General features: G+C 41.7%; 2 long non-coding RNA genes across 2 annotated transcripts; both read left to right on the top strand.

The window, feature by feature from the left end:
• The first annotated feature begins 8,920 nt into the window (after positions 1-8,920).
• LOC140695099 (uncharacterized) lies at positions 8,921-9,930 on the top strand. Its single transcript, XR_012070788.1, has 3 exons — positions 8,921-9,026; positions 9,447-9,619; positions 9,782-9,930. It is a non-coding gene; the product is annotated as an uncharacterized lncRNA (long non-coding RNA).
• A 28,185-nt stretch (positions 9,931-38,115) lies between these two features.
• LOC140695096 (uncharacterized) lies at positions 38,116-67,009 on the top strand. The gene is made up of 6 exons (XR_012070784.1): positions 38,116-38,377; positions 38,655-38,879; positions 44,925-45,124; positions 45,428-45,554; positions 57,578-57,704; positions 66,855-67,009. It is a non-coding gene; the product is annotated as an uncharacterized lncRNA (long non-coding RNA).
• Positions 67,010-67,488: the final 479 nt, after the last annotated feature.

Here is a 67,488-nt window from a genome sequence, read left to right as displayed (position 1 = left end):
ACCCTCCCCCCTCTGGTAACCACAGTTTGTTTTCTGTGACTCTGTGTCTGTTTCTGTTCTGTAGATAAGTTTATTTTTTTGTTTCTTTCTTTTTTTTTTTTTAGATTCCACATGTGAGCAATCTCATATGGTATTTTCCTTTCTCTTTCTGGCTTACTTCACTTAGAATGACATTCTCCATGTCCATTGATGTTGCTGCAAATGGCATTATTTTATTATTATTTTATGGCTGAATAGTAGTCTATTGGACAAATATGCTACAACCTCTTTATCCAGCCATCTGTCAGTGGACATTTCGGTTGTTTCCATGTCTTGCTATTGTAAATAGTGCTGCTGTGAACATTGGGGTGTAGGTGTCTTTTTGAATTAGGGTTCCTTCTGGATATATGCCCAGGAGTGGGATTGCTGGGTCATCTGGGAGGTCAAGGTTTTGTCTTTTGATGAACCTCTATACATTTTTCCACAATGGCTCCACCAAACTGCATTCCCACCACAGTGTAGGAGGGTTCCCAATTCTCCGCAGCCTCTCCAGTATTTATTGTCTGTGAACTTCTGAATGATGGCTATTCTGACTGGTGAGAGGTGATATTTGATTGCAGTTTTGATTTGCATTTCTCTGAGAATGATATTGAACATTTTTTCATGTGCCTACTGGCCATTTGTGCATCTTCTTTGGAGAAATGTTTCTTTAGGACTTCTGCCATTTTTTGAATTGAATTGTTTGTTTTTCTTTCTTATTAAGTGTAAAAGCTGTTTACATATTCTGGGATTTAAGCCCCTAGCAGTTTCATTTATTGCAAATATTTTCTCCCATTCCATAGGTTGGTTGTCTTTTTGTTTTGCTTACTGTTTCCTTAGCTGTGCAAAAGTTTGTAAGTTTAATTAGATCCCTCTTGTATATTTTTGGTTGTTTTTCTATTGCTTGAGTAGACTGCTCTAGGAAAACTTTGCTGAGATGTATGTCACATGTTTTGCCTATGGTTGCTTCTAAGAGGTTTATAGTGTCTTGTCTATATGTTTAATTCTTTAACACATTTTGTATTCATTTTTGTGTATGCTGTGAGGGAGTAGTCTAACTTCATTGATTTACATGCAGCTGTGCAGTTTTCCCTGCACCATTTGCTGAAGAGGCTGTCTTTACTCCATTGTATGTTCTCACCTCCTTTGTCAAAGTTTCAATGACCAAAAGTTTGTGGGCCTATTCTTGGTAAATGTGTTTATCCGTTCATTGATGGATGGATATTGTTAGTAACTTTTGGCTACTCTGAATGATACTGCTATGAATATTGATGTGAAATTTTTATGAGAATATGTTTTCATTCTGTTGGCTGTACAGTTGGCCCTCCATATCTGTAGTTTCCACTACATGGATCCAGATGGCTGATTGTAAAGGGACTCGAACATCCTTGGATTATGGTATCCAGGGTGTGGGGTTCCTGAAACCAACCCCCCAAGGGTATTGAGGGATGACTCTACATATAGGAGTAGAATTGCTGAGCCATATAACTCTAAGCTTTTGAGGAAATACCAGGCTTCTCCAAAGAAGTTGCACAATTGTCCCTTTCCCCTGGCCGCATATGAGGTTTCTCTGCCTCCTGAACGACATTTGTTATTGTCCGTGATTTGGTAATAACCATCCTAGTGGGTGTAAAATGAGATCTCATTTTGATTTTGATTTGTCTAGTGATGTTGAGCATCTTTTCATATGCTTATTGGCCATTTGTATATGTATCTAAATTCGTGGTAAATTTAAAAATTGGGTCTGTTTTATTGTATTGTTCAGTTGTAAGAATTCGTTATATATCCTGGATGCTACTCTCTTATTAGATACATGTTTTGCAAAATTGTTCTTCTATTCTGCACATTGTCTTTCACTATATTTTTTTAAACATTAAAACAATTTCTTTACAGGGGAGGTAGTTAGATGTAATGATTTATTTTATTTTTCTTGCTAAGCAAGCACTCTCTGACTTGAGATACCCATTTCCCCTGTCATTTCACTTTCTTGATGATGTCCTTTGTAAGAAAAGGGTTTTAATTTTGATGAAGTCCAGTTTATCTGCTTTTTTCTTCTATCACTTGTGCTCTTGGTATTGTATCCAGGAAACCAAAGCCTATCCTAGGACCACAAAGATTTATACTGTGTCTTCTTTTAGAAAGTTTATAGGTTTAATTTTTACATTTCTGTCTGTGATCTACTTTGTTTTAATTTTTATTTGTTATATAAAATATGGGTGTTCAGATTCCAGATTGATTCTTTTGCCTGCAGACACCCAGCTGTCCCTGCACAATTTGTTGAATAGACTATTCTTTCAATGGGGTGTTTTTGGCCCCGTAGTGGAAAACTGTCTGTAAATGTAAGTTTTTCCCCGTGGGTTTTTATTGTGTCTCATAGATTTATTTATCCAAACTTATGCCAGCAACATACTGACTTATTACTATAGCATTTTAGTACCTTTTAAAGTGAGTCCTCCAACTTTACTCTTCTTTTGCAAGGTTGTTTTGGCTATCCTGGGCCCCTTGCACGTCCATATTAATTTTGGGATCAGTTTTTCAATTTTTGCAAAGAAGTCAGCTGGAATTTTGATAGGGATTCCACTGTATATGTAGATCATTTTGAGGAGTCTTAATATTTTTAATAATACTGTCTATCATTCCATGGAAATGGGATGTCTTCCATATATGTAGATCTTTTAAAATTTATTTTGGTGATACTTCAAAAAGTTCAATGTACAAATCTTGTAAATTTTTGTTAAATGTATCTCTCATTTTATTTTTAATGCTGCTGTAATTGGAAATGCTGGGTTTCTTATGGGTGGGACTATATATCAATCTTCTTATTTCTAGAATTCCTTAACAGCAATTACCCTAGTTATATATTTGCTACTTAACTCTATCCACAACAATTCCCCACCCCGTGTTATAAGAAACCAAGACCCAAGTTAAGCTACCTGAACACCTATGTGGAAATATGAAATGAGACACTTGGGTGGGGCTTTGTGCAGATGATACTGGAGCTTATTCAGGATGGCTTCATCGTAATTTCTTTTAAACAACCCTTTCGGTGTATTTAGTCAGATACATTAAGAACATGCCCTTTTGATGTGCGGAGTAGCTAAGACTATGATTTTCAAATAATTTCTATTGAGAGTGTTGTTCTTGAAACCTAATTTGCATCAATCTTTGAAGATTTATGTTTCAGGGGCTTTGACTAAAGAACACCTGTCTTTAATCAATAACGACAACTAAATGCTCAAGCAACATGTAAGAGCTTGAGCAAACTGCCCCTACCCCATAGTGCTGGGTGGCTGCAGCTGCAACTGGAGTCAGCGCTTACCTATCCCAGTACGCTTGTGCTGATCTGCTCAAAGTGGTTCGTCCAACAGTTTGTCAGTAGTCTGTTGGACAAAGTCATTAAAAATTGATTGAAGGTTGCTGGAATGCAATATAATCTTATTAATATTAATTAAGCACATATTGAGTGCTTATTGTATGATGGAATTGTCCCTCAGCCTCACATGAATATTATTTCTCATAAAACCTCACATATTTCCTTGTTAATCTCACTTTACAGATAAGGAGACAGACAATTAGGTCTTCTCTCTTTCGGGGGAGCTCATTATCAATGATGGGAAGTTATAAGGGAAAAGATATTGATTCATCATGAGAAAACATTTTTCTGAGGGTCAGCAAAGAAGAAGATGAACACTGAAGAAGGTGATCATTGTTCAAGTGAGACAAGCCCTGGGTTGTGCGGAGTCAGCATCCCTGTCCTAGAGAAGGCACGTGTAGAGGTGCGTACTGGGTGAGGCGGCGCGGCCGCGCAGGGAACGCGGATGCTGGGCCGTTGGGCTGTGCTCAGGCCCGGTGGGGCTTTCTCCTAAGGGCAGTGGACCATCATTGACAGATTTTATGTTGGAGAGTGGGGTGCTCTCGTAGTTCACTTTTGTCTTGTAGAATGCTTGGAAACATTTAGAAGGCTTGGCAGGAGGTGATGTGATGAGTCAGAGTAGGGTGGCTGCGAGGTGTAGCAGTGTTCAATTTTCAAGTGGTTTTCAGGCCCAGGCTTGTGGCTCAGTAGCCGTGTCAGTTTGAATGACGCACTCAAGGAAGTGAAACAATTTATCTAATCAATTGAAGCAGTGATGTACCCAATTCCCAGGACTGTTTTGGAGATCCAGTGAGATAACGTTTGCAGTGTGCAGCATGGTCCCAGCACAGAGTCAGTGCTGAGTGAGTGACAGTGAGTATCTGGTAGGTCAGGTGTGGGTGGTGGGACTCGGTGTCTGAGGATATCTGGGCCCTGAAGGAGGGGTCCATTCACATCTGTGAGTGATGGGTCTGAGTTGGGAGAGGCACGGAGAACTTAGCCCCGGACCAGAGGCCCTGGGCAGGACGGCTATTGGAGGAGCACCGTGAAGTCAGCTCTTTGCAGGTGGAGTTGGAGGTGCCCTTGTGACATCTAAGTGCAGTGTCACGAGCTGAAAGAGGAGGTCTGGGCCCAGGCTGTGCATTTTCGAATAATGTCAACCCCTGAGGACACCGAAGTATTGATCACTGAACGGAAGTCATACTTTACAGGACAAATGAATAGTAGTATCACCTCTGTCATCAAAGCTCACGTCTATTTATTCATCACTCAGTTTGCTAATTGGGTACTTACAGAGCTCACTTCACCGTCCTCCCGTGGGCTCAGGCTCCACAGAAAAGAGCTGGTGTGTCTTCCTCTTTTCCAGAAGAAGACACATTTAGCTTGTAGCCTTCTGTACCTCGCCAGACTTAGGATATTAGTTTGTTGGTTTAATTGTATTTTCTGTTGGCCATGTCCTGACAGGAGAGAAATTTTACCTCATGGTCATGTTTCAATTAGCTGTTACTGAGAATTGCTGATCTGATACATAGTGTATGTATTATATTAACTTTGTAGAGTAGTTATCATTTTTCTGTCTTTGCCCTTTAATTTTGATTGCCCCTTCAGTGTTCTATCCTTTTTGGGGCCTTATTTTTTTTTAATTAAAAAATGTCTGTTAACAGTTAAGAAAACAAAAACAAAGAATAAATGCACATGGGAGCTAAATTTAGAAAATGTCTAGTGTGTTTTCTATCTCGGCAATGGAGGGTTCTAGAAACTCGTGAAAACTTTCATTACACAAGTTCCTTAAAATGCTGATTAAGAAATAAAACCTTCCTTCCTCATCTTTCAAGCTGCACAACTCATTGTCAAGAAAGTGAGGGGAAATTCTCAGAAGCCAAGACAAATGAGAAAGCAGGGTTTCTGGGAGATATGCGAGCCTTAGAATCCCTGGGGTGCTGGTTCGATCCTGAACTGATTTTCAGTTGCCTTGACAGGAGGGCAGGATGTGAGCCCCAGGCCTCTGACACTAGGAGTTGGATGGGGGATCATATTATGGGCCAAGCCCATCCTGAGGATCTTGGTTTACTAAAGGGTGAAATAGGAAAAAAAAAAATTCCTCAAGGCAAGAAATTAAGGAAAGTCAATTTTGTTGGAAGAGGGGAAAAATAACAAATCCAAAGTAAGGATATAGTTTAAAGTTGTTCTGGCATTAGAGTGACCACAAACACCTGGCAGAAAGCACAGCTACTCCTTGATTGATAAGTTGTGTTTTGAATGAATCAGTGAACAGCCATTCTGAAAAAGGCCTCCAGAGTCTTGTGGATCAAGATACTGGACAGCAAACACCTCCCTTCCAAGGTCTCATTCAAATAACCAGAAAGGTTTTAAAGGAAAGAAGCCATGATCATAGTTCTATTTATTAACATTTCTATATGCTACGAATTCAGAGGTGACTATGTAGTTGTCTCCTCTATTATGGACCTTACTTTCTCTTTGGGGAGACAAAATGACATAGTTGGTAATCTTGGTGGAGGGAGGTGTTAGTCTGTTGCACTTAGCCAGGAGAGGAGATTAAGAAAACAGTGAAGGGTGGGTGAAATTTTTAGCTGAGGACAGTCTTGTTCACTTGGCTTTTAATTGCAGGCTCAATGAGCTGTCACTGGAGGGAATAGATCTTACAGAGGATGGACTTAGCTCAGGCCTCATTGGAATGGACAAATGAACCTGGAGAAAGACAGTCAAACCTGTGCAGACATTAAAGTTCACTTGAACGTGCTGCATCCCTGAGCCAAAGATAGGACAAATATGCAGCAATTCTTGAGGACAGAAGAGTGGTTTTTAAGGTTCTCCAAGAATGAATCCCATGGAACCGAGATGGCCAGTTGTCAAACTGAGACTTTGTTCTTTGGACGGTGTACCCAGCAAGGGTATTGGCCTTTTATATGTTTCCATTTGTCTTTAATACATGTCTGTTGATGAGGACATGGGCACAAATGGTTGACACCTTGTCGAGGCGATTTTGGATACCTGCCTAGAAGCACGGGCACAGTTGCGGGTGCTTCATACATCTTGCAGCCCGTCCCTTTCCCCGGCTCCGTGATCACGGCAGAGTGGTTCCTTGTTGACCTGTCCGTTTCCTCTGTGACATCATAACCAATGAAAAGACCGGAGCATATTAACTTGGCTTTATTAAAGTCAAAGAAACAGATCAAATATGGAGTCAGATTTGTTCTTTCCTATTTCAGTAGTACCATGGAGATGGCAGTTTGGGCAGCTTTTTGTAGTGTCCTGGAGGCTTTCTCTCTCAGCTTCTGGGCGCCTCTATTGAAAACCCTTCATTGCTGTCTGGCCTGCTGGTAATGCACACTGCCTGTTTTGCCCTGAAGATGTGTTCTGTTTATAAACTCATCTCTACTCCTTGGAAAACAACTCAAGAAAAACTCAGTTGGTTTTCCACCAGCCATGGGCAGGGGTGAGGTATACCATGTTATTATTTCATAAAATAATAGTAATAATAGTAATAGTAATAGTACTAGAAATAATAATAGTATTATAATAATAATAATAATATAAAAGAAGTCTTAAAACAGGACTGAGCACATTGGAGAGAGTCAATAAATGCTTTCTGGCTTAAATCAAAAGTGATGACTTAGTGATTCCATGGCTGCTGTATTTGCTAAGCTAGTTACTCCTTTGCTCCATTACACATTATTTTAACTGAAAAAGAAATGCAAGCAAATGGTTAAAAAAAAACTCAAACAGAGCACAAAAATACACAAGTGAAAGAAGTTTTCCCTCATCCTCTGTTCTTTCAGCCCTGTCTGGAGATGCCACTGTTTACTATCTTTTGGGTGCTTTTCCAGATATGCTTTGCACATTCCCACCTATGTATGTAAATTCCTTTAAAATTTTAGTTATTTTTAACTTAAAGAGATTTAATTCCTCAAGTGGCTTCTGCCCGGGTAATAGAACAGAACAAATCTGACTCCATATTAGATCTGTTCCTTTGAATTTAACCCTATGTTCTGTCTCCTAGGCTTCATCTTGCTTATAAAAAATTGTTGCCTAGAGCCTGAAATACACAGGAGAGCTTATTCTGAAGCTCTGACCTTTAAGGATATTTAACACTTTTTCATTCATTAAAAGATAGCAAATTGCAGAATAGAAAATAACGTTTGTTTTGTTGGAGATTTACAGGGATCTGACCCACGCAGATAGCTGTAAGAACAAAGGATTCTAACAAGAAGGAATTCCTACACTAAGAAGTTTGCAACAACCAAGCGCGTAGGAAAGGAGCCTGAATTGTGACTTGGGGAGATGGTTTTCCAGAACATTAGTTTGCCAACTAGGTCTACAGAAACTTGCTATTCCAAGCCCCAACATCTGGTTTCCAAACTTATTGGCCTGTCCTGCACTGAGGAGAATGAATTTGGACTTGGTAACACTCCTATCTACCTAGAAAGCTGGGTACTGGAGCTGAGTGTTATGGAAACAGGCCAGCCAAGAAACAAGCACCAATCGGAGTGCTGGAGTACTCAGAATTATTATGCCGGCGGGCTCAGAGGGGCTTCTGCTCCGAAGTTCTGAGCACCTCCAAGACGTGCACATGAGGTTTTAAATACTTCAATACAAGTAAGGGGATATTAGCCAATAAGACTTAAAGAACAAAAAGCAAGGAATCAGTACACTGGAGCTTATCAATTTGTAATAGATCACGTTACTGACACTTGTTGAGCTTGGAATTACGAGTTAGGTTGTTAGGCCAATAAACTGACACTAAACTTCAGATTTACGAGATAGCCCAGCAGAACTTAGATCAGTAAACCGACACTTATCACACTTAGATTTGTGACTTAGCTTGTTAGCCCAGCTGGACGTTTCCTTCACATGAGGACAGCTCTCCCACACCCAGGGAACTACTGTGAGCCCTTGATGTTTCCACTAGGGTGGGTATGGTTTACCCAGGAGGGATGGGGACTATGCACCAACACTCAGGCAGTCTGCTCTGTCTGGGGCTCTGTTCTTGTACCACACCACTCCCCCCAGCCCAACACCTGGGACAGTGGAGCTAAGGCAGTGATCCTTCCTGCCTGTTTCCCAGCGTGTAAAAGGGGAATATGTGCTCTTCCCAAGGAAGTTCTGAGCGACAACACCTGCGGGTGCTTGGTTCTCAGAGCAACAGAAAACCCAGCTCCGCATGGGGGCAACGGGTGTGATCCCCGTAGTGTTTCTGCAGATGCATCTGATGGAGGGCTGGATCAGGGAGGTAAAACATGAGCTGCGGGACTTGAACGGTTACAGAAGGGTACAGAGGTAGGTCTGCCATCTCAGGGTGCCCTAGAGGTAAAGCTTTTTCTCTCCAACTCCGCTACGACACTCCCCTATCCAGACCCATCCCTTCTCTGCTCTTCCTGTCCATCTGTATCCCTCCACTTTTCCCCTCTTCTCCACCCGCTCCCATCTTCTCCCTCCCTCGCTGTCCCACCTTCTCTCGCAGAATCCAGAGAGGATCCATGTCCCTCCTGCGCATGCGCTGTCGGTGCCTGGTGGTCTGCTGGTTCGAAGCTCCATGTCCGAGCCGGGGATTGGCCCCAAATGCTTCTCAACTCTGTCGCCCGTTAGGCCTTTGGTTCCTGCCTGGGGCCGGGGCTTCTGGCTGTGGAAGTGCAAGGTGGGGGGCTCCCGGGAAAGGGTTCAGGCGGCTTCGGGAGGGTGATCCGCCTTTCACAGCCCCCAAGGGCGCCAGTCAGCCCGTGTTCAGCTGAATTTCTCTGGCCAGACCCTTCTGACAGCACCACCTGCCCCGGCGCCTCGGCCACAGCTGTCCAGGTCCAGGTGTGTGCCTGCCACCTCTCACGCAGCCGGGATCCCCTCAGTCCACGGCTGGCGTCCCCTTCCCCTCTCCCGCCCGCGAGTCCTCTCCTCCCGGGCTTCCTCTCCTCGGCCGCCTGCCCGTCCCCACCAATGGGCGGGCTGTTTCCCGGGCGGGCGTGGTCTGCGGACCTGGACTGGAGCGGGCGGCTTATGCTGGTGCTGGGGCTGGCCTCCGAGCGGGGCTGCAGCCCGCACCCCCCCTTTCCCTCCCCCCTAGGGCTGCCCTCCTTTCCCTTTCACCCTCCCTCAGGACCAGCTCAGTGGCGTGTGTGCTGCTCCCCGGGCTGAGAGCCTCTGGCTGTAGCGCCCAGCTTCACCTGGTGGAGTCGGGAAAAGGGAGCATCAGTGCTGAGCAAGCTTCTGTCTCCTCCCTCAGTGTTTCTGCCGCAGGTAAGTACCTTGAACACTTTCAGGTGTTATGATGGCGGTGCTTGTTGATGTCACGTGTTTTTATAGTGAGAGGGATTAACAGTGGTGAAAGCAGGGCTTGGTTCTGTTAAAAATGAGCTGAAGGCATGAAGCTGTGATATCCTCCTTCCTTCCCTCTCCAAGGGTGAAACGTGTGACCGTCGATTTTAAAAAGACAGTTACAGTCCCTAACTAGCCCAGCCCAGCTAGTGTGTGTTAACAGGAACAGCATCACCAGAGGCCTTGGAGACCCAGGGATATTGCAGTCCTAAAGAACTCCTGGCACAGTTTGGTTTGTATTGGTTTTTTGTTTTTCTTAAATTGTGGGACAGACTAGGGGTATAAAAAGAAAAATATTTGTCAAGAAATATTTTTTCATATAACAGCGTTATTGTGATATAGTTCACACACCATGAATTCCATCCATTTAAATGGTAAAATTCAGCAGCTTTTAGCATATTCACAGTTGTGCAACCATTATTATTCCAGAACGTTTTTATCACTTCAGAAAGAGCAGTGGAAATTAATGACCTATCCACCCCTCCCCAGTGGTGGTTCTAAAGAAATTTCTTGGCTAATCTTGACCATAAATTCACTTATTACATTCCAAGAAAAATCTGGTAGGAATTCTAATCAGAATTGCAATGAATCTGTCTATCAAAACAGGAAGAATTAACGTCTTTATGGCACAAACTTCTTCTAACCATGAATATATTTCGGACCCTATATTTTCCTCTGTCCAGAGCCTGGCCCATGGGAAGTCCTCACTACTTGTTGGGCTTGTGAATGATGAGATTCTATACATCGTTAGTTGCAGCTGTAGCCTTTCACAGAAGAGAAAAGAAACCTCAGTGAAGCAAGTGACTCTCTGATGGTCAGAAAGAGTGACAGCCATTGCTGGAGGGATCCAGTGGACTTGGTGTTTGCAACCAGAATTCTCCACCACCTACAGCTAAGGGGATTAGAGTGTTCTTTTATTTTTTCTTAATGGCGTTGCTTTTATTTTTACTTATTTTTTAAATTATTTTTTATTTAAGTGTAGTCAATTTACAATGTTAGTTTCAGGTGTACAGCAGAGATTCAGTTATAAACATATGCATATGTATATACATATGTTTTAGATTGTTTTTAGTATAACTCATTACAAGAAATTGAATATAGTTCCCTGTGTTATATAGCAGGTCCTTGTCATTTATTTTATATTTACTAATTTGTATCTGTTAATCCCTCCTTTCCTGCCTGCTAAATACAGTTTGCTTTCTATGTCCATGAGTCCATTTATAGGAGCACCATTTTTCCTAGTAATATATGCTCTTTGGCTGCTTTCAGTTTCAGTAATTCCATCTTATCTGTGGGCGCTTTTCTTCTGGTGGCCTTTATGTGGTTTGCACACGTGGTAATAGAGATCTTTATTTGGGAGAACTCCAGGTCTCGTGTAGTCCCTGGTACAGAATGCCCACTGAATTGATGATTGAACTGGGAAAAAAGCACAGTAAATGCTGGAATTTCCACTATGGTTGAGAATTCCAGGTTTCAATAACCTGTTTAGACAACCTTAATATTGGCTGCACACATACTGGGTAATTTGGTGGAAATTCATGGTATGGTGGTGTAGAGACGGGGCCTTATATTCTTCTTCTCTTTCTATTTTCTAACACTCATTCTCCTGGGCCTTCCAGATCCTCCCCCAGAAGTGCCCAGGGCTGGCTTGGTGCTGCACTGAGGCAATATTTGTTAATAACGCCCTTTCCTCTTCTCCTCTGAGCCTCCGTTTCTTTCTGTGCACAATGAGCGCTTAGACTAGATAAATACTTTTCAGTTTCTTTTAAAGCCATGTTTCCTTTGAGAAACAGAAAATGCAAATATCTCCTCTCAACCCAACCCTTTAGATTTTGGTATGTCCTCCAAGGAGTGACATAGCTCTTTGTGAAAAATTGATGTGATTTTGATTGCAGGTGACACAGAAAAGACTCTTCAGAGATTTATTGCAGGGAGAGGGCAGGAAAGAGGCAGTATGTGACACTTTCTAGTGTGAGCAACGGAGCAGGGACTTGGATTTAAATACGGTGTCTGACGTGGCCTCTCTCTAATCTTGTAGAATGTGATAAACTTCTCTACCTCAGTTTCTTGATGTGTCAAGTTGGGGAGATAATATTTTAAGGCTTCTGTGAAACATTATACAAATAAGACATTTGTGTCTCGGTAGAAACAAGATCTGCTAGGGATTCAGGGATTTGTTTAAAAAAAATTCTTGTCCATAGCACTCTGTCTGTGTGTATTTAGACGTTCCTGGAGGGTGAGGGTGAGTCTAAAGTCCATTGTGGGACAGGTGGCCCATATTTCTCCGTGTCCCAGTTTACCCCCTACTCCCCAGTCCTCTTCCTCAGTCCAGGATGAAGTTCCCTAGTAGATTTACACAGAGGTCTTGTGGAAATGGCTTTTCATTTTATTGTTTCACCAAGAAGGGCTGCCATCATGATCTCTGTGGTCAGGTTTTGAAGGGCTGCCATCATGATATCTGGTAAGAATTCTATGCAATTTGGAGTTCCAATTTAATGAAAAGAAAAAAATTACAAATAGAAAATTAGAACAAGGGTGGTGACAGGGGCTCTTTTAAGTGGACACCATTAGCTTTGTTAGCTTCAGGTGCTGTGGCCTGTTGCCACGAGGACCCATCCTCTTGCTCTGAAGTTGGAGGGACTAGTGGGCTCAGTGGGAATGTTAACTGAGTGTATCTCATGGGCTGGGCATTGTCCTATTTGTACTGTGTGTTCCTTATTTGAGACAGTGAGCTCACCTAACCTCGATAACCTCTTTAAAATATTAGACTTTTAATTTTGAGATGTAATGTAGATTCCCATGTGGTAGTAAGAGATTATATGGAGAGGGCCTATGGGCCCTTTGCCCAGTTTTCTTAATGGTTCCATCTTGCAGTGTTGGGGTACAATTCATTACTGACTCACTAACAATTTGAGGTTTGTGTTATTGCCCTTATTTCTATTCACGATTAAACTGGGGCTTCGAGAAGCACACAGGCCTACCCAGGTCACCCACATTGTTAATGCAGAGTCGGGTGAACGTGGGCTTGGGATTTCCAGGCAGTACCATTATGATGGTTTGTGGCAGGGAGCAGCATTCACTTTGCTTGTTTATTCATTCATTCAACAAACATTTATTGAGTAAACTCTGTGGGTCAGATGCTTTCATAGAGTTATCTGATTCTTCAGCAGTACTGAGAATCAGGTAATGTTTATATTTTTTAATCTGAGAAAATTAGCTCTGAGAGGTTATAACCCCCCCAAAGGAAGTATAACTCATAAAGGAGGGATAGAACATGTGTACAGTCACCTCCTTTTATGCAGGTGGTACCCTATGCATTTTACATTTTTAAACATCCGTAATCCAGATATATTCTTGTAAGGCAAGGCTTTTTTTTTTAATTGAAGTATAGTCAAGTTTACAATGTTGTGTCAATTGCAAGGTGTTTTTTGACTTTTGAATTAAAAAATACTTTTTCAGCTGGGTAATTAGGTGTATTTACTTATTTCATTTTTAAAATGAGGTACTGGGGTTTGAACCCAGGACCTCGTACATGCTAAGCATATGCTCTACCAATGAACAGTACCCTCTACCCCAAGGCAAGTTTTCTTATCCATTATTATGAAGCTTAGGAGTTCAAATAAATTGAATAGGAATCCAGATCTTTTGATCCTACTGTGGTCCTTTTCTTTATATTCTGCTGAAGGGGGTTGGGGAACCATTTCCTTTGTTCATTTCTTTATTCAGCATTTTTGAGCAGTGACTTTGCATCAGGGCCTTGCTAGGTGCTTGGAAATAGAAAATAAGAAATGACCTTTCTCTGCAGAGGCAGGAAGCCTAGACCAAAAGCTGGGTAATGTGATCGAGCTACAGTAGCCATATGCAGACTCTGAGTACAAACTGTACCCTTGGATTTGCTTTGGCTTCCCTTGTCTTCTGGCTGGTACACACCAGGTCACCGCAACCCAGATGGGCCCGTAGCACACAGCAGAGAATGTACCTCGATCTCCTCTCCCCTCTCGGCAGGGCCTGCAACATGAGCATCCCTGACTACGTGCAGTGTGCTGAGGACCATCAGACTCGTCCCGTTGTGGTCCAATCCATAGAGATCATCTCAGAGGAGAATTTCTTTTGCATCTATCAGCTACTCACCTCGGTTAGCCATATCAGCCCTTGTGGCTCCCAGTGGACACTCTGTATCCACTACAGGCACCGCTATGTGCCCGAGAATCGGTGGAGCGTCTTCCAGAAACACCCCAAGGTCGTGGGCCTTGTCACCATTACCGAATGTCTCTCTGCCAAGGCCTTCGAGAAGCTCCACATGCAGAGGAGCTGTATGGCACATCGCTTAATGACTCTCAGCTTTTTGTCTTTGTGCAGCATGCGGAGGTAGCCGAGCAGACGCGCACCGACGTTGCCTTCAATCTAAGAGTACTGCAGGGTGGTGGAGAAGAGGATCGAGGACTTCACTGAGTCACTCTTCATCTTGCTCAAGTCCAAGTGGCTGGATGGTGGCCCCAAGAATTCTGGGGACAAGATCCCCCTCCCCTGCATCCCGTTTGAGAAGGAGGACTTCATGGGGCTGGACACAGACAGCAGGTAAGTTTACCTGGAAGCCAGTCCACCTTGGCTGTGTGCTGGATTGCTTCCCTACATCCAGAAAGGGATCAGCAAGGAAGAAGTCAATCTTGTAGCCAAGGGGGGAGGGAGGTGCAGCCCGCCGGTTTCCAGACATTTCAAAGTGAATCCGCCTTTATTTCAGAGAGATCCTTTTAGGGTTAGTGTGGACACTTACTCCCGCTTTACAGCCAGGAACATGGTGGGACCCCTGGAGTTGCTGTCCAATAAAGTAGCCAAAGCCACTGATGCTAGGAGCACTGGGGAGGAGGCTGGACTCAGCTGAGATGTGCTGTAGGTCAAATGCACATCAGACGCTGAGGCTTGTCTACTAAAAGTACATAAACTATCTCTTTACTTCCTATATTGATTACATGTCAAAATAATAGTATTTTACATACAGTAGATTAAGTAAGATCTGTTCTTAAAATCACATTCTAGTATTTGTTTTTTGTTTGTTGGTTTGTTTCTTTGTTTCAAATTTTAAACGTGGCAACTGGGAAACTTTCTTTACATGGCTCTCATTTCATTTCTGTTGGGCAGCCTGTCCTGGGACAGTCTCATCCCTTTGCTTATAGATGAGATGCTGAGCCCCGAGAGGCAGAACGAGGCGCTGGTTGAGCTGCGGCTGGAGCCGCTGTCACCTGCCTCCCAGGCCCAGCACCTTTTCAGCTCAGGCCGTCTCTTCCTGCCCGACAGCCACCATGCCAAGTTAGGACATCAGAAACACCGCCAGGGACTTCCTAATGAACTCCTTATGCAGGGAAAGGCGTATCACGGTGTATGGGACAGAGCAGGGAAATGTTCATTCCCACTTTGTCCCTGTGATTAAGTCAATGGCCCCACTTTGCCTCGGAAGTACAGATGAGCTCTTCTGGGCTGCCTACCCCCCACCTTCTGCTCTGTTTCCCCATATATCTATCGTGTTGTCCCTCGGGCTGAAGAGGGTGAGATGCCTTTACCGAGACGTGGTCCCCCTTTGCTGGGGTGAGTGAGGGAAGCTGTGTCCCCCCGGCCTACGGCCTCGGTCCTTGAGTCTGGAGAGGGCTCATGGTGGTCCCACAGGTGGCGGTCAGAAGACCTGGCATGTGCTACTGGGCCCGCTTTGGAGGTGGTGCTCTGTGACTCTTGAACTTACCTAAGATCAGATCCTACTTTCTGGTTGTTGGTAAGTTGGAGGAGAAGATGCTAGAGAATTAATAAAAAGAATGTCTAGACCAGCCCTGTGAGTGAGAAACACAGGGGACACTAGTCCCACCTGTGAGAGCCCACCTAGCAGGCTCTGGATGAATTTTCTGTTCCTCCCCGGAAATAGCTCTATGGCTTAAGGAAGAGGAGAGGCATGTCGTGGCCATGATCTGTACTTGTCCTCACAGGGCCCTGTGATCTACATGCCCGCACTCCCCATCTGCTTCTTGGAGATGAGTTGACATGTTTAGGAGCCTGGGCACTGCTGAGGGCATAGCTCCCAGCACCGTGCTACACAGAGTCTGGCTCTGTTCACCTCACCTGTCAACTCCTGCTGAGGCCCCAGACATTAGTCAAGGTAGGTGCATCAGCGAAACCTAAGCAGGGACCACCTTCTCCCCCTGGACAGAGTGGTGAGTGAGCAGTGGAAGCCTGGAGCCCTGCCCCAGCCCCCACGCCGGTGCCACTTCTTTTGTCATAGGAGGCACTGGTGACATTTTTGCTCAACATATGCTTGTCTCTGAGTCTGCAGCCCCACCAGAGAATGCCAGCTTGTTTTTGCCTTTAGAAGTCTGCCCTTGGGACTTGGCGGAGTAGCCGGATGTGTACTTAGCCCACAGTGGTTCAGCGCATTAAACCTGCCTCCTTGTGGGTCTGTCTATTGTGGTACCATAAGGGCTCAGCCAGCATCTGAACGTCATTGAGATAACGCGGCCAGTGAGCTAGGGTCAAGCACATTCTCCTCCAGTCACTTTTACTCCATTGTTTCTTTTACTATTCCACAGTCATTAATTTTTTAAACAATGCTTTGGTGCAGGAGCAGAGCCACATTCTCTCCTGCTACTCTTGGTGGAAGTGAGTAAAACGGTCCAGACTGAAATGCGACAACAATTTGTAGCTCAACAGCTGCCTAGACGCTTGTAGGTGGAATTTGGGTTAGGGGAGCTGAACACGTTGTGGTCCCCCGGCAGCGCCGCTCCCCTCAGGCCCCTGCTTTCCCTTGAGCAGGAGGTGAGGTTGGGCCTCACCATCCCCGTGTCCCTGGCCTCACACACTCACATAAATTCTTGTACATGCAGTCAAAATCATTTTTGTTCTTGTGTGATTCTAATTTTCTCTTGTTCCTCTTTTCCTTTTTCTTTACTCCTTTTTCACTTGTACTGCCCAGTGAGCATGTTGTTGCTTCTGAAAATGTGGGCTGTGCACACCCTGCATTGGAAATAGCCAGATTGCCCTCCGTACAGTCTCCATCACTTTAAAAAGCAACAACTTAACAGCTGTTTTGATCCATCTATTATCTTAGTCATTTTTTATTTTCTAATTTCTTGGAATATTCGCTTTGTTAGCTCATCACCCACTGGTGTTTGATACCTGTTGAAATCCTTGCTTTTGAGGAACATGATTTGTCCTCCTTTTATTTGGTGACAAATGCGCCCTTATTAAATTTGTTTGATTGTTTTGAAGAAGTAAGATGCGAATTGATTTTGTCGGGTGCTCAGGGATTCTTTTCATGGAGTATTTAAACTTGTAAGGTCAAACTCTGCAGCATTTTGCTCGATTCCTGCTTTTACACAAACGTGCTCGGCACGCGGTTCCTGGCTGTCGCTGTGTGACGTGCATGACGGCGCTTCCTGGCCGGCGGTCACTGGTGAGGAAGTGGCCGCCACGGAGGTGACAGCTGCAGGGGACGCTGTTGGAGGAAGCGGTCACCGTTTGGTTCTTTAATTTTTTTTTCTTTTTGCATTCAACTTCCCCGTGCCATTTACTTTACTTTGCCTTCATAAAGGGGCAGAATTGGGTCTAAAATCCATGACACTATTTGTTCCCTTTACGAGGCTGGCTTTTCTGGGTATCAGGACAACATGACCTTCTCCTAAGTAGCTGGCTCACCTGGATCTGTTGGACACAGGGACAGCTAAAAGGGCCATAGCTTCCTCTCTGCTTCAGCCAGTGGGCATTCAGAGCTGGGTCTGTGGTTTGCCTCAGCAGCCGTGCAGACCTCCCTGCCCCGGCCTTTACTTTTAACCCATGTTGGCAGTAAATAGCTGAATCCGTTTCTGTTGCAGCTGACATCCACCACTGACAGCCGTGTCGTTAGTTTGTGGTAGTCAGTCTCCAACACCCCAGACAACCGTGAAGGAAGATGATTTGGCCGACGTAGGACCCTGGATTCTCACCCTCACCATGGTTCATCTCACCCGGTGGAAGGGTTTGGCCACCACCATCATGCTGTCCATGAGGCCTTGTTTCTCCTTTCATGCTCTGGTCCAAATGTGGACACTTCATTTTTCACTGAATTTGTCTCGCTTGAGACAGGCCAGAATATCTGAATGAGTCCATCACATTCTGGGTGGGGAACAGAACAGAAGTAAGTGTCGCAAGTAGATGGAGTCTAGGCTGTCCGGGTTGGCAAATGCAGGCTGGGATCTGTGATGGCTGGGCTGTACACTGGACACAGGCCTTTCCCGTGGCTCCTGAGAGCCCATGAGTTGAAGTGATAACAGCCTTGCGTGGGTTCCCCCATCCTCATCTGCTCATTGGCAAGTGTGTCTGCTAATTAGGAGCTCCCCCAGACCTCGGGCCCTTCAAAGCTCAGACCATGGGAGAACCTTGAGTCCCTTCTCCTGGACATCCTGTGTGAGAATCCACTGCCTTCTGAGGTGAACAGCAGCTGGTGATGCCTCCCCCTCCAGGGAGCACCCTACGGAGGACTGTTAGTGCACCATGCTGTGAGCTTGTGTGTTTCCGGCCATGGTCCCTACAGAACTACAGTTGAGATGGGCTTATTGATGGAAATAACAGGACTGATTCCAGGGCAGGGCCTGGGGGAGGGAACAGTGGAAATTGAATGTGACCTCAGACACCTCGGTGGGTGCTGGGGCTGTTACTAAAATGGGGAGTCTGGGAGATACCTGCCAGGAATGGAATTCTAGAGTAAATGGTGGACATGAGGCATTTTTAAGATGCCATTTGTCATCCAAATTAGGACTTCAAAGAGGCACTCGGGTCGATGAGCCTGGGGCTCAGGTGAAGGAGCCGGACTAGAGATACACGTTGGGAGTCGTCATTCTTAGCTGGTGTTCACAGCCTTGCATGTGAATTAGATCATCTCGAGAGCTGCAGACTGAGGCTGAGGGGGGGCAGGGCTGTGTCTTGGTTGGAGGAAAGCCCAGACCATACAGCTTTGGTGTGTCAGTCAGTGGCGTTTGCCATTTTCAAAGCAATGCCAGTTATCCTTAAGGGGCCAGGGGCTGGGCAGGGCCAGCCAGGAAGAAATCTGAAGGGAGGGTCGTGGCCACGTGTGCGTCTTGGGAAGGTGCAGAGTCTGCAGGGTACGGGAGGGTAGACTCCTCAGATGCTAGAGTTGCAGTGAGGAATGGGGAGAAGTTAGTCACAATCACCTGTGAGGGAGGGAGGGAGGTCTAGGGAGCCCCACCTTACCGGACTTGCTTTCCCATGAACAGAAGGCAGTCAGACAAAGAATCTGAGGTGAGAAGGGATGGGCACTGGGAGGGGAGCCAACCTGGAGAATGGTGCTTGCAAAATTCTGGAATAGTCTCCCTGAAAAATAGAGTTAAAAATACCCAGACTCTTAAGAACATTGTTAGTGACTTGGGAGGAGGCAGTTGTTTTTCTGGCCTCCTAAGGGTAAGGCATGTATCCAGGGATACACAGAAGATACGGGCAGTCTGTTCCGGGGACTTGATCGTTACCGGGGGAACAGTGCAAGTTTAAAGGGGGAAAAGGGCAGCGGAGGGAAACTAGCCAGGCCCCGTGTCAGGTACCAGTCGGCCGCCCTACTTGCGTGTTGCATTCACATCCATGCCTCCCAGGTGGGCGCTGACAGCCCCCTTTTGGGGATTGGGGGAGCCTTCTCAGAGGGGTTAAAGAATTGGTCCATTTAGTGACTAGTAAATGCTGTAGCAGGATTCAAGCAGGGCCTTGTCAGAATTCAAGGGCATGTTCTCTCTACTGTTTCCAGTACTTCCCTGTTATACCTGGAATGGTGAAGTGGGTCAGTTTTGGAGCCTTTCAGAAAAAGTATGATTTAAGCGCCTCTGGACTGTTTCACAAAGCTCAGCATTCTTTGATGGTTCTGAAGCACGCAGTGATTTTCGCCCCAGAGAGGTAACGTCTAACTCCTTTGATGATGACGTGGTTGCAAATGGTGTACAGGTGCAAAACCAGACTTTGCAGCTTCTGAAGGGAAACTCTCCAGTTCTCCCTTGGTCGGCTTTCTTCCTCGGGATGTATCTGTGCTGCAGCATAGGCCTGAGCTTTCCATATGGAGTGAGAGTTTAATATCCGATGTTAGCATAAAACGGTCAGATGAAGAAAATCGACGTTGACAATTTATTTTTGGGTTTCATTAGTCAAAATATACTATCAGTTAATGGCCCATATAGCAAATGAAATTGAGTACAGGACATTGCATTTCTTACTTTCTATTTAGAGTTCTCTTACAGAATAATGTTGCCTGCTTTGGAACATCAGCTCCACCACTCACGGCACCTATCAGTGTGTTGGTGTGATTGCATTTACAGAGTGAATGTAATCTGGGCTTCTTCAGCCCCAAACACTTCAGTGCAGAATCACGGGCTGTAGCCGTCTGTTAGTCACGCAAATACTTCTAAAATTATATGATTCCAGAAAAGAAAGAAGAGAGAGAGAGAGATTGCCTTTATCAAATTTCCTTTCAGTTCTAACTGAAAACTGTGGTTGAGCAGCTCTGGTTTCCTTTGGATAAGAATATATACATTTCTTTGCATGTAACCTGGGTTTTGGGCTAGAACACCAAGTTCTTGCTGTCCACAAGCCACAAAAATAGTAGCCAAATTGCACACGTGTGAAATAGTTTATACTTTTTTCTGAGAAAGTATCCTTGAATTTGGGACTTGGGCTGTGATTTCTGCTTTTTGCTTCCCCCACCTGTCTTGTAATCTCTCACTCCTTCCCACGTGGTTCCCAAGTGTTCGTGGTCTCAAAGGAGCGGGCAAACACCCAGTTGGTCACCATGTACTGCTGCTATAGATAGAGCCCAGACAAGACCTAAAGGACATTATCAGAGAGGACTTCCTGGAAGAAATGGGCTGTACATTCAGTTGTGAGGACAGAGTAAGAGTCAGCCAAGAGAAGGAGTCAAGAATGTGGCTCAGGTCGCAGGTGCAGCCCGGGCAGAGGCCTGGAGGCTTTTGGCGTGGGGACCCAGGGAGAGTGCCCTGTGCGGTCCAGGGTGGAGGGAGCCCCTGCTGGGGAGGACACTGGAGAGAGTCCGGGGTGTAGGGCTTTGGAAGAAGTTGAGTTTTACTAGAACTGACACAGTAGGCAGTGAAGGGTGTCAACAGAAGTGACCCTCAGGAAAGGTACTTCTGGTTTTGCTTCTGATATACTACAGACAAAAGGGTCGGGACGGGCGAGAGCAGGTATGTCTGTCCCTTTGAGATCCAACCCGTCATTCATTTATTCATAACACGTGCACTTCAGTGAGTCTAGGGGAGAGAGAGTGCAGCCACATAAATAAGCAAAATGTATTTGCTTCTTGAGAGCTTAGCATTGTCAGAAGTTGACTTAGCCTAGAATGTTCTAGGAAGAGAGGAACAAATTGTGGAGGTTGGAGGGAGGGAAGGCTTCCTTGGGAAACAGTCAAAATGAACCTGGAGGCAAGTGGGAAGTAGGAGCAGGTCAGGGGGCTCCTGAGGTCACTGGGGACCTATGTACTGAGATGAGGCTGGGCGAGCAGGGTCTGGGGTGGGGCTAGAACTCTACCAGGGAGCCTCTGAACTGTTTGAAGTGGGGTTGATGTAATCAAATTTGTGCTTTGGGAAGGCTGTCGTGGCTTTGTGTGTGTGTGTAGCGGGAAAGAGGTGGAGGGTGCCACCAACTTGGGGATCATTTGAAGACCATTCACAGGCTGGGATATGGGCTTCGGGGCTACTTGGGGACGGCAGGGGCAGTGTGGATGCCGGCTTTCCTTATGGGGGACTTGTTAGCGGGGCTGCCCTAGAGGCACCTTGTTGCTGGAAGAAACCTGATGGAGGCTGCCAGGTGGACATTCCTCTTCTCTCCTTCCCTGCCTAGTGTGATGATCTTAGCTCAGCCAACATTTGGAACAAAAGAGCTAATCTCCAGGGTTGCCCAGGCCTTTGTAGAGCTCCTTCGAGTGAGATCTGATAGAATTTAGGTTTGTGTTCAGATCTGGATGTTCACTTAGTTAGAAACGTCCTGTCATTTCGATTTCCATAGGGGTTTTTATTCCTGATAAAGATTGCTTTCTTGGTGAGAGGAAAATTATTACAGCTGTTGTCTTTTTCAAAAAAAATCATATGTTTTAAGAGCTTTAATATTCAAAAGAATAGGAATATATAAAATATTTAAGGAAGTCTTTGGTGTAGTTTCTTTGCTTTCTGAGCTAATGTGGAGTTAGAGCCTTTGCATTACTTAATAGCACATCCTTGTCAGTATTTAAAGAGCTGTTAGTGAGCACCCCAGGCCCCACCTCTCAAAGAATCGTTAAAGTTTGCTCTGAAATAGTGAGGTCATAAACGTCTTGTTTTCAGAAATCAAAAGGTTTTAAATACGCACCATAGCTCCATTTATAAAATAATAATAAGTTCAAAATTAAGAAAATGGAGGATAATTGATTTTTTTAAAAGTCTAAACATAAAGTTTCTTGTGCTAATGTTGCAACTGGAAATTTTGAAAAGAAAAATCCTACTGCAATATCATCTACGTGGTATATATATATAAGTTTCACGTTTGAAAAGTAACTGCGCAGTGGTTTTCAAAGTCAGGAGCATTCCAGCTCAGATACTGGCAGTGATGGTTGCTGGTTTTCAATGGAAGAGCCTAAATTTGCCTTCTTAGCTTTTTTTTTTTTTGTACTGAGAAGGTTGAGTAGTGCTTTGCCAGGATGATTTTCGGGCAATTTGAGGGCAGATGTCGTGTTCCAGCAGTGAGATATTTCCATGCATTTTATTTTCTGGACATCACCAGGGCACATGTGGGGTTTGTGCCTGCAGGCTGGAATGCTGCAGGACTCCCTAATCCATCACCATTATGTCCTGGTGCTGCTCCGGTCAGTGAATGATTTTCTGTGACTTGGAGGTAATGTGGTCTGATGGTGATGATCAGACGTGCAGTTAAATGCTATTAATTGAAATAAGAGGAACCTAGAAACATTGCTCTAACAATACAGGATGAGGGAGGAGGATTGGCTGAGCTGCTTGCAGTGGGGTGTCTTCTCAGGTGACTCCCTCACCGTGATTCCTGCCAATATCCGCCCCAGCCCTGCACGGTAGTCCTGCCGAAGCAAGCAAGCACTTTGCTCAGAAACGCACTGAATTTCCTTGTGCCTCTGTTTGTTGGCTTTTTTTTGAAAGTACATTTTGCCCTTTGCTTAAATGCCATCCATGCTAGTCATCCCTTACACTCATTCTTCTGGACCTCGTCCATACATAGCTGCTGAATGGATGAACAGAATGTAGTATCTCCATATAGTGGAACATTATTCACACGTAAGAGTGAATAAAAAAGAAAAAAAAAAGAGGAAAATGAAAAATGCCACCTGTTTTGGGAAGTCCACCCTGACTGTTCAACCCACACTTTTCCCTTTGAAACCCAATCACTTATGCTCCATTCTACTCTTTTTGATAGTACTTACCACCTTCTAATAATCTTTAAAGTTTCCAAAAAAAAAAATAAATAAAGAGATGCTGATGCCACTTCAAAATATACAAGCCTTGCTAACAGCATGTTAATTGAAAGGAAGCAGACACAAACGGCCACATATTGTTGATTTCAGTGATCTGAAAAGCCCAGAAAAGGCACATGCAGAGGCAGAGAGCAGGTGATGGTTGGAAAGGGCTGGGTGGAGGGGGATTACGGGTTGAATGCTAGTGATAGGGGGATTATTTTGGGCTGATGAAGTGTTCTGGAAATAGAAGGTGTTGAGGGCTGCACAACCGTGATTGTGCAGAAGACTGCTGAGCGCTGTGTCTGGGAGTGCCTGTTGTTGGGGCATCTTTATTTTGTTCACATCCTGCAATGTGAAGGGCCATCTTCTGCTGTGGTCATTCTACTCCTGTGAGTGGTGAGGGTCAGAGACTTTGTAGAGTCCTGTTTCTTTTCTCTCTCTGGCTGAGTGTAGGCAAAAAAATTTAAGCCTGAGAAAGTGCTCCATCTACAGAAATGTCTTTCAGTTTTGCCTGGTGTAAAAATCTTGAGAGCTTTTAACCGTTGAGGCTAGTCTGTGGGGGTAAATAGCCTATGAAGCCTGGGTGAGCCCGGGAAGAGCCGCGCTTCCCTCCCAGACACGGGTGGGGATTTCACCCCCTTTCAGGCAGTGAAGGGCCCAGACCCGTGGGCAGATTTGACAATCGTGAATATTTACGTGTATCGGCTGCTTCATCTTGGATATTAATTTCAAGCTGAGTCAGTTTGTGGCGGCAGCCTCATCCTACAGCAGGAATTTATAGTATCTGCTCTTTGAGGTGAAGACCTGACAGACTTGATTATTTAACAGTCTGCTTTGAATTGATATCTCAGATTCCTTTGTCAAAAGCAAAACAGCAGAAATACAGACGTCCTTTAATTCCAATGTGGCCTGGAACGGGTTTAGTGTCTGTGCCTCAGTGGCCTTATCTGCGGGTGGGGAAGATGATAACAGTGCTTCCCTCAGAGGAGCTGGTGAGGGGAGTGTGAGAAGCACAAATGGAGGACTTACACGAGATGCTCATAAATGACCGAATTTAGTGCTCTCCGCCTGGTGAGGCCTTAGGGGCAGAGATGTCAGAACAGAGCAGTCCTAGCCGGAGCTCGATACGTGATGGTAGCTGTTATGATCAGTATCACCACTGTGGGTTATCAGGTAGTTTTAAGACTTGGTAATATGATTTCATGAATAATGTTAAAAGACTAGACATCTCAGATCCAGTTTACATAGTCCTCAAGATTTCTTCTGAGAATTGGATGGTTTCTTCCCCATCTTAAATCTGAGATGAGTCTCTAAAAATTTCCGTATTCCTCCATCCTTTTGCTTTAATTCTCTATTTCTTAAAAAACAAAGTTTTTAGATGGAGTTACTGGGGACTGAACTGAGGGCCTCATGCATGCTAAGTACATACTCTCCCAAATGAGGTATAATCTCTTCCCTGATTTTTTTTAAAATTTACATCTTAATTTTCAGAGGTTAGGGGCCTCTAATTATTTTTCTGGAGACTTGTCCATGAACCTGTAAATCTACAATTAATGGACAAAATTTGGTTTATTAAAAAAAATCTATAGAATATTCTGCAGTCCATCCAAAAGGAAATGCCCATGGACTTAGAATGTTTCTCCTTTAAGGTGATTTCTCCTGTTTGGTCGAGCTTAATTTGTTAACAGCCATCCTCATCATCATAATGACCAAACTCGCTGTGAGTGGACGCCTAACTGAGGCTAAAATGCTTTGCTCATGTTTTACTTCATAGCAAGTGTTTGATTGTAGGTATCAGTGTCTCCTTTTTTGTAGCTGAGGGATTGAGAGATGGGTCAGCTTGCCCCAAATCACACGCAGCTGGCGGTGGCTAGCTCGATGCTGGAATCCAGGCTGCACAGGATGAATTCTCAATTGCTCCTCTAATCAGCTTCCCGTTGAGTGTTTTCCCGAACTCCTGTGAGCCCATAAATGACCGATTTTAGCTATCTCAGCCTGATGAGGTCTTCAAAGGAGAGACACCAGTGAGAATGAGAGGCAGAGTGGCATAAATTAAAATTGTACATTTTCACAAATGTTTTATTCTCAGGTAATGACTGTAAAGGAAATAGTTTTTTAATTTAGTGCTTTGTGAGAACTAAAAACAAAACATTTAAAATAACTATTGTGCAAGAGAGAAGTGGTCTTTGAAAGTCCAACTGTTGCTAATGATGTTACTTGTTTTTTCTAGTGGTGCTTATTTACTGAAAAATTTCCAAACACTGAATTTGTTTTATGTAGTCTTAGTATGAAAGAAAACTTTGTCAGTGAGTATTGTAAGTAAAATCCTTACTCTTTTCTTTCCTGATGATGAATATCTTAGTTGTTTACATGGCTTAAGTATATTTCGTCATTTGTGAAATTTGAGTAATATGGTTTACCTTGTCTGACTGTGAGAGCTGGACGCCTTGTATACAAAGCACCGTAGAGGTGCTTAATAAAAATGTGCTTTCACAGTGACTGATAGTTTAGAAGTATCAACTCTGAATACTAAAAAGGGTAGCTTATTTCTGATGCATATTCAATATGTGTATATATGATATACATTTATATGGCTTAAAGTAACTAGGATTGTTTTTTTTAAGTGCAGTATGAAGCTTTAATGAAATCTGTGTCATTCTAGTGAGACAGGGACTACTTAAATTGCCTTAAGCAGACGACCTTGAAGATTATTTACACAGAATGTAAGCTCAGAATTCATGTTGCCGTGTAACCGTCCATCAGACATTTAATTTCTCGGGATTCTGACCAGAACCATTAAGTTTAGAAAAATCCACATTGATTATTATCAGGGAATAAGCTCCTCTCTTTTGTGACTAAAGAAAATTTTGATTTTTTTCTGCACTCTTTTCAGGTTTTAAAATTTCAAAATTTTGATTTGACATGTCACTTTTTTAATAGAGAGAATAAAGCTCATGCTGTTTTAATATGTAAATAAATGTTTTTGTATTTCAATACCCTTCTATGATTTCCTGGCTCTTTGAGAAGTATTTTGCAAGATTCTTAGATTACCTACTGTTGGAAAAATACAGACGTGACTTTTATGAATATAGGCGTAGTACAGTTCTGTTGGTTTTTACTACAGTGCAAGACATGAGACCTAGGAGAGCTTTGCTGCTGATTGCCAGGAGGACAGATCTCAGGTCTCAGTCTCCCCTGGTGTAAAATGAAGTGGCTGGACTGGATTCTTTCCTCTTCTAAGATGAGCTTCCATGAGCCTATGTCTTTTGTTTATATTTAGGAGTATTAGCAATATCAGATTAAATACTGAATACCCCTCCATCCCCCCGAAGCAAAGTGCAGTATATGCTACATAAGCTTCTAGTTATCTGATTCTCGTTTCTCATCTTACAGTCAATTTTTGTGTTGCATGTTTCCCGGCAACCTGGAAGATCTTTTTAGCCATAGGTGGCGCTGTTGCAACTTTTTACAGTCTTAATTTTTCTGTTTGTAAAATAAGGCTTAAACAATGTGATTTTATTTTGATTCCTTTGCTTAATGCTTCAGAATAGCACAACGTCCATTATGTCTTTCTACCTGGAAAATTTTTTCTGCTTATATCATAGTTTTATTCTTTTATCTCGCTGTGAACATTTCAGACTTGCTGTGCAAACAATGGCAAAATCGGGCTTTTCTTCTAGTGTTAGAAACCAGTGAGCCGGGATATTTTAAAACAGCTAGAAGCTGCCTCTGGAGCACCATAAAGCTGAAAAGTGTGTTGAGTTCCCTGAGTATTGACCCCGCCGCTGTGTGTTAATTGGTGGGAGTTGATTTGGTACATATATGATGGGGTGTAGTTTCTTGACTTGGGTTTGCCTGCACGTGCTGACACTGAACCACGTGATCCTGAGTCAGCTCGTTCTGAGTTTTCCCCTCGTCTGTGAGAAGGGGACACTCATATCTGCTTTGTAGAATTGTGAGAATTAGTAATTATGTAACATGTTTACCACAGTGGGTATGTCAAGAGAGCTCATAAACTTTAGCTGCTGTTTTGTGTGCAGCCATCATTTTATAGTCTTTGGTAATTACAAAGAAACAAGAAAATAAGAAAAGCTGATTTTATGATGAAAGATATTTGAGGAGGTTCCATAATTCCTACACCCATAATTTAGCATCAGCAGAGTCAGAACTGTTACACAGTCGCCCTGGACCAACGTTAAGCCACAGAAATTTTTGTTACTTCATATATGTTGGGGCCTAAGGGGAACCAATACTTATACACATGTTGTCTCCAGCAGCCAACTGAGAGATGACACAAGAGTAGGCAGGTGATAAATGTCTTCTTTGTTACTGATGAAGCCACGTTCTCCATGAACTTCAGGGCTGTGGATAAATGAGTGTCATGATACTGTGTCCCAGAAGTAGAGACTCACCCTGTCCCAGGTATCTCTGGGCCACAGCAAGCCTTCCCTTGAGAGAATGTGCCCCATCATGCACAGGGCTGTTCTGCAATGCAGCTGAGCATCCAGGGTGCTTCCCTAGGGTAGTCAACACTGGAGGGAAAGGAAGGGTTTCACATGCCCTGCTTGTCTCCCTGGAATCACAACTCAATCTGTTAATGTGAGGAGGGCTAGCTGTGGGCCAGGCGTCAGGGCTGTGAAGGGAGTAGCACTCTGCATGGCCCAGAGGAGTGGGGAGGAGGTATCCCTTCCATCAGTTTAAACAGGTGGTGGGATGGAACAGAAGGGTTCATCCCATGAGTTTATAAAAGGAGAAATAAGAATTTCCTTTGGGTATTAGTCTAGCCAGGAAACACAGAAGATGATTAGGAAGGAGACTTGTAAACCACTGTAATATTAATTTGACATTTGTTGAGCACCCAAAATGTGCTACATTCTTTTCTGAGCGTTTTACAGAAATGAATCCTTCAATCTTCTCAACAAGCGAGTAAGGAAGGTTTGATTGTTATCCCAGTTTCACAGTGTGGAAATTGAGGCACACAGAGGGTAAGTTGACCAAGGTCACAGAACTAGTAAGTGGCAGAGCAAGTATTTTAACCCTGGCTGTATGGTATTGTGGCTCCCAGAATGGGCTTTGGGTGTTTAGATGTATCTGCATCCCTCGATTTCTGTACGTCTGTGCATCAATTAGCCCAGAAAGGACAGGGAAAGGAGAGTTACACAGGTGCTCACAGTCGTGTCTCGGCAACTGTCCACGAAGAGTGCACCGTGATTAGAATTAATTGTTTTCCAGGCAGCAGATCTGTTGGTATAACAGAAATTTAGTCCATTGAATTCATCTAGAAATCCTTCCTGCTCTGCTTCTGTCCACACTTGCCATGTGACTGCCTGCCCGTGTTTGGGCCGTGGAGGAGAACATATACTCATGGTTGAACTCTGATATTGCAGTCTGGTTCATAGTTTCACATCTTCTGTTACATTAATAAGTTAAATTTCTGGTTTTCTTGCATCAGTGTCTCATGAGTTTGGTTAATGTGAAACCAGTCCATGGGAGCCCAGGGGTTATGATGGTATAAATTTTTAGCACGTTGTGGCACTTCTAGCCATGCAGACATGACTGGGGGATGTACGCCTTTCTCACTGATTTCTCCCAACAGCAGGGTCCTCTCACGGATGTGAGGCTGGGAGCTCTCTGAGTAGCTCAGTCAGAGGCCAAGTCCACCAATCCAAAAATGATGAAGTACCTGGAAGTGGGTTTAATAAAAGTAAAGGGCTTCCAGGTAGTCCGATGGGCTGTTCAAGAAATTTGGTGAAAAGCTGTCCACTGTCTGTGGTTTAGCTGCTTCTTTGCTGTTGAAAAGTCTGGAGTAGATGAAGGGATTTTAAAAAGCAGAAAGGAGTGATTTCAGGTGGTACGTCCACACCGGTGAGAAGTGATGGATGACCGCCTGTGTGAGGCACAGACAGAGTCTTACAAACTTCATAAACCAGCTTCAAATGCTCTGCCATCTGAGTGCGCTTCATATGGGGTCCAGTTCATCACTGGTCATGCTGTGAGGGCAAGTAACTGACGATGGCAGAAAGGACACGGAGGCATCAAAAAGGTCTCACTCATATTCCCTGTTTAAAGAATGTGGCACAGTGTATTATATTTGAGCTGGTTTTTCACTGAACAGTTTTTAGTGTTTTCTGGGACTCCCCAGTGCCCCAAGGTTCCATGCAGCTGGGTGTCCCCTCATTGCAGCTCCGTCAGCGCTTGCCCTGGGCTTATGTGGTGTCACGGGAAGCAGGACGGTCAGCGTCCCTGGTTCCTCTGAGCTCCGTCTCCTCATCTGCAGAGCCTGGTTTCTCATCCGTGTCTACTTAGTAGGGTTGCTGAGAATCACACGTGATGGTTATCAGGTGTGATTTCTGGTTGTCTCTGCGATTGGCAAATAGCCAATAATTGACAGAAACTCTTGTTTTTTTTTATTGTAATTGTGTCTCCTAGATTGCAGTGGTTTTTAGTCTGCATTTTCTTATAACTTTACTCATTTTTAAATATGCCCTTATTTTATTTATTTTTTTTTTGAGGTACTGGGGACTGAAGCCAGGACATTGTGCATGCTATGCAGGTGCTCTACAACTGAGTAATACCCACCCTCCTTTTCTGCACTTAAAAATAAATATTGCAATACACAAAATAGCTCTTAAACTCCATCATGGGACCTGGTCTCTGTATAGGCAAATGAACACGTATACTATTTCAATAAGAATAAATGCTGTTGAGACATACGTTTCTGAATCTGTTAATGTGCTTAAAAACGATCATAGCTAGTGATAAACACGAGACTTAGATCCAGGACTTTTTAGGGTATGTTTTGCCATCATGGGAAATTACATTCTACCGAGAAGGCTAATTGGGTCTCTTTGATATTTGGATGGTTTAGCAGGTGATCAAGGCTTTCCAAAGCTGACAGTTTTGTATTTTAAACTAACTACAAAGTTATCTTCTAGAAGATGGAAATCCTAAGTTTGTGAATTTCCCAGTAATCCAGGGGGTATGTGTCTGTGTCTGTGTCTGTGTGAACGTTTGTGTGTGTGATTTCAGGAATGTAGAAATAAGTTCCATATAGACTTCTGATATCTTTCTCTTCCAGTTCAAGGTTTAAGCATATACTTACACAAATAAATTGATTTTCTTTTGTCATCTGGCATATTGGCGGGAATAAGAGGTTCTCATACTTGTTTCAGAAGGGTTGGGAAGCATGAGCTTAGAAAACGGGAGGAGAAAGAGGCAGGGAGACACTTCACACTTTGTGCAGTAGATGAGAAACGGTAGCTTTTCTTTTCTCTTTTCTTCTAAAGCAAACTGGCTCTGAATTGTAACACACTATTACTCAGAATTGCTTTTCTAATCAGATACAAGTGCCTCAGATTTTTCAAGGCAACATGAATGATGCAATGTGTTTTAGCATTTATCTTTAAAAGTAGTTTTATTTCTCAAGTAAAAGACTATAGCCTGTTTCTTCCAGCGCCTCAAGAAATTCTCATTGATCGATGTACATGTTCTATGTGCTTATTTTCTTTTCTTTTTTAAGTGCTTGTTTCATTGTGGTGTGAATGAATGTTTAAAATTTCTGGATTTTGATCTTTAGAAAATGCTGATTTATCATAACTGTTAAAAACCTGATTGTTCTTTGGTCCTTGTTTGGTGGGGCACCCTATTGATTACTCTTGTCTGTTAAAGAGAGAAATTCTTCCTCTAGCCTGCAGATCATTAAGTGTATGGTTTGCAGTATGCCTTTAAATTTCATTGAATGCATTGAACATGATTGTCCAGTGAATTTTGAGTTGACTCATAGTAATGACTTTGCTTTGATTCTGTGGCTTTTGCTCCTCTCCACAAGAGCTTGAATTCTCTGTTGCATTTTGTATACGTGTTCTTCACAGTGGAAGAAATTTTGCATTTTTTACAGAGGTGGTTTTTCCTAACACCTCTGAATGCCTTCTGTAATTGATACAACAAAAATCTGTTATTTCAATGCTTAATTATTTCATACACTAGTTTTTGGCTTAATCAGAAACAATGACAGAGTGATAATAAAAAATAGGAAAACTTTCCTTCCTTTGAAGAATAGAAATCAGGTGGTCAGGCTCACCCATGCTTTGGGCCTGACACACTTAATCTCATGTCATTGTGTATCATGATTCGGAGATGGAGTTGCTTCAGGTTTATTGATTTTTGTTTTAACATTTGTGTTGAATTCTTTCTCCAGGCTTATGTATCCTGTTGGGTTTGTTGAAACTGTAGAAGGGAAACAAAAGCTTTTTTTGGTTTCCGGAGTCCTGAGTTGCTGATGATAAAGAGTTGAGGTTGGGCTGAGGAACAGAGTGACACTCCCTCTGCTCCCAGCTGAAATTGATGAACAATGAGATCAATTAAGTGTATCGGTATTTGACCAATAGAAGTTAGCGAGCCCAAACTGGCTAGTTATGCCCAAAGAAAGTACTGAATTCACCTGCAGAATTAGGTGCTTTACCAAGAAGAAGCAGCTTAGAGCAATCAGAAAAATCAGTCCTATGATGAGATATAAAGTAAATATAATATCTTTTATTTCTGAAACTTTTCTACGTTAAGTTGTGTAGAGCTAAAATTAAGTTTCAAGCACCAGGAGTTAACAGTGTGGGTGGTTCTGTATGATCATTATTCAGGAATGTGCCTAGACTCTGCTAGAGTGGCTAAAGCTGGCAGGAAAAGACCTAGAGCCAGGATTTGTCACCTTAGGGTGTCCTCCATAATGGTTCCATGTGGGAGCCCATGATTGGGTTAACAAATTGTAACAGACCCCAGCCGCCTGTCAAATTTAAGAAGAAAACGTATGCTTAGTAACTGCTTTGCAAGCAAGTGCCTGTGCATCCTCACTCTTGTCTCCTTGCCTTAAAAAGCAGAGATAATGCTTTGCTTGCGTAGATGATGTTTTAGATAGCACTCTGCTCATCGCAAAGCAATGACCCAGGCTCACAGCTATAAAGGCTGGGCTTGTGTGCAGTTAGATACTGTATTATCCCCCAAGCAAGGACCTAGCTGGTCTGGTGGTCTGCTTTGTAATTCACATGTCTAAAGAATGTATCTTATTCCCCTCACCCCATGACTTACCTAAAGATACACTAAGCCTTTGTACTCATGGTGGATTCTACAATCTCTGTCTCATCCTTCTTTCCCCAAGTTCCTGCTTACTATCACACAACTGTTAATGACGTTTTCCTTTGATTATACACAATAAATATGGGATCATTTGAGAGGCTCGTGGAGTTGGGTCCCTACACCCTCTCTCTTTCGTGACTTTTTCCACAGAGTCTTGAGTATTCATTCCCTGTACGTAAGACTTCTGCCAGCCAGAACCCACAGTTCCAGGTGAGAAGGATGCAGGCTTTATCTCTCCTACCCGAGGGAGAGAGAGTAGAAAATTGAGATCTGCTCTTCCGTGGTCCCTTCCTGCCCCAGGTCTGCTCCAGTTCACCTGCAGCCTTCTGGCCTCTGCTCACACTGCCTCTGTCCCAGGACTGACAGCAGCCTTTTCTTCCCTGGTAAACATTTCCTGTGCCTTTTAGAAGTTGGTCTCTTCTCTGCAATACAACCCTGGCAGATGTGATGGTGGCAAACGTGCTGGTGGGCAGTCACTTGGGGACTGCCAGGAGCCATGCTGATTCTCCTGAGTCTCTCATTCGGGGTTACAGAACTGTCGAGCAGCAGAGGAAGCCCTTTAACGTGAGGCCAGCTCAGCATTGCATCACTTTCATTTTATTTTTAAATTTTCAGTGGAGAAATTACTTGTAGCAAACTGTTCCAGATTTTTGGCTGCCTGCTTTCCTCACCACCATTTCCTTGTTGGCTCTGGTGCTTGTTGTAAGAACCAGGTTTCTTCTCTGGTTATTTCTAGCAGCTGGGCTTGCCGAATCCTTGATCTGCATTTGAAGCAGAATGCTTCTTCGTGATGTCAAGCTGATTTTCCTATTTCTGAATATTTCGTGTACACGCAGCAACTCTTTCAAGTGAAATGCTCTTGTCCAATTCTGTTAACCCATATTTGCCGATCTCCTGCTTTCATGCTGAGCGCAGTTTCTTCTTCCTGTAATAAAAGTTAGCAATTTGCATTTACTATTTGAAGGTTCTGGCCCTAGGTGCTTTTATCCTTAACAGTTTTAATACAATTCACCCATTAAAATGTGCAGCGGTTTTTACTCAAAGCCCAGAATTGTGCATCGCAGTCAATCTTAGAATATTTTCATCCCCCAACAGGAAGCCCTGTATGCACAAGCAGTCATTCCCATCTTCCTCATCCTCCCCCAGCCCCAGGCAGCCACTGTTCTCTCTCTATGGATTTGCCTGTGCTGGACATTTCATGTAAAACCAGTTATTTCATGTAAATGGAACTGTCTATTGTGACTGACTTCTTTCACACTGAGTAACTTTTTCAATGTTTTTCCAGGTTGTGGCCTGGGTCAGTACTCTATGCTTTGCTATTGCTGAATTATATTCTACTGTATATCTGGGCCCTACTGTTTACCCATTCATCAGGTGATAGTCGTTTGTGTTGTTTCTGCTTTTTGTTTGTGAAGAGTAATGGCGCCGTGAATACTCCTGTAGGAATTTTTATGTGGACATTTGTTTTCAGTTCTCTTACTTGTGTGACCAGAGAGCAGAAATGCTGGGTCATTCATAAACCAAATGTTCAACTCTCTGAGGACCTGCCAGGCTGTTTTCTAAAGTGGCCACGCTGTGTTACATCCTCACCAGCAAGGGCTGCGCGCTCCGTTTCCTCTGTGTCTTCATTAGTGCTTGTTACACCTTTTTTTTATTATAACCTATTGTAGTAAGTGTGAAGCGGTTTCTCCTAGTGGTTTTGACTTGATTTCTTTTACAGCTAATGATATTGAACATCGTTTGATTGTGCTTATTGGCCATTTGTATATTTTCTTTGAAAAATACATTTTCAGATACTTTATACACATTTTAATTGAGTTCTCTTTTTCTTATTGAGTTGTAGGAGTTTTTTCTTTTATTTGAAGATACAAATACTTAATCAGATAAATAATTTGAAAAAATTTTCTCCTCTGTTGTTTTTTCACCTTCTGAATGGTGTCCTTTGAAGCAAATTTTTAACATTTGATGAACACCAATTTATCACTGTTTTTTTTGTTCCTTGAGCTTTTGGGGTAATATTTAAAATCTGAGGTATTTTATTTAAACTTTTATATAAAAAATAACTTAATTCTTAAGACCGTTCTAGGAGATGGGTGCTGTGGTTGTCCCCAGTCTATGGATAGGAGACTGAGGTGCAGAAAATTTCACTGAAATATCAGTGTCACAGCTACCCAGTGCTGTGGGATTTCAGACCCTCATGTTTGTCCCCAGCATTTGTGATCTTCACCACCATGCTCCACTACTGCCTGGAATCATTAATGAAAAAGTTTTCCTTTTTTGATTTCTTGATTGTTTGTCTTCTCATTGGGGAACTCACCTCTTCATTTCCCTTGCAGAGATCTGTGTAGGTTTATTTTAGATCTCATGTACTTATTTATTACACAGGCTCCAGTGATGATTGTGCCTAGTTGTTCTAATCAATTCATACTCAAGTCTTTCCTGCTCATGACACTAAAAAGAGAGTCATGATTTACATAATGCTCAAAGAAGAATGTACTTGAGTGATTTTATTTTTCTAACCAATCAAACATATCAAATAAAAACCCGGTGTTGGAACAGATTATAAGCCCTGCAGAATAGGGTCACTGTCTTCCTTGTGTTTCATTTGATTTGTCACAGTGTCTGGATAGTGCCTTGCTGTCCAGCAGTTTTGTGAGTATACGGTGCTCATGAATCATTGTAAGGAAAGAATTTTGACAACAGACTGTGTTGTTCATTTCACAAGGGAAAAGATCATATAGAAATACTGCTCAGATTTATTTTAAAATTAAGCTTGGTGTTTTGAGAAGGGTTCAAGAAACCATACAAAAATCTTTTTCAATAATTTTAAATCTATCTTAGACACATTATGCATACATAGCAGAGTAACTTATCAACTAGTTTTGACAAGAGGAGTGTATTATTGATTATCTATTTTAGTTGAAATATTCTACCTGGGATAAAGTAATCAGTGCCCATAAATGAACAAATATGTTTGTATTTCTATGCAACATGGGAGCAGACTTCATATGTTTCTATATAATATATATGACTGTGTGTTTTAATCTGTCTGTCAGTGTTTTTATAGTTTTTCAGCAATGTTGTAACTTTAGAATTCTTCTATGGAAATCACCCCCAATTCTAGTGCAGTTTGTACTGTGTATCCTGTCTTATGCATGGGATTCCACTGTCCCCTCTGTGAGGAATTTCCTCTCCTATTGAGTTAGTAGCAGAGTTAAAGGAACTGTGATTTCTAGGCCTTTGCTCTCCATGTGTTTGCAGTTGGCTGTCAATCAAGATTTTCTCTTTCTTGAGTTTTCATTGTTCAATTAGAATTTTGGAAATAACAATTAATATGTTGCAACACTCTCCCTAGAAACTTGATGTGTTTGTGCTTTTCAGTTTCCAATTTACAAAAAATGTAAATTCACTCCTGTTTTTAAATAGTCCTTTTTCACTAGATATTTGTTTACTTCTTTATAGTCAAAATATTTTCTTCCCAATGAATGAATCGGTTTGCATGTTTTAAAAGATACTTTACTTTTTAAATTTCTTATTCTAACAGGTATATTCGTTGTACAGAATTTAGAAAATAAGGATAAACACAATTATAACTTAAAAATGGCCTCTAATCTCACCTGGAGATACAGTTGTAAGGTTTGAAATTGAGAATTACAAGTCCTCTCAAACTCTTCTTCTATTTCAAGTACGGTTTGGTTACTGAGATCCTCGAATTCTCATATGAATTGTAGCAGCAGATAGTCAGTTTCTGCAGAGGAACCCACTGGGATTGTGATCGAGTCCACGTTGAATATATGGATCGCTCTGGGGAGCACTGCCATCCCAAGAATGCTGTCATTTGATTCAGGAATGTGCGTGGTGTGTCTGTCCAGGTATTTAGGTATTCTTTATTTGTTTTCAGCATTGCATAGAGTTTACATTGGATTATTTTACTATATATTTTGCCTTTATACTGAGGACAAGTGTGCAAGGTACCGGGATCAGAAGTGTATTGGAGCTCCGCAACTTGCTGCCACCATGGACGCTGTGCTCTTGCTTCGCCCACTGTACAATGTTGCACAAAATAGGACCTAAGTAACTCTCCCTTGAAAGAATGATTATATGATTGCTGGATGATGCTTGAGATTCCTTGTGATGATGTCTTTTTCCCAGAATTTCGCCTCTTCTTAACTATGCCCTTTCCCTTCCTTTCCTCCAGCCTGTGTTTCAGCCTGCCTGTGGCATTGATTTTCCTTGTCTGTGGACTCTTCCTTTCACTAGTTCGTGATAATGTTACATGTGAGATGTGGAAACTTGCTAGATGTCAAGAAAGAGCAAATCCATTGCATGCTAGATTTTTTAGAGTGTGTTATTGTATTATCGATTGAAATGAAATCAGGCTGACCCATTGAGCCATCCCCTGAGTTCTTTTTGCCTTCCTACAGGTGATACTGCTCTCGTTGCTGCATGTGCCCTTCCCCCAGACTTGGTTTTGGAGTTGAGTAAGTCACCATCACTGGAGCCCTCTCTTTAAATGATGACGAGAACATTTGCTCTATCTCCTTGTTTGGGGACTTCGATGAGATGAGGCAACAGATAAAGAATGGAGCCCCACCTCATTCTGACCACCGCTCTTTCCGTTCCTTTCTCCATGGGAAGAGTACAATTCAAAAATATAAAGATTGTGAGCTAATGAGATAGACAAGACAACCGATCATTTATTAAATACCCTTTCATGCCAGAAACAAATGTATTATACACACAAAAAGCACATAAAATACGGTAGTACTCTGGTTACAAACGTGGGTCCGAGTTCGAGTCCTGGTCTGGAGTGACAAGTCCTGTGAGATGGAGACTTGGTAGGTCGGCTTAGCCTCTCTTGGACTTGTTTTCTGTCCTGCAGAGATGGGGCTCGCTAGGCGTCCCTCCCCCGTAGAGGTGCTGAGGGGTGTAAAAGACACGTGTAGGCAGACCGAGCACAGCTGCTCTTTCCTCGTAAGTGCAGGATAGCATCGCTTTTGCGGTGATGGCTTTATGACCGCACCGTGTAGACTCTCAGTGCTCCAAAGGGATGCCTTGCAGATTGGAGATGGGATTCTCACTTCTGTAAATACCCAAGGATTGTGTTATTGGGCCTTGCTGATTTGACTCTATTCTTTAGAAAGTACATAATGTAGATATATTTTTCAAACATGCATGAATTTTTTCTTTTATTATTTATAGTTCTATCCTCTCATCTCTTGGTGTGACTTTTCATGGAATCCAGGAAACAGTCCTAAGCAACCTGCCTCTTCACACTTCTCCGTGGTGGTTTCCTTCCCTGACTAGAAGAGGGTTTTGCATAGGTAATTTTGATTGCTCCCCTTCTCTTGGAGACTCTCTGTTTTTCTGCCCATCTCTCACCTGTCCATCTGTCCATTTCTCTACCCACTCATTCTTCTGACTTGTTTCAAAAAGCATTTCAGGCAGCTTACAGAAGAACAGGTACCAAATAAACAGGTGAGAAAATGGGGCCAAGTTCATACAGTGAGGCTAGGAGTTGAGCCTGTGTGAGAGTTGCCAGCGTGAGACACACGCCTCTGCCTTGTGACTTATAAGATAGACAACATCAATGTGCCTGAAGCTCCCAGCAGACACAGGGAAACAGGGTTTGTGGGAGATGCTCATTGGCTGTGAAATAAATAAGTGGCTTAGTAGAAGCCCAGCCTTTCCAAGTACTAAGGCTTAGGAGAATATTTTAGTGTCTTCCAAAATCAGATTATTGCATCTTTTCTTTTTCAGAGTTTTATGTATAGTTGGTTTACATTCTATACCTGGAAATTTCTCCAAAACTGCTGCCCACGTGAGTCCCATGACTCGGGAATGGGGTGGTTCTGCTCATTGACGGGTGTTGGCCAGAAACGGAAAATGACAGCCTCAAAGGAGCCTGGGATTTATCAGTTATGTTTTGTCAGTGCTGTAGATTTCAGAAAATGCTTTCACCTTTTCTTTCCATCTGAGGCAGCAGCGCGCTCTCTTACCAGCATCAGGAGCTCAGGGCCACGGGATGGTGGGGGCTGACTGCACTGCCGTCAAGACAGCTGAGCTAGTCACTGCAGGTGTGGTTCTTTCACATACTGCAGTTCATGCTCTTTACTAGAATGTTTCAACAGGGAGTTAATTAACTGAGTTAATTAACATTTTATAAATATGATGCTTTGTTGAAAAGACAGTCATAGGCAGAATATAAGTTGTGATCACTTTAAAAATGGTTTCATTACTGAAATTTCAGTAGGAAAGATCCAGTTTATCTTATTTCCGCCTCTCTTTAAAAGTAACAAAGAAACAAGACAGAAAAAGCAGAGGATGATTTCTGTTCTTCCTCTCGGCTTGCAGGTGCCCTCACCTCCAGTGGCATCCATCCAGACACCAGCACTGACACTGGCCGTGCTCAGAACTGCCTCAGCCCTGAAGACACATCTGACAAATGGAAGGGGGCCGCGCCCTGTTACAGCAGGTGCTCTCACTTTGTGGGTCCTTATGTAACTGCGCGGTGTTATTCAGGATCGCCCTTTCTACACTTTGTGACGCTGCTGCGGTGTCTCCTAGTTATTTGTTTCTGTAAGTACTCGTGTAATTTTCCAATGTGTGGTACTAGACATCTAAAGATGCATTTTTCAGATGAAAAATAGTGTGTATTTAATATAAATGTCTGAAAAAAGGGTCAAAAGGATCTATCCTGGTGCCAGTACTCAGAGATAATAATTAACACATTAACATCTATTTTCTGTTCTTTTCATCAGTGTGTATTACCTCTGTCATAAAAACCAGCGAGCAATGTGTGCCTGTATACTGTGTGGAGACCTCCATTTTCCATTCGGCTTATTACACATTTTTCTACAATATTCTATCTCCCCTGGCATGATTTTTAATGACTAGTATAGCATTCTGTCTTGTGGAGTCCTCGTCCATTTTACTTTGGACTTAAATAAACTTTTAAATTCCAAGTATACTTAACTGAAATTCTGAAAAGAGATCTGTTGTGGTACCGAAAGTCCCCTACTTCCCTTCCCCTTTTTTTCTGAGAGTAAAAACTGCTGACAATGTGGAGTATATATTTCATGACCTTTATGCCTATGTCATATAAATAAACACATACATACACGTATATGAGAAATCTATGTCTATGTGTGTGTATATGTGCTTTATTGAAAAATAAGGCCATACTATATGTTTTCTGCAGCTCGGTTTATTCACTCAGGTATATATCACAGACGTCCTCTCTCTCCAGACTCACCCGGTCCTTTCAGATAGAGTAGAGGGTTTTCCTGATGTGCAGGTTTGGTCTCTTGTGTAAGGACACCTTTCGTGGGAGCGTACTGTGGACAAGGCCTTGGACCACGCCGAAACACCGGAACTTTAGTGCCCACAGCTCACCGTGATTTACCGCATCATTGTCTTGATGGTGGACACTTAAGTTTTCTCCATTTTCCACTGTCAGAAAGGGTGTTTGACTGGCATACTTCTTATACAAACATTCCTGTGATCTTGTATGAGTATTATTTTCGTTAAGTTTTCTGGAAATTTAGTCCTTGGATGTGACAACTACATAAATCACAGGCTCCTTTCAAGTGAATCAAGAAATTCCTTCTCCTGTGGGGCATGAAAAGATGTAGAATAACTTATGTAACCAATTCTCTATCGCTGGATATGATTTCACTTCAGCTTTTCTTCTCACCATTGTAAACAGTGCTGTGTAAATGCTCTGATAAGTACATCTTTTTGAACTGAATTTTTCTAAATGAAACGATTCCAAAATGTGGAGTTCAGCCTGTGTGTACACACGTTTTTCAGAGTTTACATATCCATTGACATGTCATCCTCCAAAAGATCGCTCACAGTTTGTTCTCTCAAAGATGGACACTAGCTAGAATATCTTTTAAAAATATGTGCCAATATGATGAGCAAAAGTACTTTTTCATTGTTTTAATTTGCACTTGATGACCAGTGAGGTATTGAGCATTTTTCACTCATTAGCCATCTGACTTTTAAAAAGTGAATGATCTCTTTTGTCCTTTGCACACATTTAAGTGAGGCAGCTTCTTGTTGCTTTGTGACAGCTCTATGTATATTATGAACATTAACCCCTTGTCTTCATCAACATGTATCAGAGAGCTTTTCCTTGTCATTTTTTGCCTTTCATTTTGTTCAGTAGGTTCATTTTTGTTGTGGCCCAAAATAATCTTAAGATTGTAAATGTCTTCTTTTTGGGTTTTATTCCTGATATTATTCTTAGAAATACTTTCTTATAATGGTATAAATTTCTTCTGTAGGTTTTTTTAATCTCTAAGATGGAGATGATGATGGTACTTGTTATAGTGAAGAGAAGTTGAATTAATATGAGCAAAGAATTATATTCGCTGTTATTAGTACTTTCTAATATTCACATCACATTCTGTAATTTTTCTTGCGGTCATTATGACTGGAATAGAATTTGTTTTTTCCAGGGGATTCTCTGATTGTCCCAAGACAATTATTGAATTCCTACTTTGCTTTTTAACTTGAAATCCCACCTGTAAAGAATACTTATGTACACTAGAGTCTCTTTTTGAGCTCATGGTTTATTTTTATCAATCTTACTTTCTTACACTAGCACTATATCTTACATATTGTAAACATTTATTTAATATCTGACAGTGCGATTTTTTGATTCTCTTTTCGATCCCAAATTTTCTTGGTTAGTATTATGACTTTATTATTCCTGAAGAATTCTAATATAATTTTTCAAGTTAAAAAAAAAAAGAAGTGCTGTCGTGGGATTTTTTAGTACTTTTGAATTATCTTTAGGAGAACGTACATTTTTACAAAACTGCTTTCTTGCATACAAAATGTTGATGTCTCTACTTTCACACCTCTTACTTTACCCCACAGTACAGTCCTGTACTTCCACCATGTACAACATGGGCATTGTTTTTGAGTTTATTCCAGATTATTGTTGATGTTTTTGTTAATTATTTAAGTCAGAATTTTTTGCTATTGTATATTTTAACTGTTAAAACTGACACCTAGGAAGGCAGATTCGGTTTGTAAATACTCACTTTGTAACTTCTCATTTAAAATTGTAAGTATTAAGTACTTGTTACAGAATCCTTTCTTTTCTGTTTTTAAAAATTTGTTTCCAAGATTCTCAAAATGGTCATAGCAAAGTAGTATAGGTGGGGACAGAGATGGAGAGAGGTAGTGTGGCTCATGTACAAACTGTGAGCACTTTCATGGCTGTGTTTACGCTGGAAAAGCCGCTGAAGAGTCCAGGATAAAACAGGGGTGGCTTTGTATGCAGTTGAAAGCCAGCTTTCTTGCCTGGTGAAGCCTGGTGGGCGTGACAGGTAGATGATCAAGGTCGAATGGAGGTTATTGGCTGCACTGAGCGCTGTGACTGAGAACTGGAGAATATTGCCATGGGAAATGCTTGGTGCCAGGAACAAAGCAGAGGAGCTGGGGACCCTGTGTGTTAAGGAATTTCCAGCCCTCGGAGTGGGAAGATCAGACTCTGCATTCAGATCTGAGTTTGAATTCATCCTCTTTAGTTTACTTGTCCTCTGACTTTTGTCAAGCTATATACCCTCTTTCACTTCCTGTTTTCTTATCTCTCAAAATAGGAGAATTACAGCCTGCTGCTAGATTGTTTGATCAGGTTAAATAATTAGTGTCTAAAAGATGCCACGTACAGTCACAAGCTCAGTGAGAAATGGGCTGTCACCTGTTCTTCTGCAACTCAGTGCTTGACAAGACATGTGGGAAAGCCAGTCCCTAATTTGTGTGTGATGCAAGTAGGAACAAAATTAATGTCTTGCCTTTCCCTAGCAGTATACTTACAGCTTTGCTTCATTTACTTCTTTCCTCCTTTCCTTTCCCCTTTCCCATCCTCCACCAAAAGATCCTGAGACTCTCTCAGAATAGTAGATTCAAATTACTTTAAAGGTTGGCTCATCCTTATGAAATGATAGTAACATAAAAAAAATCTGTGCACATCCCACAATACATTGTATTTGATTTACACACACACGTGTGCACACATACACACACACAATCAGGCTACCTTCCACTTGCAGAGGGATAAGGACCACTTTTTCTGAGTTTTCACTCACTGAGCTTGAGAACAATGTCTCTTACACAGACTTTCACCAGGCTTCGTGCATGGTGTTTTTAATTGAATTTCGGCTTTGTGGCCATAGATATAGTCTCCTAATAGAAGAGAGAAAGTGGAGACATAGACATTCCGCTGAGATATTGGTGTCATCATATTTTAGTTGGAAAGGACTTAAGACAGCATAGAGTCGTAATATTATATGGGTGAGAATCCATGATGTTGTAACTTGGACAAGAACATGGACCTTCTGCCGTCTTGTCCACAAAGGTGAAGAGGCAACTGGGCAGGGGATGGTAGGGATCCTTCTTGCTTGAGTTCCATGTTCTTGCTAGTTTTCATTGCTCAGTTGCCTTTAGTTTATGTCCATGAGGCCTCTCATGGGAAGGTCACTCTGTCCTGATAGATTGAGTTTCTTATCAGCAAAAAGCTCTGGACCCACTCATATTTCCCAGAGTTTTCTGCTGACCTGCTGACACTTTATATAATTGAGACCTAAGAAACTACTGAATATAAAATCCTTATTGTTATTGTTTGCCCTCGAGTTCCATAGGAAGGGGTGCTGTCTCAGGCTGTCTAAAGCCAGATCTGAACAAAGATAGGGTGACAGGCTGTGCTGCTGGTCCTCCACAGTTGAAGGGGATTTCCAACTTAGCTTTATATTCAAGGCAGATGAGTTCAAATCTTGCCTTTACCAGTTATTATCTTTGTGAATTTGGGGAGAAACTGTACTTTTTTGTGTCCAAATTTGTTTATCTGTAAGTAAGTTCAGTATTTATTTTAAGGTTTCTGTTTTAGAATTGAATGAGCTAATACTCTCATTTATACCTAAAATAGTGATCTCATGGTTCTATGCTGGTGCCTTGGTAGTTGATTACTAAGGGACTCCGCAGTGAGATTGGGGGTGGGGGACCCTGGATAATAGAGCTTATATTCCAGGATATGCTTGTAAAAGACTGGATGTGCAGTGGATTTTTAGTAAATATCTACTCCTTTCCTAATCTGCATTGATTGTGTATATATCTTTATACTAATATATGAACAATTTTTATTGCAATTTAAATATCTTTGTAGTATTTACAATATCTAGTTATAAAAATACGTGAAATAAAAAGATTTGAATTTATTTTCTTTTCAATAAGCAAAACAAAATAAAATAGAAAAGAAAAAAGTTTTGAAGGAGTAGAAATAATTTTATTTCTGTGGAATCAATTCCTTGTAATAAGTTTTTTGTTCATGTTGTTAAAAAGCATATAAAATTGATAGGTTGTGAAATACTGGAAATGAGGAAACAGTGGAGACATACTACCTCTAAGGCAGTCAATTTGTTACCAAGTCCAAACTCGTTCTGCTTGCTGCATGACAGGCCAATTAATCGGGAGATGAGATGTTGGAGTAAGGAAAAGAGACTTTATTTGTAAAGCTGGCAGACCCAGAAAATGGCATATTGTTATCCAGTAGAACTCTCTTCCCCAGGGCAGAATTCAGTCTCCTTTTATACTAAAAAGTGGCGGGGATGTGGCTGGTTGTTGCAAACTTCTTGCTGTATGAATTGTTTGTCCTTGAAATCCTTTGTTCCTGCAGCTGTCCATGTGGGTCAAATTATGGTGCCCCTGTAAAACCTCCAAAAAAAAGAAAGGTTATTCACTATTTTACAACTTGCCATCTATACATAAGTGTAGAAGAGCAAATATCCTTAAAGATCAGAGCCCGGAGAATAGACCCTCCTGGATATTTCAGGGTAAAGGCAACTTTCTTTTACATAAGGTGCAGAGATAGCAAGTCTGAGCCTAGAAAACAAGGTACAGGATTAAAGCCAAATGAACACATCTAACATGGAGTGAAATTTGTTCTTTCTATTACAATTTCTTTTTCTCCCTCATAAATAATTTTAGTAAGAAACATGAGCAATGTTTTTATTTTTGCTTCTTAATAAAGGACTACAACTACAATTTAGTGAACAGGGATGCTGTGCGTGCCTTGGTGTCACAGCAAACTCTTGTTGGTGGTGGTCGACCCTGCAACATGCCTGATGCCCCATGAGTGTTGGTGAGGGTCCGCCTAACCAGGGGCTCTATTCAGGAACCACCATATGCGCATTGACATCTGGCACCTCTTTTTCAGCTGCAGGAAAATTTTTCAGATTCTATGATAGAAAAATCACTCCAGCTAGGGATAATCAGGGAATAAAGGAAGAGGAAAAGGGCTTGAAGTAGAGTAGAAGAGAAAGACAGAAGCTCAGGGAGCCTGGGGGCTTGGCAGCGCTGCCTCGGGAGAGAGAGGAGCAGAGGTGTGGATGGGACCGGCTACGGAACCAGCTCCTGCAGCTTTCCCTGCACCCAAGCCACACAGCTTTTAATAGGGCCCAGGACTCTCTCCTGGCTGGATGTCACCCTGGGCAGAACCTTGAGAATCGAAGGTAAGGGGTGGGCAGCACTCACCTAGGGGGTCACTGAGGACTTTGCTCAAGTCCACATTGACTTTTCCAGTCATGTGCCTTCACCTGTTCTTTATCTCAGGATCTGAGAAGCAGGAGCAAGGAACTCAGGGAGAGATCCAGGAAGATATCTGACTGTGTTAAGAGACGACAGTCACAGTGACACTGGGAGCGAAGACACTTGCAGCAAAGTAAAATAACTTCACAACTATTGCATCAGAGCTGCATGTGTGAGAGAGCCTAAGCCTGTCTCAGAGTGCAGGGGACAAGCGGAATGGAATGGTAAAATTAACACTGACAATTGAGATTTTGTTAAATAGCCTGCTAATTTTAATTTTATCACTTCAATGTATGTAGGTGTATTTCTATGAGCATTTATAGGTTCACACAACCCCACCAGCCCCTCTTGCCCCCATGGGGGATGGGATTTCTCAAGCACAGTGCCCCTCCTGCTTGCTTGGGCCACGCTGCGGGTCCTCACCTGGGGCCGGACTGCTACAGTACACTGAGTCCCCGAGGCATGGCCTGGGATACATGACAGGAACAACTGTGCTCTTGGCTGAGGGCCTCCATTTCCCCCTGCAGTGTAAGAATGCCGGTGACTCAGTTAGAAGCATGCATCCAAGCCGTCCTTCCGTGTCATCACCATCTAGAAGCGGTGCCTGAATCTTCTGAATTTCTGCAGAATGTGGTTTACAATCACCTTGAACAAGTGAGTGTGTGTCCTCTTTCAAGTGGAGGAGTTACTGCCGTTTTCCTGGAACTTACTCACCACTAGTCCATCTGATTTTTCTGTGCTAGGATTCAGTATGGCCTGCTAATAACTCTCCAGTCAGATCTAGAAACCCTGATGAAGAGGATTATTTATTTTCTTTCTTTATATGATAGTATTTTACTTTCAAATTTCTGAGTTTTCAGTTCTTGGAGGAATTTTTTCGGGGGTTGGAGAAACAACTTTGCTCTTACCATCTTTGTGACCTGTTGCTATATGCGTCTCACCTGTCTTCTGTCACTTGTGAGGCGGTACTATTTTTGACCCTGTCCGGGTTGTTCATATTTTAAAACATAAAATCTGTAAAAGTACAGTCCCTTTTACTCCAAAGACATTCCACAAATACTCCTTTAATCTGGGTATGGTTTTAAGAAGACACAATAATTAGAATATATACTTGCAGGTTGCCAGTGCAAAATCCCCAAATTAATAGTCAAGCTCAACATCTAAAATCTTTCTAATCTACCATGGATTTGTATGGATAAGTGAAGTAGTTTGCTAAGAACTCAATCCTCCCAAGCTGATGCTCTGCCAGATGGTGGAGCCGAGGGACGAGGGTGTGTCCTGCCCTTCCTGAGCTGACAGTTTCATGGCAAAGACCTTCACCAGGTGAAGAAATTGAAGTTTCTTCTAAGAACAGTGGGTCTGAAATGAGTCCAAAAGCGTGGGAGAGACACAATCACATTTGTCTCAAGTAGGGGAGAGTGGCTGTGGGGCCACTTGGGAGACTCATGAGTCCAGGTGGGCAGTGTTGTTGGCTTCCACTTGAGCGGTGGGACGGTCAGTGGGTAAAAGCGAACAGATTGAAGGCATGTTTAGATGGTAAAGAGGAAAGGATCAATGCTGTCTGTGAAGGTAGGATGGAGTAAGGCCCAGGTTTCTGGGTGGATTAATGAGTTAAATAATGGTCCTGCTGTGTTCTGAGGAGGGAAAGCAGCAGAGGGAGTTCTGGGGGAAAACTGATGAGTTCAGCTGTGGGTAAAGTGAAAGGCTGTTAGATGTGTGGTCTGGGAGCTCTGGTGAGAGCCAGTAGTGAGTAGGGGGCGGGGAGAGAGACTTTCAAATCATTTTGTCTTGTGAAAATACATAGAAGAATGAGTAATGACACAACCCCTGTATATTCTGGATTTAAAACCCAGTAACATTTTGCTATATTGACTGCAGGGGTTCTTAATTTTTTAATAGAAATAAAATAAATAGAAACAAAATAGTGGAGTTAATGAATATCTTAGAGTTGATGTGTGTCCTTGTATGTATTTTCATACCTCATCTGTTTATAAACATAATCTACAAAAAGTTAACTTACTTAGCATTAGATTTAAACAGAGGGACGTGACACACTCTGTTGGTGGTTCAAGGTGATTTCTTGGGCAAATTATGTAGCCTCTCTGTGCCTTAGTTGCATCTTCTGTGACTGCCCCCGTGCCCCTCATCACAGCTGATTTCCTAGACTAGATGTTGGGAGGGAGGCTGCTGAAGGGAGTAAGAGGTGGCAACTGCAAGGGTCACTGAAGAGAGAGACAAAAACAGATTAAAGCCGAGAAACTGAGTGCTAATACCCTCAAAGGAGAAAGAATCCCTTAGTTTTTTGAGCCACTTAGCCTAAGAGAAAGAAAATCATGTGGATCCAAAGCTCTTGAGCATATGAGTATTGTGGGTGGGAGGGTGTCATCAGAAAAGGGTTGAGAAAAGGCCTTTTGGTTTCCCTTTACGTTTCCAGTAAGGATGAGGTGCAGAAGAAAAACCGCCCGTTTCACAGTTGAAGGTGCTGTTTTGTGCGAAACTGACCGAAGGTTGGAAAACATTCATCAGTGGTGCTCGCAAAAGAAGAGACTTCTGGATTGGGTGGGGCACTTGCTGTGACTTCCAGGTGACCTGCTGGCTGGGGGCTGTGAGGCGGGCAGTAGGTTTGCAGTGTGACCTGGGTATAATCCCTGGCAGTGAGGCTGCTGATCTGACTAGCAGAGCTGGGCAGACACCGTCCTAACGGGGCTGCTCGGGATGAGGCCTGGGACACCTGCCATGCTGAGGGCGAGAGGAGAGCTCCCCTGAGGTTGTGTCCCTGTGAAGATTAGAAACGTCCTCCTGCAAGGGAGGAAGAGCCTCTGAGCAACGGGCCGGATGCACAGGCAAGACCAGCCTGAGCACGGAGATTTCAGGAAGCCGGAATTCATACAGGCCCGAACAGCCTTGTTCCTGAGAAACTGGAGGGAAAAGATGCTGCAAATGCAGGCTAAGTTCAGACACTATTGTGTGTCATGAGTGATAGGAAAAGACTGTTCAGGCAGCCACGAGAGAACCCTGTGGTTGTCCCAGTTGGGCGTCACACAGGAGGGAGGAGCAGAGTTATATACTTTGCCACTTATTAGCTGTGTGACTTTGAGCAATATCACCCCACTTCTCTCAATATATATCTACATCTGTAAAGAGACACAGTGACAAGCTCGTGTCATCAGAATGCTTTGTTTAGCTCTGATCCCCTTTGTCCAGTCCTGTCAGTGCTGCCCTGCAAGGTTCTGCAGCGGCTGCTCTTGCCCTGTGATGGGAGGGCATAAAAGGGCATTGTAGCACCCGAGGGCAGAAAGGGGTTGCTTTAAAAGCAGACATGTAGCCTCCTGCAGCTGCAGACCTGCAGGCAGTTTGGTTCATGGTCGTGGAGAGGACTTTGGAGGCCTTAGCGTCGTCTTAAGACTTGTTTTCCCTTGGGGACCTGATTTGCCTTTGCAGATTAATGTTGAAGATTTGGGCTTCTGGCAAAGCTGTTTTCAGAGATGGGTATATACGTAAAATATCATATAAAATAAAATGATTTATTTAACGTGAGCGACTTTGCAGCTGTTGGGAAGGTCTGTGTTGGCCTGGTCTCCACGGAGGACACCATGGGTCAGCAGAGCGTGCGGGAGGGAAGGCAGCCTGCAGTGCTTCTGCGGGGGGTTCTCCCCAGCATGGTGCTCTGCTGAGTTGACTCTTCTCTGAGTTTGGTTGCCAGAGGAGCAGACAGCAAAGTAATGAGTTCTGGAGGGATTGTATAATGACAGGAAGAAATAGGAACCTGGAGATTTTCTGGACTAAAACACGCTTTTGGTTCCTGATTCAGTGTGTTCCATTACAGAATTGATGAGTTGTGTCTATTCTGGGACTTCATTGAAATAAACGTTCAGCCTAAATGTTAAGGGATTTGGTTTATTTGGCTGGAGGACTCGAGCCGGGATGACAGCCTCTCAGATCACTCTGAGGGACTGCTCCCAAGAGGTAGGGGAGGAGCTAGGATAAATAGAATCTTTACAACAAAGATCAGGTAATTGGAACAATAAAATATTGCTTGTTATCTAAAGAAAACCAGATATCTCAAGTTCAAGTATTTAGTGGTTTTCTATGTATGGTGGGAAGCAAACATTTGGGTCATTGAATTCATTCCTTTGGCAAGCCCCTGGCTATCTAGGGCCAGTATCCTGTCCTTTCTTACTCTGAGTCTGCTCAGAGGGCACCACTGTGAGTGGCTGAGAGGCCGGGCTGTAGGCATGTACTCGCTGGGGGTTGGCAGCAGCCGCTGATGACTCGGATTCAGCATTCTTTGTTTACTGTCATGGTTGCAGTATTTTCATGCACATTGTAGTATTTTCATTCACAGTGTTCCCCCTTGGTCCTAAATTCGACCAATATTTTGAGAGACATTTCATGACCAATTTTGTCCCACGTTGCTAGGATGGCTCATTCCTAGTTCAGGTGAAGAATCTTCTGAGTTGCCATTCAAGGTGTTAATTTTTTTTATCAGGCCCTGTTGATACTAAAAGTTCTCTGGATCACCTGTCTTACTACTCTATTATGATCCAGGAAGTGTTTAACCTTCTTTGATCATTCCCATACCTAGAATCACACTATTATATTTATTTTATTCAGGGTTATAAATTTTATCTGTTTCTTCAAGATGTTTAGCCATCATCAATCTTGTGGGCCTAGTTACACATTGGGAAATGTAATAGACAACAATTTTATAAAATAGACAGGATATAAGTAATACAGCTAGTAACGTTAATAAAGTCACGAGTAAGAATTTAATAGTCGAGAAGTTGTATTTTTGGGTTAAAATTTTGCTTGTGTTTCTGAGTTTGATCCTATGAGAAAGTTCATATTTATGGTCAGGGTCAGAGCAGGTATTAATTGGCCAGTTGAAATCTCCCACCTTGTAAGATCAACAGTGGCCTAAACAGAACTATAAATTCTTTTTAGAATAACGTTTCTGAGGGCTGTCTAATTAGAGCCTTGGAGTAGGGAAACCCACCAAGGTAACACAGAAGTACTAGACATAGGTAATTTATCATAAACTTAACAATTGGAGTAGTTCATAATCAAAGGTTGGAGAAATTATCAAAGTAATTGGTATACAGTCCTGGTCCGGTGTCTTGGGTCAGCAGTCTAGCTCAGATGTCGTCTTCTTCTCATCCTGGTATGGAAGCTTTTTCTCCATTTGGGCATTGTTTTAAGGTGAGCAGCGCTCTATAGGCCAGTGCACTGAGGGGCTGTTTCAGATAGGAAATGAATCCGAGACTCCGTTTCCTTCATCTTTGGTGTGTATGGTCTAGTTAAGAGTATCTGAAAAAGGGTCTTTCCATTCAGGTTGGAGACAGTTCTTTAAGTCATGCCTGTTGCAGTATGTATAATCCCCTGGCTGCAGGTCATGGGGCATTGGAATTTTACCCAAGGATAGATTACTGAGCTTCAGAATCAAACCTAGAGTATTCTTTTCATAATTCAATTAAACTGTACAGCAGTGTGACATAACAGCAAGGAATGATCTGGGAAGTGTCTTAGTAAATATGGACCTCAATTAACAAAACTAGAATTTAATATCCACTAAAATATAATTTTTTTCTCTCTAAAGTTACCCTCAGTTTTCTCAAATATAGCCAAATCAAGATTAATTTCTTTACAAATTAAATCTGATTATTTGATCATATAGGCTTTTTAAATTGACTGTGTTGGAAGTTTTAATACGGAGTCTCAGGGTAGAATGTTAATAAGGTTTTCTAAGGCCAAGAAAGCCACGTCAAGGCTTTTCATGGATTTTTGCCTTACAGATTTAGGTAAATTCTTTTCTCTTTAAAATTCTTAAAATACCTTTATACTCCTATATCTCTTAGGAGATGATCTCCCTAATTTGTCTGAGAGAGCCACTGGGGACCTAAGTATTTTTAGTCTTTTGAGGGATCAGATAGAGAGAAAAGATAACTGTTCCAAGTCTGTATACATAGTTATAATTTATCAAATTGCTGTGAACCATAACTAGCTTAAGGAGAAGAGATTCTTTATGTCTGGGAAACAGGTTAAAAGGCAGTAGTATTTCAAACAATATCAAAAATTATAACCATATTCAGCTGGTTAATCAGTCCCATGTAACTAATTCTTTTAATGAGAGTTTTCATTAGAACTTTAAAATGTCTTACCCAGTTTAGTTCAGTGCTGTAGTTTGAAATTTATTAGAAATCAGTAAATCTCCTTGAAGAGAAAGCATTTTGCAAAACCATCAGAAGAAAACAATTAACTGTGTATAAATGGCAAAAGATTTAAAAGCATGGTTAAACACCGTTACACTATAATCAATAAAGAAACCTGTTCACTATACCCATAATTATCACTGGTAACATTTCAGATAAACCAGAATTTTAGGGAGTCCATATAATTTCTACAATACCTATATTAATAATATTTCTCATTCAATATAACCTTAGAAGTTTTATGATTCATTTGACAATTCCATGTTATTTAAATGCCAAATGAAACTTTATAGTTAAAAATCTCTCTTTGGGATGTTTCAGGGGCCTTCTATAGCATCCCAACTTAACTGGAGATTAAAAGAATTTTAATTAATTAAATTAATTTTTATTTAATTAATTAGAATTTTATATTTGGGGAGCTTTTTGAAAGATTTCAGAACACTTGATCAGATAAACATATAGATCACTGTAATGTAGTACTAATTCATTAACAAGAAAATATGTCAAATGTAAAGGCAGAACAGATCAGCTAAGTGGTATAAGAAGTTTTACAATCTGTTACTGAAGGTGGATTAATATTTTAAGAAAATTTTTTCCTCTTAACAGAGAGAAAACCAACTCTAATCTTGTTCCAGCTAACTTCTAAGATTCATTTACATTGCTCAATTTGTTTCTAAACTTAGCCAATTCTGACCTCGTACAAAACTTTCCTCAGGGTTCCTTTTCCACAAGCCTTCCACAGCTTTCTATACTTATATTAGTGTGTCCCTTATTTTGTCTTCCATTCAGAGGTAACCAGCTTCAGGAGAAAGTCACTATTTTTCATTAACAAAGTATTATTCCATTCTTACATCTTCCTTTACGCATTTATATTACTTTCCTAGGATACTGAGATCATTCCCTTACTAATAGAGAGTATTTCTGTGTGACACCAACCATTTATTAATATTTCTAAACACCTTTAGTTTCACTGTAAGAGGAAGTTAAATGTTAAGTAATTCATATTTCAATCATTTTATCTGAAAATGGCATAGATATTTAATAAAATCTTGTCATTTAACTTAATTTAGCACAACTCTAGAATTTAAAGATATCAAACATTTAGAGATTATTTTAAGCATACATTTTAAAAATATATTTTAAATATTTACCCAAAGCTCTCATCTCATTTGCATTTAATTTACTTAAAATTTTACCACAGCACATTACTGTTATTTTTTTTTGACAAATCTGCAACAGATATAACAGGATCTTATTTGACTTTCATTAAACCTAGGTACAGTAAAGGTATTATAGTTAAGATGGATGATTTTAAAGATGTCTATATTTATTAGAACATACTTAAACTAAACAATATCAAATATTACCTTAATATTGAATATTTTCCAATTCACATGACACTGAAAGTCAATTTGTTAAGTTTTTATTTTAAAAATACTTAATTTTTAAGCTCTTATATTTTTACATCAATTAAGCAGAGCTCTTTGACTTCGAAATTTTTTTTTTTTAGCAGTAGAAATATCTCACTTCTATAATCTGTATGCAGGCTTATAAACAGACAAAAGCTAGAGATCTCATAGCTTCACTTTAAAACTTACTTATATTTATAATAATAGTTGGAGTAAGCTGAATTTGCTTGCTCAAATCACTAAGGCTTACTATTTATGAAACAGATAATTAAGATTTCCTCACAAAGTCTGAAGGACCCGTCAGAGTTCTGAGTTCTAAAATGCCAAAAATTTCATGGCCTCAAGTTTTATTTCGTTGAGCTAATTAGGCTCAGTCCTAGGTCACTGTTTGTTGTATTTATATTTCTGATCTGCAAGACAAAGACACTCTCTTCCAGGTCCCCAGATAACTGCTCTGTCACCCAGACCCAATTTTATCTCCTTAATTGGCATTTTTGTATCAGTGAGAAGAGCTGTAAACAAAGAATTCCATGTTTTAAAACTAAGGTTTTCTTTATTTTGTCTTCCAAAGCTTGCATAAGACATTTATTAAGGTCTCTTTTCCTTGAGTTATAAGTTAAACCCAGGGTAAACCTATATTTTTTTTTTAGCTACTCAAATTACTTTTTAGATTTACGTTATATTGGACGTCTCAAGTAACTATATTGGTTTCCTTTAATTTGTTCAATTAATATTTTCAGAGGGCTAGACATGTGCCCAGCCTTATAATACCAAGAAGGAGAAGCGTTTTTCCACTGAAACATATCTATCCCACAACATAAGCAAAAGGTTTATATAAAGACCATCTAAATATACCAATTTCACAAACTTTTATCTCAATTTTATTAAATCTTATACCTTTAATTTTTATATTTATTAAGTTTAATCAATAATTCTTATTTCTAGAAGGAGTGACAGAAACCTTTTTTTTGTGGGTGTACATTGTATATAATTTTATAGAAGTCTCTAGGATGCCCAAGTTTCAGCCAAAGAGCTTAGGCCCTTCTCGATTTTTAATTTCATTAATTGGTCTGTTGTCCCAATCCTTGATCAAGTATTTCAGTCTACATATAAATATATTTTAAACTGTGGTAAATAAAACGGACTTGTTTGAACTTTAATGTTGGGGGGGAGTAGGTGAACTCTTTGGCCCTTTTTTTTTAACTTTACGTAGTGTAGTATCAAAACCCTGTATGTAAATCCAAAAATGTCCATTTTATTGATCTCATTCAAAATAACCATATAAAAATATTTATCCTTTTGGGATAAGCCACTTATCTGTTTTTTTGACATTTTTACAATCCTTTTTCCAGTTATTCAACCTAATTAACATTAATTATACTAAGTTTTTATTAGCATCTCTAGAAACATTTATCAGAAAGGAAAAACAAAAATGTAGCTTTTCAAACCAGTTATATTTTTATATCTGAGTTCTTAGGTTAACCATTAGATATATTTTTCTGCATTTAAACTTTATTTTAATAGGTACCAATAAAACAGCCGTTTATAATGAGATCTCTTTAAACTTTCACCAATTAAAAACTTTTTCCAAATTAAAAAATCCATCATATGGCCATCAATTTATATATATATAAATATATATATATATAGTGATTTTAAACCAATAAGATGAAGAGGCCCTTCCACATGAGAGTCGGGGTGTTGCCTAAATAAAATTCAAAGGTTTACTCTCCAAAAGCTTAAAGCCTTCGTGGTCAAGGCTGATGCAACAAAGTTTAAGATGGCAAAATATCTGAAAATTGGTACAATCAAAGAATTGCTTAGAATCCCAATTTATTTGCGTGGCCACCGTATGTACACAATACTTGAACCTTTTGTATGGCAGAGTCCAAGGTTTCCTTTAAAAACTAAACTAAACATATATATACTTACATGCACACACTTAAAACACCCAGAGAAAGATAAAATGTTTACATTTCAAGGACACAGGAAGAGAAATCCAAGTTCCCCCTAAAGGGGATTTTGTTTTTATAAGTTCAGAATGCCAAAAGATGTTTTTATCAGGCCTGGTTATTTCCAGAGTTTGTTTTTTCTTTTTTCTTATTCCCGATTAATGTTGTAAGTTTTGTATGTACATAAATCTGGCTGGGGAAATAGTTGGAGACTGGCAATCTGTCATTTCTTTTTCTTTTCTTTTCTGTTGTTTATTTTTTTTTTTGAAAGTTCTATTCCCCATTGTAAGGTCGGGTTCCCAGAATAAATTTGCTAGTAAGATTTCCCACAGGGACAACTCTGTGGTATGAAGTCTTTGTGTCTACCACTCCTGGAAGATTCCCTGTCACCCGAGAATGCTGTTACCAACCAGGAGGATGGTCCGAATTTTGGAGTTGAAAGTTTCCTCATAAGAGTTTTACTTTTATCCTGAAAAATTCAATGGAGGTAACCAAATTGAGGAAAACATTAGACCAGCCTCTTACCTAACCACTCAGTCCTGAACCCAGTGTCTTTCAACTTGGACCCACTCGGGATGTCTCCACTGGGTGAGTATTTTCCTCATATGTTTCCACCAGCCCAACTTTGGACATATCCTCAAGGTGGGTATTTCCTGTTATCTTTCAAACTGGCCCCACCCAGGATGTCTCCACTGGGTGGGTAATTCACCTCAGTTTCTTTCAACTGGAGGGCCACGTACCTGGATACACCGCCAGATAAAACTTAGGATCATCAACCAATATGTGAGATCTGAGAACCAGGAGAGACTCAGCCAAATTCATCTCGACCCCCCGAGGAGGCGGATGAGCACAAAGGGCCACTGCTGGTACCAAGGCTCCGGTTACTCGGAGAGTTCAGGTGGAGAGAAATCTGCTGTGGTGCTTCATGGTGTCCAAAACTGTTGACTGAAATAAACGTGCAGCCTAAAATTTAAGAGTTATGTTTTATTTGGCGGGAGGACTCGAGCCAGGATGACCGTCTCTCAGAACTCTCTGAGGGACTGCTCCCAAGAGGTTGAGGAAGAGCTAGGATATATAGGAGCTTTACAACAAAGACCAGGTTGTTGGAACAATAAAAGATTACTTGTTATCTAAAGAAAGCCAGGTATCTCAAGTTCAAGAATTTAGTGATTTTGTATGAATGGGAGGAAGCAAATATTAGGACTCACTGAATTCATTTTTTAGACAAGCACCTAGCTATCTCGGGCCAGTAGCCCGTCCTTTCTTATTCTGAGTCTGCTCAGAGGGCACCATTGTGAGTTGCTGCAGTGGCTGGGCTGCAGGCCTGTCCTCGCCGGGGAGTGGCGGAAGCCTTTAATGACTTGGTATCAGTATTCTTTGTTTACTGACATGGTTGCAGTATTCTCATTCACATTGTAATATTTTCGTTCACAGACCGAATATGGATAATCTGCAAACTTGGAAAGCAACCGAGATGGAATTACTGCAGATACCTTCTGCTTTAATAAGCCGTGTGCAAACATAAACAGGGAGGAAGCATACACTTGGATTTGGAGGTGTAGGAAAGGGATCCTGCACATTGCAGGAGAACGCAATGCAGAATTCCTTAAGTCCAACTTTCTTTACTGTAGTGGTTTCTGAGAACAGTTTATGGTAATTAAACAACATTGACAAACGGTGGCACACATTGCTTTTAAGAGATGGCCGGCTGCAAACTTTTATATTGGACAGGTGGAATTCATAGGCAAGTGGTCAGGTGGATGGGAGAGAGATGGAGCCAAGGCCTGGGCCCAGATTCCGGTTTAAATTGCCATTTCTTCACCATAGGGCCTTGGAATAGAATGCATACTCTCAACCTGTTGGTGAATCTGTGAAATGGGCATGATAATATTCATTTCTTCCTGGGATTGTTGTAAGATCTAAAGAGTATTATAGCACACATGAAGCATTTAACACCCTGGCACTTAGCAGTGTTCACTGTGTGGGACCGCCCCGCTTAGCGTGCATCAGAGCCGTAAAGGCAGCATTTGTCTGTTGAGGATGCACTTGTAGCCCCTTGGCTAGGTTGTGAATTTGTTGATTTCCTTTAATACTTGTAACTCTGTGTGACATGGGCAGTTATTTTCATGGACAGATGAGGAATCTCAGGGTAAAGAAGACTGTGTAATTTGCCCAAAGTCAGACCATAATTTTGGGTGCAGGGGCCTCAGTTCAGCATGGGCCCCTGGGCCTTCTGCTCTCTCCGTTCAGCACCAGAGCCAGATATGGAGTTGGCTGCTTCCCTGCCCAGAATATCCGGCAGGACCCAAGACACACCTGGCCCTGTGCTGCTTGAGCTAAAACTCCGGAGGAGAGGGAGTTACAAAAGGGATAAACATAAAAACATACGACAGCAAACTGTGATCAGCTCTGAGAAGGAAAGAACACGTCTCGCCGTGCAGAGCTGGGAGCTTTCCCGTCTGGGCTGCTCTGGGGGTGTTCATCTCAGCTAAACAAGTTCTGCTGTTGCAGCAAGGCAGGAAGGCAGGGCGCGTGTGGGCAGGTAGACAGGGCCTCATTGATCGTACTCATTCCCCATTAAGCGGCAGCTTTCACGGGCACTTACCTAGTAAACATTGGCCATAATCTTCACGCAATTTGCTTGGTAGTTTTATTGACCCCAGCTTTGAGATGAGGTCATTGAAGCTGGGGAGTTTGCTGCATGCCCGTGATTACCTTGCAAATACCCCCACTGGTCTTTCAACCCAGACTGGTGTGGCTGTCATGCCCCATCCCTGTGAATGGCATCGTGTAGCTTCTCCCAAGTGGCCCAAATGACTGACATTGATATGCTTAATTCGTAGGAAATGGTATGTGGCAATAAGAGAAAAAGGTAGTAAGAAATTGTTTGGAAAACAAGAAAAAAACCTATTCTTCCCCAGCTGGGGGAGCGTAACCTGTATCACCCACCCTAATCACTGCCTGTCACCTCCTCCCTGAGGATTCTGTGTTCAGAAGCCACTCTGAGCCTTGGGAGAACATTTTTCCTCATGAAACTTTTGACTAGGACCCGCGATATCTCTGTCCCTGGTTAACACTCTCTTCAAAGCCGTTTAAATTTTTTGCAGGTTCCTCCACTCTGATGTAAGAATACCCTGTATAACTTCTTGATGCAGCTCCTTAATGAAGATCTTGTGATGGAAACCTAGCCAAAACTGGGATGTATGCACTTAGTGACTGCAACTTCAGCACATTGTGAGTTCATAATCAGAGGGGTGGGTGACTCAGGAAAGGCTTTTTTAAGGTAACAAGGGGAAAGTGAAAGGACGCTTGCTGTGTGAGAAAGAAACATCTCGGTCACAGCCAGCAAGACACCTGTGTTCATGATGGGGTGTGGCGAGTGCAGAGTTCTCACAAAGAAAGAAGTGATGTGATGGGAGGGAGGACAGTTGGGTACTTTATTGGGGAGGAAAAAAGTGGGCTGAACATTTCCTGGTTGAACAAGAGGATTGTGACATGACGTGCTTGTATTTTGGAGAGAAGGGTTTTGTGGGGACAGGCCTAGGAGTACGCTGTATGGCTGGGGAGTCAGCACAACAGAGAAACACAGAGAACCGGGCAGACCCCAAGGCCCAAGCTGGGGGAGAGGCTGCCCGCAAATTGGAACCCTGGAAGCTGGTTCTGTCCCTTAGCTGGGGCCTCAGACCTCACTTCACAGCCCAGTCCTGTTGATACAAGAATAAAAAACGTTGGGCATGAGAAGGGCTGTGTCCCAGGGTTTCGTTGAGCCCCTGGGATGTGCCCCACCAGATTTTGTTCTTTGACTTCATGCAGTAAAGAATTCAAGAGCAAGCCAGTGTTGAGTAAAGGTATATATATTCAGACAGATACATTGAAATGCAAGAGAAACGTCACGAGGTGTGGGGGTTTCATGCACAAATTAGAAGTATGTACACACCCTACAGACAGAAGGTCTGTCTTCTCCAAAGAGGGACAGAGAGTGGTGACCACGAGGTGGCGCTGTGTTGCTTGTTTTCTTGGGCTTGGTGGTTTCATATGCTAAGAAGTAGAAGGACCAGCCTTAGGGCAAGGGGCTAGGATTCCCAGGGATTTGGCCATTTCCCACCCTTTGACCTTTTGTGGCTATCATTGGGACTGCCATGGTGCCTGGGGCATGTTATTCACCAGGTTACTATTACAATGGATGTTTACTGAAGCTCAAGATCTGCTAGAAGTTAAATCTCTTCATCCTGAGCCTCAAGGCCTATTGGGGGTTGAATCCTTCACCATTTTGATGTCAATTGCTGCGGCCTTCCTTGAATGGCTGTGCTCTTCCCCCTTCCATCCTGTCTCACTGTGATGACACAAAGACAGCAAAGGCCGGGCCCTAACCGTGCTCCTGCATTTAACGGCAGGAGGTGTGGTGTGGGCTTATGATGACTCTGAGTGGTGAGAAGGATGTTTCAGATTTTCCCACGTGAGACATGGGGATTTACCAGCAGCCTCCCCAGATTTATCTCACGGGCATTATCGCTTGTGTTGTTATGGAAACAAAAGGCCAGCCAAGAAATAATAATCACACAGAGGGTTGGAGTACTGAGATTTATTACGCTGGCGGGCTCAGAGGGGTTTCTTTTCCAAAGCTCTGAGCACTTCCAAGACGTGCACATGAGGTTTTATAGGGTTAATTACAAGTATGGGGCTATTACCCAATAAGGCTCAAACAACAAAAAGCAAGGAATCAGTACACTGAAGCTTATCAATTTGGAACAGATCACGTTACTGACAACTGTTGACCTTGGATTTTCGGGTTAGCTTATTAGCCCAGTAAACTGACACTAAACTTCAGATTTACCAGGTAGCCCAGCAAAACTTAGATCAGGAAACCGACACTTATCACACTTTGATTTGTGACTTAGCTTGTTAGCCCAGCTGTGGTTTTCCTTCAGTGTCACTTATCTTTTGAATTTTTCTTTTTTTCTTTTTTTTTAATATTTAATCCAAATTTAATATCAGGGTTCTTTGGGAAAGAAATTTCTCTTTTTCTTTTCTTTGGTGATCTTTTAGGGGGGCAGTTAATTAGATGTATGAACCTGTTAGTGGAAGCCCTGGGGCTTCAACCCAGGACCCCGTGCACGCTAAGCACACGCTATACCACCCGCCCCATCATCTTTTCTTTTTGGTTTCGCTGCCAAGAATCCTACAGCTGAATTTCTAGTCAGCCTTAACACTTGCCCTGACTTCATGGAATCCATTTTTATGAGTTTACTTCCCCCTGGTTTCATTTAAGTATTGAATCTTCATTTTCTCTTCACTCTCAGTTTTGCCTTTTTGTTGTTATGGTTGTTAAGCTGTGTTTAACAGAATTGTTTAAATTCTCTTTTAGCAAGAGGCTGAATGTAAATAAATATGTAAGCAAACAGCACAATTAAATGCTTTTATACATTCTGAGCTGTTTAGTAGTAACTTAAAAACCGAATTGAATATTAAAGTGATAGCATTTTAAAAATATTTTTTAATTTTTCATAAAAATATAGCTGATTTAAAATATGATATTAGTTTCAGGTGTACAATAGATGCTACATTTATAGTTACTGTAAAACATTGTATTGCCTGTGTTGTAAGATACATCCCTCTAGCGTGTTTACATTACATGTTGCAGTTTGTATAAGAAAGTTGGGTAACGCAGAGTCTGGAACGTGGCTGTGTATGACTCAGGTTCATGCTCACCCTGCCTGTCAGAGCTCAGGCCTTCACTCCTTTCTGCAGGGGAGCGAGTGGAGGCAGCTCTCATCAGCGCTGTCACCACCCTCTGAGTGGCAGTGACAGCAGTGACTGTGTGTGGACGTGCAAATTGTTTTTCCAAGAGCTTTATATGCGTTTCTGCATTTAATACTTAAAGCCCTCCTGTGAGGAAGCGTTTTAAGTTTTTAATGCATAATACATTTTATTTTGATATTGATAGATTTCAAACCTCTGGAAAATTTACAGGAGTAGTACAATAAACGCTTAGATACAGTTCACTTTAAAGGGCACTATTTGGCTTTTTGTGTCTGGCTTATTTTAGCATAAAATTTCAAGGTTCATCCATAATTGTAGCCTGAATCAGTACTTTATTCTTTTTGCTTGATAATATCCTTTTCCTTTTTTTTTCGTTTTTGGTCTATTTAAAAATATTTTCATTGAAGTCTTGTTAGTTTATAATTTTGTGTTAGTTTCTTGTGTACAGCACAACACTTCAGCTAAATAGGAACCTACCTGTATTCATTTTCATCCTCTTTTTAAACATAAGTTACTATAAGATATTAAATATATTCTCCTGTGCTATACAGTATAAACTTGCTGTTTATTCTTTACATACTCAGTATCTGCAAATCTTGAACTCCCAGTTTATTCCTTCCCACACCCTCTCCCCACTGGTAACCATAGTTTGGTTTCTATGTCTCTGTGTCTGTTTCTGTTCTGTAGATAAGTTTATTTTTTTGTTTCTTTCTATTTTTTTTTTTAGAGTCCACATGTGAGCAATCTCATATGGTATTTTCCTTTCTCTTTCTGGCTTACTTCACTTAGAATGACATTCTCCAGGTCCATTGATGTTGCTGCCAATGTCATTATTTTATTATTATTTTATGGCTGAATAGTAGTCTATTGGACAAATATGCTACAACCTCTTTATCCAGTCATCTCTCAGTGGACATTTCGGTTGCTTCCATGTCTTGATATTGTAAATAGTGCTGCTGTGTACATTGGGGTGTAGGTGTCTTTTTCAATTAGGGTTCCTTCTGGATATATGCCCAGGAGTGGGATTGCTGGGTCATCTGGGAGGTCAATTTTATGTCTTTAGAGGAACATCTATACACTTTTCCACAATGGCTCCACCAAACTGTATCCCCACCACAGTGTAGGTGTGTTCCCAATTCTCCGCAGACTTTCCAGTATTTATTGTCAGTGAACTTCTGAATGATGGCTATTCTGACTGGTGAGAGGTGATACTTGATTGCAGTTTTGATTTGCATTTCTCTGATAATGATATTGAATATTTTTTCATGTGGCTACTGGCCATTTCTACGTCTTCATTGGAGAAATGTTTCTTTAGGACTTCTGCCAATATTTGAATTGAATTGTTTGTTTTTCTTTCTTATTAAGTGTAAAAGCTGCTTTCATATTCTGGGAATTAAGCCCCTAGCAGTTTCATTTATTGTAAATATTTTCTCCCATTCCATAGGTTGGTTGTCTTTTTGTTTTGCTTACTGTTTCCATAGCTGTGCAAAAGCTTGTAAGTTTAATTAGATCCCTCTTGTATATTTTTGGTTGTTTTTCTATTGCTTGAGTAGACTGCTCTAGGAAAACATTGCTGAGATGTATGTCAGATGTTTTGCCTATGGTTGCTTCTAAGAGGTTTATAGTGTCTTGTCTACATGTTTAAGTCTTTAACACATTTTGTATTCATTTTTGTATATTCTGTGAGGGAGTAGTCTAACTTCAATGATTTACATGCAGCTGTTAAGTTTTCCCTACACCATTTGCTGAAGAGGCTGTCTTTACTCCATTGTATTTTCTCACCTCCTTTGTCAAAGTTTCAATGACCAAAAGTTTGTGGGCCTATTCTTGGTAATTTTGTTTATCCATTCATTGATGGATGGATATTGTTAGTAACTTTTGGCTACTCTGAATTATACTGCTATGAATATTGATGGGAAATTTTTTATGAGAATTATGTTTTCATTCTTTTGGCTGTACATTTGCCCCGCCATATCTGTAGTTTCCACTACATGAATCCAGATGGTTGATTGTAAAGGGACTCGAACATCCTTGGATTATGGTATCCAGGGTGTGGGGTTCCTGAAACCAACCCCCCAAGGATATTGAGAGATGACTCTATATGTAGGAGTGGAATTGCTGAGACATATAACTCTAAGCTTTTGAGGAAATACCAGACTTCTCCAAAGAAGCTGCAACATTGTTCCTTTCCCCTGGCCACATATGAGGTTTCTCTGCCTCCTGAACGACATTTGTTATTGTCCATGTTTTGGTTATAACCATCCTAGTGGGTGTAAAATGAGATCTCATTTTGTTTTTGACTTCCCTAGTGATGCTGAGCATCTTTTCATATGTTTATTGGCCATTTGTATATCTATTTAAATTCGTGGTAAATTTAAAAATTGGGTGTATTTTTTTGTATTGTTCAGTTGTAAGCATTCGTTATATATCCTGGATACTACTCTCTTATTAGATACATGCTTTGCAAAATTTTTCTTCTATTCTGCACATTGTCCTTTAACTATATTTTTTTTAAACATTAAAACAATTTCTTTACAAGGGAGGTAGTTAGATGTAAAGGTTTATTTTATTTTTTTGCAAAGCACGCACTCTCTGACTTGAGATACCCTTTTCCCCTGTCATTTCACTTTCTTGATGATGTCCTTTGTAAGAAAAAGGTTTTAGTTTTGATGAAGTCCAGTTTATCTGCTTTTTCCTTCTATCACTTGTGCTCTTGGTTTTGTATCTAGGAAACCAAAGCCTATCCTAGGCCCACAAAGATTTATACTGTGTCTTCTTTTAGAAACTTTATAAGTTTAAATCTTACATTTCTGTCTGTGATCTATTTTCAATTAATTTTATTTGTTATATAAAATATGGGTGTTCAGATTCCAGATTGATTGTTTTGCCTGCAGATACCCAGCTGTCCCTGAACCATTAGTTGAATAGACTATTCTTTCAATGGAGTGTTTTTGACCCCCTAGTGGAAAAGTGTCTGTAAATGTAAGTTTTTCCCCGTGGGTTTTTATTGTGTCTTTTAGATTTATTTATCCAAACTTATGCCAGTATCATACTGACTTAGTACTATAGCATTTTAGTACACTTTAAAGTGAGTCCTCCAACTTTACTCTTCTTTTTCAAGGTTGTTTTTGCTGTCCTGGGCCCCTTGCACGTCCATGTGAATTTTGGGATCAGTTTTTCAATTTTGCATAGAAGTCAGCTGGAATTTTGATAGGGATTCCACTGAATATATAGTTCACTTTGAGGATTCTTAACATTTTTAATAATATTGTCAATCATTCCATGAAAATGGGATGTCTTCCATATATGTAGATCTTTTAAAATTTATTCTGTTGATACTTCAAAAAGTTCAATGTACAAATCTTGTAAATTTTTGTTAAATGTATCTCTCACTTTATTTTTAATGCTGTTGTAAATGGAAAGGCTGAATTTCTTATGGGTGGGACTATGTATCAATCTTCTTATTTGTAGAATTCCTTCACAACAAATACCCTTGGTATATATTTGCTACATAAATCTATCCACAACTATTCCCCGCCCCGTGTTAGAAGAAACCAAGACCCAAGGTAAGCTACTTGAAAACACCTATGTGGAAGTGAGAAATGAGACCCTTGGGTGGGTCTTTGTGCAGATGATACTGAGAGCTTATTCTGAATGGCTTCTTCTTAATTACTTTTAAACAACCCTTTCAGTGTATTTAGTCAGATACATTAAGATTATGCCCTTTTGATGTGCGGAGTAGCTAAGACTATAATTTTGAAATAAATTCTAGTGAGAGTGTTGTACTTGAAACCTAATTTGCATCAATCTTTGAAGATTTATGTTTCAGGAGCTTTGACTAAAGAACAACTGTCTTTATTCTATAATGAGAACTAAATGCTCAAGCAACATGTAAGAGTTTGAGCAAACTGCCCCCGCCCCGTAGTGCTGGGTGGCTGCAGCTGTAACTGGAGTCAGCACTTACCTCTCCCAGTATGCTTGTGCTGATCTGCTCAAAGTGGTTCGTCCAACAGTTTGTCAGTAGTCTGTTGGACAAAGTCATAAAACATTGATTGAAGGTTGCTAGAATGCAATATATTCTTATTAATATTAAGTAAGCACATATTGAATGCTTACTGTATGATGGAATTGTCCCTCAGCCTCACATGAATATTATTTCTCTTGAAACCTCACATATTTCCTTGTTATTCTCACTTTACAGATAAGGAGACTGAGAATTAAGTCTTCTCTCTTTGGGGGGAGCTCATTATTAATGATGGGCAGTTGTAAGGAAAAAGATATTGATTCATCATGAGAAAACATTTTTGTGAGAGTCAGCAATGAAGAAGATGAACACTGAAGAAGGTGATCATTGTTCGAGTGAGACAAGCCCTGGGTTGTGCGGAGTCAGCATCCCTGTCCTAGACACGGCACGTGTAGAGCTGCGTGGTGGGTGAGGCGGCGCGGCCGTGCAGGGAAAGCGGATGCTGGGGCCTTAGGCTGTGCTCAGGCCTGGTTGGGCTTTCTCCTAAGGGGAGTGAACCATCATTGACAGATTTTAAGTAGGAGAGTGGGGTGCTCTCATAGTTCATATTTGTCTTCTAGAATGTTTGGAAACATTTAGAAGGCTTGGCAGGAGATGATGTGATGAGTCAGAGTAGGGTGGCTGCGAGGTGTAGCAGTGTCCAATTTTCAAGTGGTTTTCAGGCCCAGGCTTGTGGCTTAGTAGCCGTGTCAGTTTGAAGGACGCACGCAAGGAAGTGAAACAATTTATCTAATCAATTGAAGCAGTGATGTACCCAATTCCCAGGACTATTGTGGAGATCCAGTGAGATACACTGTGCAGTGTGCAGCGTGGTCTCCAGCAGAGAGTCAGTGCTGAGTGAGTGCCAGTGAGTATCTGGTAGGTCAGTTGAGGGTAGTGGGACTCGGTGTCTGAGGATATCTGGTCCCTGAAGGAGGGGTCCATTCACATCTGTGAGTGATGGGCCTGAGTTGGGAGACGCAGGGAGACCTTACCCCCCGACCAGGGGCCCTGGTAAGGACGGCTATGGGAGGAACACCGTGAAGTCAGCTCTTTGCATGTGGAGTTGGAGCTGCCTTTGAGACAACTAACTGCAGTGTCACGAGCTTAAAGAGGAGATCTGGGCCCAGGATGTGCATTTTCCTAAAATCTCAACTCCTAAGGACGCTGAAGTATTGATCACTGAACGTGAAGTCATACTTTAAAGGACAAACGAATAGTAGTATTATCTCTGCCATCAAAGCTCACATCTATTTATTCATCACTCACTTTGCTAATTGGGTACTTACAGAGCTCACTTCACCGTCCTCCCGTGGGCTCAGGCTCCACAGAAAAGAGCTGGTGAGACTCCCTCTTTTCTAGAATAAGACACATTTAGCTTGTAGCCTTCTGTACCTCGCCAGACTTAGGATATTAGTTTGTTGGTTTAATTGTATTTTCTGTTGGCCATGTCCTGACAGGAGAGAAATTTTACCTCATGGTCATGTTTCAATTAGCTGTTACTGAGAATTGCTGATCTGATACATAGTGTATGTATTATATTAACTTTGTAGAGTAGTTATCATTTTTCTGTCTTTGCCCGTTAATTTGTTTGCCCCTTCAGTGTTCTATTGTTTTGGGGGCCTTATTTTTTTTTTAATTAAAAAATGTCTGTTAGCAGTTAAAAAAAAAAAGCAAAGAAAAAATGCACATGAGAACTAAATTTAGAAAATGTCTAGTGTGTTTTCTGTCTCGGCAATGGAGGGTTCTAGAAACTCCTGAAAACCTTCATTACACAAGTTCCTTAAAACGCTGATTGAGAAATAAAACCTTCCTTCCTCATCTTTCAAGCTGCACAACTAATTGTCAAGAAAGTGAGGGAAAATTCTCAGAAGCCAAGACAAACGAGAAAGCAGGGTTTCTGAGAGATACGTGAGCGTTAAAAGCCGTGGTGTGCTGGTTGGCTCCTGAACTGATTTTCAGTTGCCTTGACAGGAGGGAAGCAGGTGAGCCCCAGACCTCTCACACTAGGAGTTGGATGGGTGATCATATAATGGGCCAAGCCCATCCTGAGAATCTTGCTTTACTAAAGGGTGAAATAGGAAAAAAAAATTCCTCAAGACAAGAAAGTAAGAAAAGTCAATTTTGTTGGAAGAGGGGAAAAATAACAAATCCAAAGTAAGGATATAGTTTAAAGCTGTTCTGGCATGAGAGTGACCACAAACTCCTGGCAGAAAACCACAGCTACTCCTTGATTGATAAGTTGTGTTTTGAATGAATCAGTGAACAGCTATTCCGAAAAAGGCCTCCAGAGTCTTGTGGATCAAGATACTGGACAGCAAACACCTCTCTTCCAAGGTCTCATTGAAATAACCAGAAAGGTTTTAAAGGAAACTAACAATAATCTGAGTTGTATTTATTGACATTACTATATGCTAAGAATTCAGAGGTGACTATGGAGTTGTCTCCTCTTTTATGGACCTTATTTTCTCTTTGGGGAGAAAAATGACATAGTTGGGTATCTTGGTGGAGGGAGGTGTTAGTCTGTTGCAATTAGCCAGGAGAGGAGATTAAGAAAACAGTGAAGGGTGGGTGAACTTTTTAGCTGAGGACAGTCTTGTTCACTTGGCTTTTAATTGCAGGCTCAATGAGCTGTCACTGGAGGGAATAGATCTTACGGAAGATGGACTTAGCTCAGGCCTCTTTGGAATGGACAAGTGAACCTGGAAAAAGACAGTCAAATCTGTGCAGACATTAAAGTTCACTTGAACGTGCTCCATCCCTGAGCCAAAGATAGGACAAATATGCAGCAATTCTTGAGGACAGAAGAGTGGTTTTTAAGGTTCTCCAAGAATGAATCCCATGGAACTGAGATGGCCAGTTGTCAAACTGAGAGTTTGTTCTTTGGACGGTGTACCCAGCAAGGGTATTGGCCTTTTATATGTTTCCATTTGTCTTTAATAGATGTCTGTTGATGAGGGCATGGGCACAAATGTTTGACACCTTGTCGAGGCGATTTTGGATACCTGCCTAGAAGCACGGGCACAGTTGCGGCTGCTTCATACATCTTGCAGCCCATCCCTTTCCCCGGCTCCGTGATCACGGCAGAGTGATTCCTTGTTGACCTGTCCGTTTCCTCTGTGACATCATAACCCATGAAAAGACCGGAGGATATTAACTTGGCTTTGTTAAATTCAAAGAAACAGATCAAATATGAAGTCAGATTTGTTCTTTCCTATTTCAGTAGTACCATGGAGACGGCAGTTTGGGCAGCTT

Source organism: Vicugna pacos, unplaced genomic scaffold, assembly GCF_048564905.1.
Source record: "Vicugna pacos unplaced genomic scaffold, VicPac4 scaffold_137, whole genome shotgun sequence".
Lineage (NCBI taxonomy): Eukaryota > Metazoa > Chordata > Mammalia > Artiodactyla > Camelidae > Vicugna > Vicugna pacos.
Note: the sequence above shows the minus strand (reverse complement) of the source record. Positions and strands in the feature narration are given on the sequence as shown.